We start from the raw sequence: 72,089 nt of genomic DNA on the forward strand, positions 1-72,089 counted from the left end.
TCATTTATCTCTATGAAAATATAAAAAATGATTATATTTAATGCCCAACTTTCCAGGGAAACTACCATCAACTAAATATTTTTCTCCCTCCCCCACTCTTGAGATCTATCATGAAGAATATGTCCATTTAAATTGTAAAAGCATCTAAAACCTGTTATTTTCCAAGAAAAAAAAATAGCAAGAAAACATTCAAAGGGTGAATTCACCCCTCATAAAACATGATGAGGCGTAGTATCCGTGGAAACAATATGGAATATACTTATTTTATTGTCAGGGACAAACTAATACTCTATTTCTCAAATGAATTATGGGTCACAGATCTTCTTAGAAAAATAAATTGTAACCGATATTAAATGCTATTTTTGGATACCCCAGTGCACTTTAGCTTCTTTTTCTAGCTCCTTAACGAGCAGTCAGGGACCTTCAAACAATGTGGTGTTTTTTGCTGTGTGCACCTGTGAGTATGGTGTGGTGGGTAGAAATGAAACTTCACGTTTAAATAGATTCAGGAGTAAGAAGGGCTCTTTAGCAGGTTAAGGCAATTACTTAGCTTGGTTGTGACAGATTTTCATTGTCACGGAACATAACCCTGTACACAAAAGCTAGGTTCGTGTTTATTTGTTTTACAGCTTGAGCACTGACTCTTTTCCCACCTAATACAACCACCAGACTCTGACATCTGCTCCCGACCTCTGCACGCTCGGAATCCACACAACCTGAAAATTAGCAGGTTTTCCAAACCCATTTGTAGTTGCTCTAATTTTTTTTTTTGCCATCATTTTGTTAAAGTAATGATTAATTGTGAATGTTCTTAATTTATGTTCCCAGGCTATAACTCCCTCAAAAGCAGGATCTCAAAGAATGATTTCATGAAGACTCTACCAATTATTTCATATTTCTTAGAGCTTTAAAATAAACAATGCCAGTGGGCTTGGCATACAAATTTATTTTGTTTCACTTCTAGGGTGCAGAAGTTTCAGAGTTTCTTGCCTATCTGAGTGATTCTAGAAATTTAAAAATAAAATTACACAAGTAAATACATAAATACTAAAATTAAATGATAATTTAAGGAAGGAAACAGAGGTATAGGTCTCTAAATCAGATATAAAAAAAAAACAATGAACACAACAAAAGAAAAATAGCATAAAAAGTTAGCACCCAGTCTTCTCCAAATTGAGTTGAGAAACAAGTATTCTTTTTTTCTGTTATTTTGAGTGGTCTGGATAGAACTCAGTGACAAAATAACACTGTTCTCCCCTTGATTTGTCCACCTTGGTTTGGGGCAAGGCAGGTGGTGGGGATAAATACCACAAAAGCATCGTCCTGTGGCTCCTGCAGACTGGCAGACAGGTCAAAGAAGGGTGGGTGGAGGGTTTTACAGACTGTGTACCAACAACACTTGACGGGCAGGAAGCCTCACTGACCAGCTGCTTCTATTCAAAACTGGAAGAAGATGAACCCAGATTTTTCTAAAATCTGATTTAGCATCTAATGAGGTGTGTCGCAAAGTCAGGCAAAGTCTTGGCTGCTCATTCTTTTCCAGACCCACAAGACCCAGGCATGGCACTGAGAGAGGCTCTGTGGAGGGAGGGAAAGCCACACCGAGGCTCTCATGATGTTGAAATCACGTGCAGCCTCTAGACAGGTCGGTTGGCCCACTGGTGTTAGGTGTGTGGTGAGACGCCTCACCATGGCGGCTGTGAATGGTGCAACCAACACTCTTCCCCTTGTCACCAGGAAGCAAAAGAGCAGGGCAGCCAGGATCCCACTGCCCCCTTCAAGGGCATGTCTCCAATGACCTAGAAGCTTCTGACTGTGCCCCGCCTCCTAGCAGTCCCACCACCTCCCAATAGTGCCACCCTGGGGACCAAACCTTTAACACAAGAACCTTGGACAACACTTACATCCAAACTATAGCAACGTGACTCCCAGTCACACTTATCATAGTGTGCCCAACATTCCTCAGTGCTTGAGTAAGTGCTTGTAAATACCAGTCCTGTGCACTCACTTGAGTCACAGGTGGTGCCAGGGCTTAGGAGTCACTTTGCCTCTTCTCTTCTAGCATGCAAGGGATGAGGAAAAGGAGACACAAGCTGGTTACAGGAATGACTATGGACCACGAATCCTTTGGCCCCTGAATCAGCCATTCCATTCGGTACCTATGCAAAAAGCCTCCTCTTAAATAATACCCAAAATACACCAGTGGAAATCAGCAGCTGTGAGATGAGCTATGGCTCTCACCTCATTCATCAAATCATATCAAAGCAGTTTTCAAACATTAATCAAAAAACGTTAGTATTTCACAAAACACAGGAGAGATTTAAAATACAAGCAACAAGGGCCATGGATAGAAAGTTTTTTTTTTTTCTTTTTATAATTGAATGAGCTGTGCAGGAGTTTCACAGCAACCCATCCTCACAGCACTTGGCTCACAGGATGATGTGATCAGAGTGTAGGAAACACACACCCTGGTGGTGCCAGTGACCTCAGCCAACTCACGCATCTCCCATTAGGTAATAACAGCCACAAATTTCCGTCTCCAATCCCTCTACCTCCCTGACCTGTCTACTCAATAAAATCTTTGTCTTCTGTTCCACATGGAAAATGTGACTCGTATCATGCAATCTTTAAGTTCTCATTTCAAAGCCAATCTAATAGCACCACGTGGGCCCATTCCATTCTCGTGTGTACCTGACTCAGCTGTCATATCTGACATCACCTCTTCAGGGAATGACAATCAACCCATCCTAATGTGAGTCCAGCCACCCCAGACCCTTTCCAGAGGTTCCTCTCTGACAGAGAAGGAAGCAACCATCTTCCCAGTTATAAAGGGTATATGCATGAATATTGCCATCATAACTCTCTCATATTCCATAAGCCAACGCAGAATGAAATCCTATCAAATTTATTCCCTGCATCCCTATAGAAATCCTTTCATTCGTCACTATCCACATCATCACCAATTTACTTCATCTGTCACCTGGGATCTATGATGGTTTCTTATGCGGTTCAAGTGTCTTTTCTTATGGTGTGGTCCTTTCCCCACAAAGCTCTGAGGCTGTCCTTCCAAAATTCAGCATCCTGCAATTAGTGGACTGTTCATTTTGCTTCCTTAAGGTCATCACATACCTTTATTTCCTAGAATATTATTGGTGTATGCCCATTGTCCTGGCAAATTTATCTGGTTCAGAATTTTTCATGGTTCTGCCATTTTTAATAAAGGAGCATTATTGATAGTTGCAATATTTAAAAGCAAGGAAATAATGAGGATGCAAACAGTCAATCTGTCTTCTGTACTCTAACCAATGTCCAGCCAATCACTTATGAAAAACATGGACAGAAGAGCTCTCGCTTTAATATGTGATTCATTATGTTGTGCAGTAAGCTAAACCCTCTCTCTTTGCTAGCTGTAAGAGTTTTTCTTTCATTGATAGAATGTGGGACTTTTACTCTTTAAAAATATACACTCAGACACAAGTAGCTAGGGACAACTACCACAGGCATGAAGCCAGCCCATGGACAGGTGCACAGGCAATAGAAACAGGAAACTCCAGGTGTTTATACAGAAGCAAGGAGCTGAGCCTGCCGTCTGCAGAGGCTGGAAGGGTTGTACTCACTCAGTTGCTACCTGGGCTTGGCTTTGCCAGTTGCTATACAGTATGCATCTATAGTTACTTTATTATTGGTGAATTTTTGGTGTGTGTGATCAATCTTCCATTAGCAATTGCATCAAAAACTAAAATCACATTTAACGAAAGAATAAGCACTGCAATGTTGTTTCTTTTTAAAGACTATAATGAATGTGCAACTAGCATAATATGTTTTTCTCATTATTGGCGATCCATGACAGTAATCATAGGACAGGTCAAATAAAATGAGAAGACAAAAATCTGATGAAAAACATCAGCACCAACTTGAAGCATTAGCAATTATAACAAACTGAACCCAAGCAGGATATTTCACATTTGCAGCAACAGAAGTTACATTTACATATGAACTATGACATTGTAGTTAAATCAAATTATTGTTTTAACATTTTTATTTCACTTCTTTTGCATTCCAAATATTCCCATAAACTAGCAAAACCAAAACCACAGAGTTGGTTTTCTTGGATCCATTAGCAGATCTTCAAAAACACTGCAGTGATGGAATGCTTAAAAGAGAACACTGGAAACTGATTACAATAAAGGTTTTATTTTTCAATCTAAATTCCAGAATTGAGTAAAATTTTGATAGTCCCTTTTCTTAAAAAACAAAACCTGTGGCAAACCTGTAAATTTTTGGCTAAAATGTTCAACAATATAGGTAAAGATATTTAGGTGGATGATAATATGACCACAATTTTGATGAGATATATCATTAGAACATGTGTGTATATGTACATACATACATACACATATGTATATGTATATCCCCCTTACCAAGACACTAATGAAGAATAAATATATGTAGAATAGATAAAGTGATAGACTAAATTTTTGGCTACTCTTCCTGATGAGATCTAAAGCTTTGTTCCTTGAATCTGGGCTGAACTTAGTGTCATATTTGATGTATAACGTATAGCAGAATTCACATTTTACACTCCTAGCTGAGTTAATAAGAAGCATTGTATCATCTCTATTGGTCCCTTGAAGGACTGACGCTTGGGGAAGATGGAAACTATGTAAAAAACTTAAGGTACTCAGACTTTTTTGCATAGGCACAGACACAATGCAGGAAAGAAAAATGGAACACAGACTCCACTGAGTCTGGTGGAGTTTCTGCACTAAAGTCACTGCAGAGTATATCCTAGTTACCATGAAGCCTCATTTCCATCTGCTAGCCACAGAAGCCGCCATGATGTCCTAAGAGTCAACGAACACCACAATGGTGGCCACACAGTTATTTCTCCATCCATCTCTCTTTTCATTTGTTTGATATTCTGTTTCAAGCAAGAGCTTTTCTCTCTCTTTCCATCTTTATATTTATTTTTATGGATTCCTATTTAATTTAATAAGTTATAATATGATAGACTTATTATTTATTTTGAATGTCAAATTGTTCTCAGTGTGTCCCTTCAAATTGATTCCTGTGTCGTTTTCACTTATCTCCAGTGTTTTTTGAACGTGTCCATGCTTTGGGGAACAGAAAGAGCTCGTCTGCTTTCCCTTTCCCAGCTCTGGAAGTAGGTGTTTCTAAAAGCAGCCCCAGTTTTCTTTTAGTAGAGAACAATATTTAGAAACCAAATTCTCGGTAGTTAGAGAAAGCATTGCAACTTGGGAAGAAAAAAAGACAGTGGGCATCACATGCACCTGTAACTATTTTTATATCTACCTGTGAATTTGTACTTAAAAATGAGTTCATATTAACTTTTCCAATTCTAACCTACCTTTGGCTCATTGGTAGCCCCCCTCATTACCACATGTGCTAATACTTTCTAGACAGAATAACAACTCACGTCGTTGTCATTGCATTTACTTACTGGCTCAGCTAATGTTTGCTAGTGGAACCTGCCACATAACCACTCTGGCCACCTCCTCCATCTAACCCTTCATTCCTGTCTCCTACCACCCCACTGTTTAGACACTGGGGAGTCCATGTTGTATATACTCAGGAAAAGAAAAACAAGCACTGTCCTTCAAAATAGCCACGAGTCAAATATAAAAGGAATCACAAAGAAATGACAAATATCCCAACATGAGTATTAAAATGATAGAAATGAATGATAAAAAGAACACCAAATAGCAAAACTTATGAAATGCAAGTAAAATGTGGTGGTACACAAAAAGGAGAGTTAGATAAGGACATCAACAATTTCAAGTGTATTGGTTATAATACACGATTTTTCAGGGAATCTGATATAAAGTATTAAAAAGACCAAGACCATATTGAGAAAAAGATTGAAATGTTCTTAATCATTGCTGAAGATAAATATGACTGAGAAATTGATTAAAGTATGTTAATGCATATATTAAATAATTATTCTATAAGCATGTCATTTGGGGGGTTAACATAATAACTCGGAAGTATTTTTAAATTATGTTTTAAAAGTATGCAAATTCTAAAATTCTTTGGCAATAATAATATTTCCAAAAATATTCTTAGTTTAGAACTATTTTATATGCTCACCAATATGATAAAGATTAATTTTTCCATGATCAATCATATTTCAAAATACACATGTAATTCTTATCTCTTACCTCCCTTAAGATTTCATTGTTCCAGGTGAACAATGAAAAAAGGATAAAATCTGAAGAAAATCCATCACTGGCTCCATTCTTCTGCTTTGTTTCATGAGCTCTGGTCTGACCTTTGATTTCTTCACTTACGCAAATTGTCTCCTCCTGAGCAAATTCTGCTCCATTTATGTAAAGTGCTCTTCGTTCACGTTGCCATGACCACTCATCTGTCAGAACTTTGCTTGAACTACTTTTGTGATCCACCCTGATTAGCTAAATTCCCATTTTTAAAAAAATCTCTCAAAAATGCAAATTATTTTTTCCCTAGCATTGATCACTGCTGGAATTTTACAGGTATGGATGTGATCATATGTCTCACCTAACATCACATCAGCTGAATAAAGACAGAAAACACATGTGTATATGTGTTTCCTCACCACTGGTATTAACACAATGCTTAATATCTAATAGGTGTCCAATAAATATTTATTTGATTGACAAATAAAGGAGAAGCACTATAATTCAATCTGTTCCTTCATTCAGGCTCTGTACATATTCAGGAATCTTGCCCTTGTCTCTCCCAGGTCTCCTTGGATTCCTGGAGGCTTTAGAGAACTGCCCGGGTAATATTTTCTAGAAATTGAATTGAATGTGTTTTACTAAAAAACAGTATTTTAATAAATAATTTGGAAAATGTCAAACTCCACTGAAGAATCATGTCAGTTGCAGCATGATGAATATATTGTTTTATAAAATCATAGATGTCAGATCTTTGGCCAAGGATGCTACTTTATGGCATAACACTACTGTGGAGGCAAACTCGTCTGATGTTATATAATTCTCTTTAAACTCGGATGCTTTTCCAGAGAATCTAACTGCACTTAGTGATGAAGACAGGCCTGCTGACTTTTAAGTAACACCTGGGTTGTAAAGATTTTCTTGTTTTTTTATTTTATATTTTTGAACTAAATATTTGTTGATAGAAAATATAACATTTAAACAAATCCTTTTGAAAGGTGAGGCTGCAGGTTGAGATCTCTGAAGGGGGGCTTTGAGACAGGCTTGTAGTTGTTGGCAAGGGAGAGCACCTTGGGTCAGCTGGCCCCTCTAGAGGGCACCTGCAGAACCCAGGCAGGGACAGGGGAGGAGGTGGCCGAGGTAAAGGCCTGGCTCCCCCAGCCTGCACCCTGGAATCTCTAGTGGTTTTCTGCTCTGTATCTAAGTGGCATGGGGAGGCTTTTGTACTTAGGCCTTGAGTCTCTCTTGACGTATGTGACCCCTCTCTATGATGTGGAGAGGCCTCTGCACAGCTGGAGTAGCCTCACTCTGCCACCAGGCAGCCGCATGGCCCGTGAACCCATCCCTGGAAGAACCTTCATGACTCATCTCCATTCCCACCAGTAGCGATTTTGAAATCATTCTTTCTTGATTTTTCAGATAAAATTGATTACTATTTTATTCTCTTTTAATGCTGAATATTACTCATCGTAATATATATATATACACACCACATTCTCTTTATCCATTCATCCACTGAAGGGCATCTAGGTTGGTTCCACAGTTTAGCTATTGTGAATTGTGCTGCTATAAACATGGATGTGACTATGTCCCTGTAGTATGCTGTTTTTAAGTCCTTTGGGTATACTCCGAGGAGTGGGATAGCTAGGTCAAATGGTGGTTCCATTCCCAGTTTTCCAAGGATTCTTCATACTGCTTTCCATATATAAAAGGTGTCCAATAAATATTTATTTGATTGATAAATAAAGGAGTACCATTATACTTTAATGGTATTAAATTATATTGGCTGTGCCAATTTGCAGTCCCACTAGCAATGTATGAGTGTGCCTTTTCCCCTACATCCTTGCCAACTCTTATTGTTAGAGAATCAAATCATGGCATTTGCAGGTAAATGGATGGAGCTGGAGAATATAAAGCTAAATGAAATTAGCCAATTCCAAAGAAAGAAAAACAAATTCCAAATGATTTATCTGATTTAAGGATATTGATTCATAATATGCTGCGGGGATAAGGGGTGGGAGGATTAAATGAACTCCAGATAGGGAAAAGGGGAGGGAGAGGAAAGGAGGGTGGATAGGGGTAGGAAAGACGGTGGAATGCCATGGTCATCATTACACTAAATACATGTATGAAGACTTAAAGGATGTGACTCTGCTTTGTGTACAGAGATATGAAAAATCGTGCTCTGTATGTGTAATACGAATTGTAATGCATTCTGTTGTCATATAGAACCAATTAAAATTTCAAAAAAATTTAAAAAGGAAAGAAAAGAAAAAGAAAAAAGAAGGGAAAAATGAAAAGAAAATGCTTACTATTATTTATTGACTATCAACTCTGAACCAAATACTCTAATATGTGTTCTACATGTGTTAACTCATTGAATACCTACAGAATCTCTATGATTTACCAAATCATTAATCTCCATTTTACATTTAAAGAAATATGGGCATGTAATACTTCAATTATATGATCACAGGAATGGAGTTTGATCTGGGGCAAATATAGAATTTTTTAACCCTATGTAGTGTAACAACATTCTAAAATGAATGCAAAATCTAAATCATCTTGAATGTCCCAGATTTGTTTTTGGTTCAGTGTACCTATTTCCATTTAGAATTTAGTAAGGTGAGTTACATTTGCATGAAAAAGAATTTTTTTTCTAATTATGCTATTGGATACAAGAGGGTGACCCCTTGTAGTGATTAATGTTTGATGTCAAAGACAGGACAAATACAAATAAATACATACGACCTGAGGTGAAGGAAAAAACAGAAGAAGCCAACATCTCCATCTCAAAGTACAGCCTACGCAGTCAGGCAGAGGAGAGGGTTGAGTTGTGGTCTCTGAGCACACCTGTGCTTCACTAGGCTACTGATAGGAAACTTGATTTTCTGTGTGAAAAGTACAATAGAAGTGAATTTAAATATCTACACCTCAATGAAAAGTCAAATGTTAAACAACTTAATACACATTCACATCACATTTTTGCAGCCATGAAGAAATGATTTATAAATCTGAAAAGGTACTATACTTTTATTCCCCCAAAGAATATCCTGTAAAAACCCCAGCCAATATTTTTTTATGTACATTAAGGAGCAATTTCTAATGTCATGGAAAGAGAAAACACACACATATTGAGAAGCAGCAGTCAGTAGACGATATTCCCAGAGCATCTGACAGAGGCACCAACACCAGTTACAAAAGCCAAGAGCAGATAAGGCACACAAGTTGGGTACAGAAAAACTAGAGAAAAATCCTAATGGCTCATTCCTATTTCTGAGTTCCTAGAATGAATGACTATAAATAACTGAAATGGACATTGAAAACAATTTAGGAACACTACAATTCATCAACCACCACCAAAATGCATTTGTTTTATTTTAAAGATTACCTATTTTATTATAGAAGCTTTAGAAGGCACCTGAAGATTTCACAATATAACAGCAAATCCGTAAAAACAAAGGAAGTGCATCTAAGAAGGTTTGATGCATTCTAACTGTCACGTACCCAAGTAAATTATTCCCAACATGCTTATATACAACTGGACTGTAGTTGCAACTTCCTTACAAGGAATATAACTTCCTTATATGATTGCAACCTTATTACTCAATTCATACAATGGGAAAACAAATAATACAACCACTTCAAGAAAAATTAAAAATTGAGGTTGGCATTGGTTTAGACTCATAAGGGAATGTTAGGACTAGATTTTATGTATCTGCATGCACCTGAGTATGTACCTGTGGGCCCCAGTGTATGCACCTCACACACACTTCTTTTGATGCTTACAAGCGATACTCTACTTGAAAGAGTCATGATGCTTCTAAGTTGCAAATACCAAGTATATTGAGAAATCAAAGTGGCCAAGAGGCAAAGATGCTTGAAAGCTGCTTCTGCAACCAAGTGACTCTAGGAAGAGCTTGGAATTTCTTTTTTTTTTTTTCTTTTCTTTTTCCTTTAAGCTTCCCATTAAGATTTTTTTTTTAGAAGTTTGCAGGTGCTTTACTCCAAACCAAATTTAACCAACTAGTAGACACATACAATGATCCAGAAACAGAACAATTTAATGATTTCTAGTGCTTAATGTCAAAGCATAATGAGGCAAGTGCAAAAATGGCATGTGTCTTCGAAATAACTCAAGGTTCCCCAAGATGTCACCTTGTTCAAACAACAGCCTTACAAAGTTTGTAAGTCTGAAAACAGTCTTCTTAATAGGCAGCAGAAACTACTTTTCCAAACCTCCTAGCAACAATGAATGCCCAACAACTGTCAAACTCTTACGGACAGCAGATGGTTCACTTGCATAACGTACGATCCTGTGCCACATAGCCATGTCCTGCTCAAGGACACTTTGATCAAGGATGGGCCACATGTGCAATGGTTGTCTTGATGAAAGAGATTCCTGGAGCCTGTAGCGATGCTAGTGCAAACAAACCGAAGGCAGGAGCCCTTCCAGGGTGTGGTAAAGCAGCAAGTTTGCAGCCCAGAATCCTCAGCTGTCCACACAGCCTGGGTGTGAAACGGGCCACTCCATGTACTTCTGCGAGCACGCTGTGATGTCTGCACAGTGACGCAACAGCCAAACAGACCACCTACCAGAATGTGTCCCTGGCACGGACATACAACCACACTCAAGGACTTAAAACGAGACATTCTGAGCAGCACAGTATCAGCAGAGACCAAGAGATGCCTTCAGTGGGCCGGCCTTCACGGTGTGGAAAGATGATGAGTGACAGCCGGCATCGTAGAGACGGATCACAATGACAGTCCAGGCAAACTGGAATCTAAGTGGCAATAGGCACTGCATCCCGATATTCACTTTTGGCTTCAATGGTAACCTGGTGTCCTCTCGAGGGACCTCCCTGCGCCTGAGCTCACAGGGGACACAGGTCGTGCAGAGCCACCTGGGCCTCCTGGGCAGAGCCCCCTGGGCCTGGAAAGCCCCATTAAGATTTGCTCCAAAACTTTCAACACATATCGATGACCATCTTTCCTTCTTTCTTACATCATGAAATCTATCATGAAGAAATCACGTTATGAGAGACGGAGGAGAAAACTGGAGACCTCTCTCTGTGTCCATCACTCTTTCCCGCTTGTCTCCCTGTCCGTCTCTGCAGTTCACTTGCTGAGCTTCCTGTTTCGCAAAACCCCATTGCCTTACTCTCTCCGGTGCATGAAATTTGTGTCCCCTGACATCTAAGTTTCACTTAAATTCCTTCCAAATCAAGTCTTATCAAGAAGGGACTTGGCAATCTCTCAGGAACCATTCTGCCTAAACACGTTCCTCCGACTTGTTCTGTCCCTGGAGTCTCCACATAACCAGTGACACGCCACCCTTCCTGTTTCTTTCCGCATCCGTGTCCTTCCTCATAAGCCCCCAGAGCACACAGTCCGGCTTTATTTCATTCATTTTGCATTTGACTCAGTGACAATCACAGTCTGGCGCTAATTCTTTCTGTGAATAATAGAAAATACACTGAAATTCTATTTCCTAAAGGATCTCAATTTGGGTCTATTTTCTCAGTAATACATTCTTTTAATAGCAATTCAATAGTTGGCTAAAGAATTCCTTTGAGTTTAGGAATGTCTCATTTGTCAATTTAGAGTAAAATACCTACGCGTGCAATCTCTCTCTGTCTCCATGTCTCTCTCTGTCTCTCTCTCTTTTCTCCCCCCCCCCCCAGCTTCTATTTTCTGCTGCATGGTATGCCTCCAATTTGCAGTCTGGCCGGTGAAAACACCACATTCGTATTTCCAAACACACCCACAGATTAGAAGAGAAGAGATATGTGGCCGACAAAGCCCTGCTGCCTGGATTAAGCTCTGTGGGCATGGCGCCGTGGGAGCCGCAGAGCTGATAAGGCAAAAATTTAATTTCTACCTAAGAGGAGTCTCAGTGGGAGAGAGGATATCTCCCCAGACTTCAAAGGTAAGAAGCTGGTGATCACAATTTTACCCAGGTGGCCTTATTTTTACATTTTTCAGCATTCTGAATAATGTGCAGCAAAATGTCTTTAAATGGCTCTTCTCATTACAGATGTTCCAAGAAGAAAGGATCCCATTTCCCCAATGTGGATTTGTTGAGCAAAAATTCCTGTTATTTTTCAGTTATCCTCTTGTATAGTTGGGCAACATGATGCTAAGGAAGAAGAAATGTGGAAGTCAACTGAACCTTCTTCTTCAGAGGATTATCTCTGTCACCTTGTCACAGAGCGGGCACATCTTTATTCTTTAAATCTAAGAGCAAGGTACGAGAACAGGGGACAGGTATAGGCAGACCAAGGGCCCATAATTTTTCCTTCCTTTTTAAAAGCTTTTTCTCAGCTTCCATGAAAGCGACTTCATTCAATAAAAACAACTGTATTTCAAAGAGGCATTAATTCATGCACTAAAAAATGTGGTCAAGTAGCTAATTCCAACAACCCATAAAAGAAACTACAGGAACAGGTGGATGGATTGGGCTGAAAGACTTAGGAAGTCGATGCTGAGCTTAGCTATTTATTTCTATGTGCACAGTGTGAAATTAATGAAGATACTTTTGATGGCCAAGATTTCTATTACTTTGAAATACTGTAATGTAGGTAAGCACACAAGAGTGTATTTCAGAACACTATTACTGGAATGCATATCTTGTCTTTTCAGGAAATAAATTCAGATTTATTTGCTTCATTAATGGGAAACCTAATTTCATTTAAGGTTGTAGAGAGCACTCCAATGATGAGGCGTACGTATATGCCAGTTTTGCTACATGGAAGTTTAATTCTACAACTTAAATGGAACAATACTCAAAATGCAATCATTCTCAAGTTTCTTGGCAAACAGTGTCCCAAGCCTTGGCCTAGTTTCTTCATCACTGAATTTAAGTGAGTTCTCAACTTTATTAAGACTGCAGGCTCTTTGTTGCCAAGAAAAAAAAAAAAAAAGCACCAAGAAAGCAAACAATAAGAGTTGGGTTTTTAAATAAGTTTGGGTTTACTTAGGCTGTTTAAAATTTGGTTTGGAAGAAATCAAACATTATTCAAGCTCTGAGAGGGATGAAGTATGTCAGAAGAGTCTTTTTTATGAGCTTTACAATGGAATTATTGCCATTGGACTGGAAAATATATTTTCATAATTATAGCTTTAACCATTCTTTTATTTTAACTTACCTCCAATAAGTTAAAAAAAGTGAAATACAGCCTGACTACTTCAAAGTTTTTTCTATAAAACAATTTGGGGATACTAAATGGAGAATTCCTTGTGATCCCCAAGGAAATGATTTTTACTGCCCGTCTGGCTTCTTATACCAGGGGGCTATGTGTCATCTGTCAACGGACAATGACACACTTTCTTAAAGAACATAAGTGTACACGCCCCTGTAATTAGAGGTGGGCAAAAATATGCCAAGCACTTAAAGTTTCAATATGTAGAGATCATTCGTGTTAGGTAAAAATTAACGAGAGGAAAAGGTGGAGGATTTCCTTCTCGATCCTGAAACCAGGCTCGCTGTAAAACTCCACAGATGGTGGATAAAACCAAAGGGTCACATGCCTGAAAGGTGCCTCAGGCAGCCAGCTAGAGCCAGGGCCTGGAGAAATGAAGGCCTTTCTCCTCTGCTCTTGCTTCTCAGCTGCGTGCGTTTCTGCTCTATTTTCCATATTGAATAACCCAAAAGGAAAGCCAGTTCACACCTGGGCCATGCATTCTGCCCTGAGCCTCTGACGAGGCCCCTCGCTGGCTGACTCCCTCCGGGCAGGTGGCGTGGCCGGCCCCTTTCCCATCCCGGAGAATGACTGCCCACCACCGCTGGGCCAGAGGCACTGCAGATCCTTTGAAGGCTACTGCGTAACCACTTTCTAATCACCTCACTTCCAAGCTAAATAATCACGAATCCTTTAACTTATCCTCAAAGGTCCCATTTTGCAACTCTTTAATCATCTCTGTGGCTCCTCTCTGAGTTCCCTGCAAGATCCCAATATCCCTGAGAGGCCTTGGAGCCCCAAACTCAGCAATAATTTGTCTCTCTTTCATCTGTTGTCATGTGGTGGGAGCTGTGGGTTTGGCTTCTCCTGTGACCTAGACTGTGGACTATTTAAGGATAAACATTATGTTTCTTTGCTTGTGCAGCATTTTTGATGATCATGATTCCCTGCAGAACTAGGTATCGCGTGGACGCTCACCCTTCTGGGTTCCTTTTGTCTTGTTTACCACAGCAGTGTCACCATGATCCAGCATAAAAGAAGCACTTCGCAGCGTTAATGTTATACAAACTTATTTATGTACTCTGAACCCCTTCTGTATTTTGATCTGCCATACAAAAGGCGAGAACTGTCCGTCCTGCGATTAGAAAGCTCTCAACACAAATTCTACAGAATGTAACCGTTTTCAATTAAGACTTTAAATTTCATGTTCATCTTTGCATTAACTTAAGAGGAAATGAGGTATTTATTAATAAGTATTTTTTTGACATCTTTTCAAGATGGAAATGCATGTTTTTATCAATCCAAGCTGTGTCAAAGACGTGGAAAAAAAAAGGCAAAACACTGATTTCTTTTTTAATTAAACCACACTTGCACAAAATCAGTTATATGTAACTTATAGCAAAAGATAGCACTTTATTTTTACTATAGAAATAACATCTTTTTTATGTTGGTAAAAAGGACAAAGGAAGAAATTTGAATCCTACCTAGTAGAGAATCTAGAAGCTCAAATTAGGATAATAAATCACAAAAGATAAAATGATGGCCAACACATTATAGAGCTTAATACAAAATTTATCCCAGAAAGAACCTTGGAGAACCAATAAAACAAGAGCCTATGTTTAAAGGCATGAAAAGAAGAGTACTGCACGAAACCTGAAAGTACTTTCAAGACATACATTCATGGAAGGCTGAGCTTTGCCGATGTGTTCAGCGTGTTCTTAGATCCTGAGCCAGACATCAAGGCCAAGCCACTATTAAATTCATTCACTAATACTTACATACTGAATGTCTTTGACGTGGCAAAGGTTATTCTAGATTTTGGAGATATGATAATAAAAAATCTTTTCCCTCATATTCTACTTATGAAATAACTGAATAAATAAGAAAATACATCATTCATCACTGAGAAAACACACCAGGAGGCCCTGTGTTCTACAAGAAATGGAAATAACAGAGCAGGTGCAGAGGCCAGGGACAGCCAGTGGGCTTTTCTATATAAGGTGGAGTCTATGAAATGATGCCATGTTGGTAGAGACCTGAAGGAGGGAAGGATGTGGATCTCTGGGTAAAGACAGTTTCTAGCACAAGAATACCAAGTGGAAGAACTGAGAGTGGGTGGGCTTGTTCAAGAAGTCCCCACGGCAGAGCCAGGAGCCCCACAGTTCCGGCTGCTGCACCCTCTCTGCAGGTCCCCACCCCTGCCCCACCCCTGCACCTTGTGCTGTCACACTGCTGTCAGGACTGGTGTGGGCACCACAGAGGGCACTGTGGCTCCTGCAGCTGCCCTGCCCAGGCAGTTTCTGGACCCACATGATTAGCTGGAGGCAGGACAGGTGCTCCAGGCCCCATGACACTGCTGGGCTGCCAGTGCCAGGTCCCTTGCTAGCAGCAACGGTGCCTGGAGATGCCCTCGTTGCCTGATAGGGACCATCACTCCCTCTAGAGGAGCAGCTATACCACGGGCACCCCAGCGCTCTGCTGCCTACACCTCGCTGGGTGAACTCTAGTACGCACCTTACCCCAAGTCATCAATGACAGCTGAGGAAACTACAAGCAGACTAAACTATGGTGCCCATCTGGACCCAAGGTCAACACTTCCAAAAAGCAGACAACTAAGACACACCTTCAGGAGAAAATGTCTAAGGCCACCGCAGAAAAGGAAGAGAGAGAGAGGCACTTGATCTACCAGATGTGAAATTCTCAACAAAGGATCTGCAAAAATATGATAGAACGAGGTGACATGATATTCCCAAAGGATCACAACTCTTTAGCAACAGATATTCAAGAAGTCAAAGTGGATGAAATGTCTGATTAAAAAATTCAAAATAGTAATTATATAAAAGCTCAATGAGATCCAAGAGAATACAGATAAGTAGTCAAATGAAATTATGAAGATCATGTAGGATAGGAGTGTAAATTTCAGGACATTAGTAGATTTTGAAAAAGAACCCAAACACAAATCTTTAAAAGTTCAATAAGTGAAGTAAAAATGACAGTTGGAAACCACAACTGACTATGAAGGAAATAAAATCTGAATTTGAAGATAGGCCTTTTGAAATATTATAGTAAGACAAAGAAACAAAAAAAGAAGAAACAATGAAGAATTAGAGTATTCAAGATCTCTAGGACATCATTAAATAAACAAACAGCAGCATTTTTGTGAACCCAAAAGATGAGAAGAAAAAAGTTAAAGGCATAAAAGCATTCAATGAAAGTATAGAAAATTCCCTTAATCTTAGAAAAGATGTGGAGATTCAGACACAGGAAGCTTATAGATCCTCAAATAGATGGAACCAGCAGAGATCTTTACTTTTAATGGCAAATAGTGAAAAGTACAAGACGTATTTTAAAATCTGCAAGGGGAACATGCTAGGTTATATTAAAGGATTTTCCCCAGCAGGCTTATAAGAAGAAACTCTGTAGGCCAAGAGGAAGTATTCCAAGTCCTGTACAAAAATATCTGTCAACCAAGATTACTATACTTAGCAAAACTACCCTTTAGAAACGAAGATGAAATAAAGACCTTCCAAGACAAGCAAACAGTGAGGGAATTCATGATCAGCAGACTATCCTTACGAATAATGCTTCATGGAGACCTACCTTCAGAAGTGAAGGAAAGATTACTGCTACCCAACAAACAAATATGTGAAATTTTAAATCCCCTAGGAGTGTAAACACCTACAAGAGAAAAAGACAATAATCAAACATTGTCAATACTTTCAACTATCAAACCACAATATAAACAAGAGAGAAAGAAATGGAGAAAGTATATTCAAACTTCTAAAAAAAACCCAACAAAATAACAGGAATAAGTCCTTATCTAATAAAGCTTAAATATAAACTGACTAAATTCTCCAATTAAAAGCTATAGACTGGCTAAATGGATTGAAAAACCAAGATCCAACAATATGCTACCTACAAGAAACTCACTTTACCAGTAAAGATATACACAGTCTAAAAATAAAGGTTGGAAAATACTATCCTTAGCAAATAGAAACTTAAAGCAAACAGGACTAGCTATAATTGTATCTGACTTTCAACAAATAGAATTTAAGACAAAAATAGTACAAGAAAAAGAACATCACTATCAAAGGATAAATTTAATAAGAAGATATAGTGAATGTAAGCCAGTATTTTACTAATTTCAGAGCACTCAGTTTTATAAAGGAAGCAGTATTAGACCTAAATGGAGACAAGCTCCAATAATAATAGTAGGGGTTTCAATATCTCACTTTCATCAATGAACAGATCATCCAGATTAAAAATCAACCAAAAAATGTCAGAGTTCAAGTACACTATAGATCAATGACTTGGCAGACATGTACGGATCATTCCACACGACAGCCGCAGAATACACATTCTTTTCATCTTCACTTGAAATTTTCTCCAGGAGAGACCATACATTAGAAAACGCACAAGGTAAAGTAAATTCAAAATAACTGAACTCATGTCCTATATCATTTCTGAACACAGCAGAATGAAACTGGAAGCCAACAGCAAAAGAAATTTTAGACATTATACAAGTGCATGGAGACTGGACAACACATTTTCTTTAAAACGTTTAGTTGTAGATGGACACAATGCCTTTATTTTCTTTCTTTATGTGGTGCTGAGGATCGAACCCAGTGCCCCACGCATGTGAGGCGAGCGCTCTACCTCTGAGCCCCAGCCCCAGCCCTGAACAACACATTTTTGATGGGACATTGTGGGGCCATCCTTGAGGAAGACAGAAGACAAATTTAAAATTGTTTTGGAACAAATGAAAATGGAAACCACACATCAAAACCTGTGGGATGCTGCCAAAGCAGTACTAACAAGGGACTTAAAGCAATGAACACTGACGTAAAAAAAAATAGAAGGTTTCAAATATACAACCTAATGACGCATCTCAAGGGCTCACAAAAGAAGAACAAACAGACCTGAATACAGTAGGGCTCTTCGTGCTTTTATTATGTTCTATTACGTAGAAGTCTGGGTAGAGCTTGGAGAATACCTTCAAGAACTTATTCTTTTCCCTAAATCCATAGCAATTTAATCTCTCAGATACCCTTAAGAGCCAGGCACGGTGGTGCATGCCTGTTATCCCAGCGATTCAGGACGCTGAGGCAGGAGGATTGCAAGTTCAACACTAGCCTCAGCAACTTAGCAAGGCCCAAGGAAACTTAGCAAGGCCCTGTCTCAAAATTTAAAAAATGGAAAAAAAAATAATAAGGGCTTGGGATGTGGCTTAGTGTGTAAGCACTCCTGTGTTCAACCTCTGATACCAAAATCAACAACACAACAAAACAAACATAGTAGGTTTTCTTCAGTTAGCCTGTGAAAACTCACTTGTACTTCTTGAAAGGGAAAATGAAGGAAAAAAAGAAAAAGAAAAAACAGACAAACTGGTTTCCAGGATCAGTGCATTCTGACTGGGAAAGAGGCTGTCTTCAGACATCTCAGGCGTCTCCTGGCCTCCCAGGTTATGAAATGCACCATCTTCTAAGGTTCCCTCTCGGAAGCTCCTCTACCTGGGCTGTCTCAAAGTGAAGTCAGTGTGCGTTTCCCCTATCTGTTCACATTTCCATCTTTCCCCTCCATTCCCACGTCCATTTACCAATTTCTTCATCAGTTCAAATTTGTACGTGGGCAACAGATTGCTGGCTGGCTTCCTTGGTCTGAGTCCCCTTTCCACCTCAAGAATGATCTTTCTCTTCCATTTCCATTAGGTTTTAAATTAGCAACATTCACTTGTTACATTAGAGTGTGCTGTCTACCATGAGAAGTGCACTACAATACAGTGCCACACGATACAGGCAGCGGCCCACTGTAACTCATGAATGCATCAGAGGCCACCTGTCATGAGCAACCTAGACCATCTGTATGTGTAGGTACCCTCATGACGTCATGCAAGACAAAGTCACCTCATGGTGCCTTCCCAGAAAGTATCCTGTCATTAAGTGAGGCATGACTGCAAATGCATACATGCAGACACACACACGTGCACACACACACATGCATATATATACAGAGAGAGAGAAGGCAGATTTTAAAGACAAAGTCAATGGGTTGACCTCACAGAGCTGGATCCTCTGGGTCCTCTGAAATGTCGGCAGGTATGCACATACACACTTTCACTTTTATGTGGGTGAGGCCCCTCAGTCTAACCCCTGTTCAGCTTGCGTTTCAAATTCTAACTCCAACTCCTAGTTCCAGTCCCACCCACGGCTCCCACCCCCACCTCTCAGCCCAGCTCTGACCCTTGAATCCCGACTGCCTTCAGCTGCAGGTCCACAGTGTGCGCAGCAGTAGAGGGTCCTGGAACCCGCTCTGCCCGCTTCTGCAACCTGACTTGCTGCTCATGATGCACCTCCCATTCCTGTGCCGGTCCGTCCCCAAGCCTGGGAGGAAGCCCCAGATGCTCGTCTCTCCTCTCACCCGCCTTTCTGTAAAGCTGAGCTCCAGTCACAACCTCCATGGGAACGTCTCTGGCCCCATTCCAGGTGGATATTGCCGTCTCTCCTCTCTGGTGGACATCCACTGCCCAAGTCAGGAGTCTAACATTGTTATAATGTATATATTGTTATAATGCATATATATGGTGAGAGGGCATAGATAATTTTTTCCTTCTATTTTTTACTTTAAAATATTTAATTTTCTAAAATCAAACATGTTCAATATGTGCAATGAGATGATTTGTATGTACATATTGGTACCGATTACCCCAATCACATTATTATATTTTTAAAGCCTTCATCAGTGCAATGTAGTCATATTATAGTTGGATTTATGCATAACAGGTATGGACTTTAATTTGCTCCATTTCAGTTTCTGATTTCCTTCTTTTTACTCTCCTCTCCTCTCTTCCTCTCTTCCCTGTCTTCTACTTTGGTGCTCTAATATTTATCCAGCTATTTATTTATTAATAGGTGCTTTATGAGATACTACAGGTGGAATATACTGTGCTGTATCTCCACATGCACTGGCATCCTCTGTCTGCATTTCCTCCTCTTTCTCGCCCTCCTCCCTCCCCCTCAGGCTCCTTCCTCTACCCCAAGGCTCTTCCTTCTGTCCTGATGGTATCTGATCCCCACCCATTTTCCCTCTTACTTTGCTTTATCTTCCACCTGTGAGAGAAAACATTGGACCTTCTATGTTCTAGGTCTGGCTTATTTCACTTGATGTTTTCCACTTCCATTTATTTACTAGAAAATGACATAATTCCATTCTTCTTATGGCTAAGCCTCCCTTATGTATATATACCACATTTTCCTAATCTATTCATCTGTTGATGGGCACCTGGGCCGGTTCCATAACTTGGATGATATGAGTTGTGCTGCTATAAACATTGATGATGCTCCTGCATCTCTACAGAATGCTGATTTTAGTTATTTGGGATAAATGCCAAGGAGTGGGGTAGCTGGGTCATATGGAGGTTCCATTCCTAGTCTTTTGAGGAATCTTCATGCTGCCTTCCAGAGTTGTTGCACTAATTTGAAATCCCACCACATCCTTGCCAGCATATCTGTATTCTTGAAAACTGAAAATTGCCATTCTCACTGGAGGGACATAAAATCTCAGTGTAGTTTGGATTTGTATTTCCCTGATTAATAGAGATGCTGAATATTTGTTGTTGGTGGTGGCGGTCCTTTGTATTTCTTTTTTTGGAGAAATGTCTATTTAGTTATTTTGCCCATTTGATTGGATAATATGTTTTCCTGTTTGTTTGTTAAGCTTTTTTATTTATATATTCTGGATCTTAATCTCTTGTAAGAGGACTAGCTGACAAAGATCTTCTCTAATTCGACAGGCTTTCTCTTCATACTCTTAATCATTTCCTTTATTGTGCAGCGTTTTTTTTTTTAATTTGATGTCATATCACTTAATGACTCTTGGTTTTATTTCTTGAGCTTTTGAGGTCTTGTTAAGGAGGTCCGTACCTGTGTTAATATGTTGGACTGTTTGAGCATAGGTTTTATTCAAGCAGTTGCAAGGTTTCTGGTCCAGTTCCTAAGTCTTTGATCCACTTTGATTTGACTTTGGTGCAGGGTGAGAGATTGGGTTCTAGCTTCGTTCTTCTACATATAGGTATCAGATTTCCCACCACCATTTTAATACATATTTTTGGTACCTTTGTCAAGTGTGGGTTTGTCTCCGAGTCCTCTCCTCCATTCCATTGACTCTCCTGTCTATTTTGATACTGTGCTGTTTTTGTTACTGTAGCTCTGTAATACAGTTGGAGATCAGATACTTAGATGTCTCCAGTATGGCTTTTCTGAGAGCAGGAACTTTTCTAAATAACCAAATTAGGCTAAACTATTGGGATCGAGGTGTAAGTAAGTGAATAAACAATAATAAGAAGAAATAATAATAAGTAAGTGAATAAATAATAAGAAAAGAAGAGGTGGCGTGACCATGCAATGGCTTGAGTGGTAGCTAGACTGGCCTAGAGAGAACTCCCAGAGCTTAGGGAATCACATAGCAAAGAAGGCCTGGAAGTTTCCTGTGTGCCAAGAGCTGAGGCAAACCTTTGGCCCACACTGGATCATGCAGATCCCATGCCAACTCCATAATATAAAATTGTGATATTATTTTCATACAATATCAGGTGAAAATCTCAGTATTAATTAGTAACTCAAGCGAAGTCATCCGTTTAGCAAGCCGTGTGTGAGGACTGGAGCCTCAGGTCGCTTGACTTAGCAATCTCCGGCTCTCACCCTGGATCCTGTCGATGCTCCTCCCTGAGACGCGCAGTGGTGTTCAGTCAAAACAGACATGGCTCCACCTGCTTTCTGAGGGACTGTCCCAACTCGTAGGAGCTCTGGTGGTCCTCCCCGGAAGGTCTTTCGGCCAACCTCTATTGTCCTGAATCCCACTGCCTGTTCAATAGGGCCACCTCTTTCTAAATGGTTTGATTGACAGTATTTTGTTTCTATAAAGGATTTCTGTGGTATCTGCTGAATTCTGATGTGCTGATCCACAGGTAGAGAAAGATCCCAAGGAATTATTGTGGTTCCAATATTTCCAGAAAGGCCCACATCAACCTAGAAAAGTTCACTATTCATGAAGGTACTAAAAATGACCACAAAATCCTCTGTGCTCACAGGAATGCTCCAAATCAAAATTTTGAAATCTCCAAAAGCTGAAGGAAATGGAGGAACCTGTCCCTGGGGAAGATGATAAAAATGCAGGATGAGAATGTTGGCTTTTCATTTGCTGTGTTTTCTGACACATAAGTCCAGGTAGAGAACGTCACTCTGTTGAGCTGGGACGAAGGCACTGAGAACCGTCCCTCGCTCAATCCCTCAAGGAGAGACAGAGGGCAGCCAGCGTCTGCTTGGCAGGGAGATGATCTCACTATGGACACTGTTTAGCATCGCTGGAGCAGGGTGACTATAAAAACCAGACTGATCTTTAGTAAAATTTACTATTGTTTTTAAACTCTCTACAAACAATGTCCCCTGCTGTCTGCACTGGAGAGAATCTTTTCTCTGAAATGCCTCTTTCTGTCTGCCACTGCCCACTAAATTCTGGAAGCACAGCCTCTGTGCCCTGCCCACAGGGGATGGGAAACGGAAACCTACATCTTCTACAGGATACAGGAGAACCCAAGAGAGACACACGCAACACGAAGGGCCCAGCCTGGATGAGGACTGAAAGGTGCAGAATTCCACAATAATTAATACCTATTGATTTGGAAAAGTGCTTTTAGTAATGACTTCCTGTTAGAATTTCCCAAGCGAATATCCTAGGGTTCCAGTCTTTCCTTGTGAGTCACATCATTATCGAACCTGCTTCACGCTAGACTCTGGGATCTCTGGAAATATGCCTGGCACACAGCAGAAGGCAGGCTGGTGGTTACAAGCAGAGGTGAATTGCACACTGTTCCAGGAGGATGATTGAGAGAGTCCAGGAAGCGAGGATGTGAACGTAGCAACACTCCTACTCCATTCCCTGTTTCTGATCAAAATTAATGAGTTGTGATCCAGTTGGATAAATGAGTAGCTAACCAATTTTTAAAAAAGCTTTTCACTGTTCCTTCCAAGTTGGAAAACACAACTCTTCAGAGTACACAAGCACCATCCAAGAAACCGTCAGCAGGGATTATTAGGATGGCCTCTCAAGACTTGACCCATTGCCCAGGAGTCCACAGATGACCTTGATCTCCCTGGTAAAACAATGTCTATAAATAATGCATTAAGCACTTTCACATGTGGGCCGAGCAGCTGCCGTCGCCTTTGCTCGTGTATTCACACTGCCTCGTACGAGGCTGCCTCAGTTTTCTGTGTGGTAACCTTTAAAGGTGATTACATGCTTTCCTTTAAAATGAGCGCCTGGTGGCTGTGAATTCCAATATCAAGCCCAGGGCTGTGAACTGTGAAAGGAGAAAGAATAACACTCCTGTAACATCAACTTAAATGTTTGACATTTGCATTTCGTGTTTTTACTACTTTGTATGCAACGTGAATTATTGCCGATCAGAGGAGAGCCATTTTTTTTTTCACAAATCATCCTGAGATGGGGTTCCCACTTAGAGCATTCCGGGGGTCTGGATTAGCTACCCAAGAATATTGTACAGAAACAGCATTTCTCTTTCCACTTCACCAGCAGATCTCCAGGTTTACACACACACACACAAACACACACACACACACACACACACACACACACATGGAAGGGGGGGTGCTCATTTCATGGGGAGCTTTGTTGGTGTGGCTTGATTTTCCTTCCTATCATTGTACTCACCGTTGATGGGCAATATAGACAGGGCTTGGGCTTGCATCTGGCTCTCTGCATCTAGAAAATCCAGATTAACGTAGCATAAAAGCATCGCCAATCTGCTGGAAGAGGCACGGGATTTGAAGAAATAAGCAACTGGCACGGTTGAATTCCTTTTTTTTTTTTTTTTTTCTGAGACATACATTTTTATCTTCTCACTTAAACTTGGACTTTGGGCCCTAACAAATCTCCTTCTGTAATTAAACTAAGTCAGAAGAGGAAGAATAACAAACAAAGAAACAAACCAGGGATGATCCCACTCCCCCCCCCCAAAAAAAAAAGCCCCACCGTGCCTTGTGCCTTGTTTGATATCACTTAACATATTTTTTCTATATCAGTTTTAATTGCATATCAGCTTTTCTGAATGAACCTTGTACAAAACGAAGGGATTTTATTTGCATGTTTTACTCCATATTGCTTCGGACAAGAAAAGGTTCAGTGTGGGGAGGAAGGGGGAGGGGAGTCTGAATGGACCCAAGCCGGGGTCTTACTGCCATCTAGTGTGAAGACTGTCACCCAGAGGGGAAGAGGCAGGATCTGCAAGGCAATCCAGCCTGAGCCTGCAGGGGTTAGAGGGAGGGAAGAGAGCACTTCTCAGAAGCAATATCCCCTGCACTCGTGCATTCGCCACGCATTGAATTATCTCGCTACAGAAGCATTTGTATGTGGTCAAACAATACCAAGCAGTCTATTTCCTCAGCAAAAATGGAAAAGCCCCAGTCAATTCTAAAAGCAAGTCTGTTATGGGAAGGCACGCTCCAACTGTAAAGGCTGTTAAATAGCTGGGGTGATTTATTCCAGGGAGGGAGTCTACACCCTTCAAAAACAGGCCCGAAAGCCATATGTCCATTGCCTTCGGTAAGGATGGTCACGTTCGCACAGACCAGCAGACAGCTTGTGTGACATCCTCATTTCTTCTCAAGCCTGTGATTATATGCAATGAAAAGAATATTTGCCATTTATATCCCTAATATATCTGAAGCCGGCAGAAATATTACATGGCTGAAGACTCACTGTGCAGGATTCTAAAAGTCCAACCTTGCCACAAAATGAGAGGTAAGATGATGAAACCCTGAAGAGGTCCCTTCTTTGATTTTTACTTTACATGATACCACTAGGTACCTAAAAGGACAGAATAGTGGGGGAGCAACATCTTTCTGGAATCCTCCATCATTCTCCTCCCCTGTGCAAGCTTTGCCCTGCTCTGCGGCGGACTCATCAGGTATGACCTCCTAACTCTGTGGGTATATTCCACTCCGTTTCCCTCCTAATCATAGAGCAGTTCTTTGGTTCTGTACTTCACTGACTGTAAGTCCCACCTCCCCTGCTCACATCCGCACTCATCCCCCTCCCCGGTTCTGCAGGAGTTTGTGACCGTAAAAGCTAAGGACCTCGGTGCCCTGCTTATATTAGAAACCTATGACTTTGAAAGCTCAGAAAGCAGAGACCTGCAGGGATAATGAGAGCTAATTTGGAGAATCGTGAGTGTAAAAATCTAAGCTCAGAGGAATTTTAAGTCATTACCTGTGTCAAAGTAACCTAGAACTGGAAGCAGTTTGTGCTGGTTTCAAAAGTGGCCGAGAGCTCCAGACGAGTGGTAAATTGACTTTTCCTACCCGGGGCCCAGTCGCCCCATGGAGAAACACACTGCAGGCCTGCTCCTGGGGAGAGAAGGGCCGCCATCTCAGCCAGGAGGGCAGACTCGCCCACCTCCGGAGACTGCCTTGTAGAAAGGTGTGACAGGCTCCTCTGGAGGACCTTCCTTGGGTTTTTCAGCCATCTGTGTTTGAGGGGGATTCAGGGGAACTGTCTGCTGCCGATTCCTTTTCCTGTGAGGCAGGAAGAGGAACATACAGATGGAGGTTAATGCGTATTTGACACGAGACTCAAAACGGAGGGTCAGATTTAGTGGCTCTGGTTATCATTCACAAGTGCACTATAGAGAATATGCTCCTCTTCATCAGGCAAGGGAGGAGAGGGACAATGGGAAGCAGGCCCCTGTCAGCTGGGGCTCCGCCCTTGGTTTAGACCCCGCGAGCTACAGAGGCCATACACACAGGCAAAGGCAAAGCTATTGATTCACTAGTAAACCTGGTTCAGAAACAAATGACATTTCCATCCCACTTACTGCAGGACTGAAAACCTACCGGCCTCACTGAAGACCCTAGAGCTGAAAAGTGAGCTTCCCTGGAAAACTCTCTCCCTCCCTGGCCAGCACTGGGGCCCGCCTCCCCAGGCCTCCCCAGGCTCCTGGCCTCATTCTCCTGCTGCTCTGTTTGGTCCCTTCACATCTGACATGAATAATGCTGCAACCTGAGGAAACGCAGCCCTCGGGTAAGGCACCCGCCCAGCTTTTCTAGGATTAATCACGGGCTAAAACATTAAATAACATACTGATATATTAACTCCATTAAAACCTAATTCGGTGGCAATAACTTTTAGAGAGCCAACAAAGGGCTTATGAAGAACAAAGTGAGAAAAGACCTAAAAAAGGTAAATCAATGCACGGACTGAAAGTAAATCAGAATGGAAGACAACGGTATGAATTCAAAGAGACCAGGATGCAGTGCCAGTCCTTCCTACCAACTCACGTGCTCTGGCGAGGTTCACCCTTGAATCCCCTCACAAATGCCATCAAGACATGTTGGTGCGTCCTTCCCTCGGGGGAGACTTTAAGACTTATGGACTCACGCTTCCTAAGAGTGAGACCAAGCAGTGTCACCACAAGGATCGCACTTTTGCTTTCAAAGACGGCTACCCAAGATTTTAATTGTGGATGTTCATGAATCCATTCCTGTCAGCCCTTCTCCATGTGGGGCCCCTTCTTGACCAGAGCACAAAGGAGTGAACAGAATATCTCCCAGCTCTTCTAGAACGATCAGGGAGAAAGAATATGTGGTGTATCCCTAGAAAAGTTCTAGAGCAGCAGAACAGGATTCCTTTGAAAACACCCAGAGAGGAGGTGAGGAGAAGGACGGAGGAGAAGGACCTGGGCAGAGCTCTCTCCCTCTGCCACACCTTCACCTGTGACTCCAGGCACTGAGAGATGCTCCGCTGTGGTTAAGCCACCCAGGCTGGGTACTCGGTTACGGCAACCCAGGCAGATGCCCATCCTGGATCGGCGTTATTGGCCAAGACGGTCTCCAGTGTCTGAAACATGCCCAAGGTTGACCTCCCCAGGGGAAAGGCAGGTCCTGCCCGGGAGAGGGGCCCTGGGCGGGAAGACACAGGCAGAGACCTCGTGCAAAGAGCACAGACGGCAGGGGCACCACTGGGTCATTCCAACCTGCCCAGAGCTGCCATTCCAATGGCTTCCATCTTTAATTTACACAGAAGGAAAACCCTCAATCCCAAATCATTTCTCCCTGGAAATTGCCCCCAAATTAGTGTTTGAAAGAATGCTTGGCGTCGAAGAACCAAAGATGAGGAGCAGGACCGGTAAGAAGACGTATTCCCCAAGAGTCTTTCCTCTCTCCACCCGTCAGGGCACTTGGCTAGACGTAATTAATAACAACCTTCTAGGTTTTTAAAAAATGTGGGATTTAGGAAGTGAGGCAGCATTCGACTTCATTTTTCTGCTGTCTCAGTCCCAGCATTTAATCAAGAAAGAACCATTCATATACAGACTAAATATAGCAAAATTCAAAGACTGGCACAGGAATATGGCTTATGTGTGTGTGTGTGTGCCAGAGACTGCCAGGGCTCCACGTGAGTGTGTGTGTGCATGGGCTTGTGTCTGCTCAAACCTGGCTGGTTGACCTAGCCCGTGGTAGCACCAAGCACACCTGCTGCAGGGTGCACTAAGTGAGGACTTGGGTGAGACGCAGTCGTGGTGAGGTGGGTTGCCCAGAGCCACTCACCAGCATTGTGACCTTAGGCCGTTTTTTCCTTCTTTAGTGACTTCCCCAGTCCAAGAGTGAATTCCCAGTCCCCATCCTGCTTATCTTGAAAGGTTATGGCGTGATTTGGGTATTCTGTAATTGGAAATACTTGGTGATCGAGATAACAAGGGACTGAGAGCCACTAAATCTCAGGGGTGTACTTTTAAAAGCTGCCCGTGTCAGTTTTTAAGGAGAGGTGCTGTTCTACACACTTCTTGATGATGGTATCCAAACTGTTGTTTGCACTGAGCTCTGTGTTCTTCGAGAAATGTTAGGGTGTGAAATAGAAGCGCCATCTTAATGCACACACAGCTCCGTGCTGCTCAGGAGCGGATCAGCAGCTCTGTAAATACCAGCAGGCTGGGATCTGACCCAGACAAAACAGAACAAAAATACCTGTGTTTTTACAGAATACCAGCGGCCTGATGCCCCTCAGCCAAAGACAAGTCGCTAGCAGACTGGGTAAAACAAGTTTGGAAGCTAGGACTCGGATCTACACAGGACAACTGTGGGGGTCCCTTGAAGCCCACCTGGAGGCTCACGGCCTCCCTCGTTCTCCTTCCGTTTCCACCTTTCTCTTGGCTGACCGCCCTGGTGTCAGAACGTGGAGATTCCTGCAGATGCTCCCTTGCCTTTTAATCTGGCAACTCTGGAGCCACACCACGGTGAGAACTGTTTAAAGTGAAGAGCTGGAAGCCGGCAGAAAGTTCACACCACACCAACCTTTCCAGAAAATTCTTGGTGTGCTTGATGTGACAGAGGTCACATCCTGATACAATACTTGGGGACAGACATCTAAGGACATGTATGGGAAAACGCTTCCTTTTATTGGTGACACTGAGGCTGCCACTTGCAAGTTTAGGCCTCACATAAACAGCAGAAGCTTTTAGAAGTTGCACAAATGATCCATGGAGACCAAGACCGGACAGCATGGAGACAGGAGAAGCAGAGATACAGTTTTTCTTTTTTAGAGCATGGATTGTGAAAGGTTTGGGGGGAGTTTGAGCTCTTCTGCCAAAACCATTGAAAGTGAACCACTGATGGACATGCTCATTCACCTATGTGGGGGGACCACTCACTGGGAGTGAAGCCTTCGAGTGTGGGTGGTGAGGACCTGCACCTAGAAAACGACACAGAGAGAGACAACAGAACCGACACGCTCATGGGCAGAATGAAGGTGACCACAGAAGGAGACCGTCACCGGAGGAGGGGCTACCACCCAGGGAAGGCAAACACGGAGGAGGAAGGAGGGGCAGGACAGAGCGTGCCCAGGTCTGGCTCAGACATGTCCCATCAAGCCCGTGCCCTGGGGGAGGAGTGGGGAGGGGTCAGCAGTCTTGGTCTCACTGAAAGCTCCCATCCGACCCCGGAAACAGGAAAGGCGGGGGGCTCTTCATCACCCCAACAGGGACCCTGTTTATTTGAAGTGAGTACCAGGTAAAGAAGAGGGGCATGCTCAGGTCCTTCATGGGCCCTCAGACTGTTCCTCCCGAGCTTTCCCCACTCGGCCAAGGTCACCTCCAGACTCAGCCACCCAAGCCAGCGTGGAATTTCCTCTGAGCACTTGGCCCCTCTTCACCAGACACCTTCAACCTGTCCCCAAATGCTCTGGCTGAGTCTTAAAATTGCATCTTGAGCGTGACTCCTTCTGTGGAGCCGCTGGTGTGTGTCGCCTACCTGCTGCTAAATGTGGCTTCCCGACTCGCCGTCCTGCCTCTGATCTTCTCACACTCAGCCGGCCACACACGGCAAGGGGGATGTTTATAAACGTAAGCCAGGCTGGGTCAACTCCCCCTGGAAATCCTCCAAGGCAGCCTTTGAATGTTGGCCGTGTCTCACAAGGCCCTCAGGGGCTCACCAGCCTGTCCTTGTCTCCAACTATGTCCAACAAAAACAATGAGGTTCCCCTCTTTCTTAATGACACCTTTAAGCCCCAGGGAAACTCAGAGAACAGAGGAGAGGGGCTGGTCCACTAGCTTAGGTGAGCTGTTTGGGCTGCAGGAGAAAAATTCAGAAGTGAATTGTAAGATTCTAGAAGGAATCACACCCCCCACACCCAACCCATGTTACAAATGGAGGAAAACACCCAAATTTTGATGCAAACTCTGATTTCTGATTCATAACTGAAGACCGTCTGTTTCCCTTCTCACTCCATGCAGAAAAGACCCGGACCCCCCTCTCTGCCACAGAGACACCAGTGTGCTGTCTGCTGGCGCTTGGCATGGTAGAAATCCCAAAGGACCTGAATGCTTCCCTTCGAATTCAACCAGAGCCACGGAAATTCTGTGCCAAGCTTGTCCAGCCTCAGTCCCTTTTTGATGCACCAAGACACATGACTTCTTTGCAAGGTTGTTCCAAATTGTCTCCCAGTGAGGACAGCCCCACGGGAGGATGGCGTACCTGACCTATCCTCATGCAAGATGCAGTGACCACCCACTCGGATCCCGGGCTTCATCCAGCTTTCAGGGACTTTGTGTGTGGTGACTTCTCTTGGTTCTCAGCAGCTGTGGCGGTGCCTGATGGCACATCCGTGGTCCATTTCCTTTGTTCCCTGTCCAGCATCTTGGGAGATCAAGGCCTCCTTCTGAGGCTGAGGAGTATCTCCTGTCGCTGAGGGAGCCCAGCAAGACAAAGCCTCCTTCCCCACCAAGAACCAAAGCCGTCGGAGCCGAACACCAGTGGCACGTGGGCTGCTAAACACCTCCAGAACGTGCTCCTTTCTGGAGCATCTCACCCTTCGCGGTGTCTTCTCCGTGGCTGGTTCTGCAGGTTGACGAAACAGAAGAGTGACACTGGAGTGGGATGTCCCAGGTGGCCCGATTTATTGGCTTTCAGTTTCCCCTGGAGAAGCAGGCTGTCTGTCCTCCCCTCCCTCCCTCCTCCCTGTCCTCCTCAGAGCACAGGCTCCCTTGTTTTCTCGGAGATTGTCCTGCAGTCCCTTCACGGTGTTGTGTCTGCTAGAATCTGATGGAGCAGTGTCTCTGTTCCTCCTCCCATTCTCTCCCCCAGAACACCCTGCAGTCTTGACACTTTTTTTTTTTTTGACATTTCTAAACAACTCAGGCTCTTCCTGCCAACTCCCAGCTGCTCGCTAAACCTTTTTAATCCTGTAGAATGCAAACTAATCTACTGAGAGAAAGGCACCAGGCCTGGCCTGGCAGCTGAAGCTGGGGACCTCAGAGTGGGAGCATGATAAATACACCTGCCACCGAGCAGGGAGCGCCCGGCCAGCATGGGCGGCTCAGGAAGGTGATTGAAGGCACAGAGACGGGAGGACACTCTCCAGTACCCTCGGGTGCACACTGCACGGAGGTGATTTGTTCAGAAAGAGAAATGACAGCTATTAATAATGTGCAGCTTCGACGTGGCGGAGCTCGGGAAGACAGGGAGGTGAGGAGCAGACGCCCGCCCGTGTCCCCTCCGACCACTCTCCAGGTCCTGTTCCTCACAGGGTTAGGGAAGCCAGAGTGGGAGGAGAGGAAGGGGGTCTCTCCAGGAAAGCAACTGGGTGAAGTCAGCCTCTGACTGGCCCAGAAGCAAAGGGGGCCCAGAGAAAGGGCATCTTTCCTCTCTCTGTTGTCCTCCTCTTCTCCTCCTCTTCTGCCGTGACCACCAGACTTTCCTGCTATCTGAGCTCCACTTCTCTTTGGTCAGGAGTGGTACGCTGCTGCGTAAAGCACTGAGTGTAGTTGGTTAGAAATGAAACACTGTGAACATTTTTCTACCATCTTTTCACTTAATTCACTCACGCCAGGTCTGGGGCCAAATAAAACCCCTCACCTGATTAAGATGAGTGCACACAAACAGGCGCGCACGCGTGTGCACACACACACACACACACACACACACACTCTGCTGCCAGCTTCATGTTCTTCCACTTAAAGACAATGTATCTTGAAAAGCTAGAAGCAACTAAGAAAAACATTTCATGCTAAACAGACATGGGAAAATGTGTAATTTGGCCTCACCCAGATTTTTCTAAGATTAGAAGCTTCAGAGGGCAGAGACTTGTCACATCTCTTAATTTTAAACCAGAAAACGTGGTAGTACATGGAGCTGGAGAGACGAGGAACCACCGTGTGGATGACGGTGACATAAGGCCCAGGAGGGCTGAAATTGCTTGGTTCAGGTGAAGTTAGGACTGAGGCAACTTAGCCATTCTCTTGGAGCAACATGGGATTGGGTGATGCACAGGTCAGGGATGACACTCAGTGTCAGGAAGGGGACTGTTAGGCACCCAGGAAGATTGAACTTAAGTAAGAAAACCATCCTTTCCTTTCCCATCCACAGAGACTAATCAACCAGCAACTAGGCCTCCCTGTGAAATCAGAAGTTCAGATCATTCTACGTCTCTTGTAAGGGGAATGTGGCCACGATTGATCCATTTTACCTAGGTTAAAAAATAACCATTTCTAAGATTCCATCTCACTTCTGCAGGATGGCAATCATCAAGAATACAGGCAACAATAAATGCTGGAGAGGATGTGGGGAAAAGGCACACTCACACATGGCTGGTGGGACTGCAAAGTGGTGCAGCCAATAAGGAAAGCAGTGTGAAAACTTGGAATGGAACCACCCTTTTACCCAACTATCCCACTCCTTGGTTTATACCCAAAAGACTTAAAATCAGCATACTACAGAGACACAGCCACATCAATGTTACAGCAGTTCAATTCACAATAGCTAGACTACGGAACCCACCTAGGTGCCCTTCAACAGATGGATGGATAAAGAAATTGTGGTATATAGACTCAATGGAATATTACACAGCTTTAAAGAAGAGAGAAATTATGGAACTTTCCAGTAAATGGATGGAGTTGGAGAATATCATATTAAGCAAAATAAGCCAATCCCAAAAAAACAAAGGCCGAATGTTTTCTCTAATATGCAGATGCTAATTCACAATAAGGTGTGGGTCACTAGGGAAGAATAGCATTACCTTAAATTAGGTAGAGGGAAGTAAAGGGGGGGGGGGAAGGGAGGGGATGTGGGGATAGGAAGGACAGTAGAATGAAACAGACATTATTACTGTATGCATATATGTGACTGCATGACATATGATTCTGCAACATATGCACTCAGAAAAATGAGAAATTATACCCCATCTATGTATGATATATCAAAGTGCATAAATGCATTCCATTGTCATGTATAACTAATTTAAAAAATTTAAATCAATTAAAAAAAGAAAAAACAAGATGCCAAGTTAATAAAGAATATGATTTCAATTTTGCAAAAAGGCATAAGAAAGAAATTACTAAATTTAACTGTTTTGGGATTATTGATTTAATTTCTCTTTGTTCTCTTCTAATAGTCTATAATAAGCTTGTATTACTTTTATTATAATAAAAACTAAAATAACTGAAAAAAAAAACAGTCTCATGAAAACACATTTCCTTTAAACTATTGACTTTGCAAGAAACCAATCAAAAAATATGCAACCTGATTTCCCATATTTTTTTCATGGAAAAATCACAAGTTTCGTTGGTGCAAACAGTGTAATTGCAAGCTATGCTGAAGATTACATTATAACTGCAAAGAAGGGGATTTTACAGGACAGCTTGCAATGCTACAGACATTAGCCATAGATTTTTCACTCAATAATCATTTTTCTTTGACATTGAGGTCAATACTTTCCAACATTGTCCTCAGAAATTTCTAAGGAAACATCTGTATGCCGTCTCATAGTTCTGTTCCAAGCAGCCAGTGGAACCAGACACGAGGCCACCAGCTTGGCTGGCGGCCAGCAGCACGCAGGCCCGCTGTACGGCGTGCAGCATGTGAGCAATGATGGCAAATTCCAGAACCGAGCTTCCCTGGGTTTGGACCAGTGCCCCACAGGACAGGCACCGGGCTCCTTCCAGCGCCTTCCCTTTCAGCTCTTCCCAGCGATCCGCGTCACTGGGAAAATCAAATTATATTGACTTATTGCCAGAGGGACAGAAAACCCCAAATGTAGGAAAACAGGTAGAAAATGGTTGAAAAAGATTCTTGGTGTCCCCAAGTCAGCTCTGGTTTTGAGTTTCTGAAAACAAGGCAACTCATCTCCAGAGTTAAACCAGAAGCACAAGCTCATTATGACATCATTGTATCCACAGTGATCTAGAAAAAGTGAACTCTGGGACATGGGTCCATGGGACAGTCCAAGAGAATTCTACATCCCAAGAAGTCTCCAGAGGGTCCTCAAGGACCTGGTCAGATATTAGATGGAGAAACATGATGTCCAAAACCCCAAACCAGTTAATGGAGCTTCATCCAGGTGAGCATGCAAACTAAGCACCTAGAACACCCAAACTAAGCACCCAGAATCCTAAAGACCAAACCAAGCACCCAGAATCCTAAACCAAGGACCCAAAACACCAAAGCAAGCACCCAGAACCCTAAACTAAGGACCAAGAACACCCAAACTAAACACCCAGAACACTAAAGTAAGCCTTTAAAAGAAAAGACACTAAAATATTTTGAATCATCATGGTGACTCAGTTACAATATTTAAATATCCAAATAATTTGTATGACCCTTATATTAATCTGCCAGCAATGTCACTTAAAAGCTAACCAGCAAAACACCTGCCTTTCACTCAAGGTCATTTGAATAACCCAGTAAAGAAAACGTTCCTTTGTTTGTTGACAGAGCAGGACACAGCGTACATAAGTGACAGCAGAATGAACAACCTCGGCTTGAAAAGGTACCTGGAAACCCACTGCACCTGCAGAGGTCACTGTGCCCGGGTCACGCTGTGCGACTGACTTTTCCACCTTGTGCCCTTCAGTACCGTCAACTTTTCCTTTTTATGTATTTACTCCCTTTCTTGAAAAAGCAAGAGTGTATCGTATGTTATTACATATAATTTATATTAGTGCATATGTGCATGAATAAATAGCAGTACAGATGTACACATGCATATGTTATCTTTACTACAAAGCAATATTCAGAACATAAAGCCTCCGATTTATTGTTTTTTGAGCGATTTTATTTTCAATCCGAATAGACCTTTTACTTAAAATAACAGTTTTAGCTGTTGGTTTTAAATGTCCTGTTAAACTGGAAAAAGAACAAAATATTTCATAGAATTCATCCAATGAGAATGAATTAAAAGGCTTAAACTTCCAAACCCAATGGTGAGAACAAAAATGTCTGAATTTGTTCTCGAAACCAAAGGGCAAAGCGATTAAAAAAAAAGACAGCATCTTTATAGGATAACTCTGGAATCATCAGATTTGAGGCAGACGGTCCACTTTGCCACGGAAACAGTTACAGAGCAAATGAGAAATTGCAGAGGCATTATGGAGAGTCGGTTATGTGTTTTAAAAATCTGTGTTGTTAGACTGCTAATTCAACAGGAAAATCTTCCCAATTAGTCATTTCAGTAAAATGGAAAATTAAATAATCTCTTATTGTAGAAAATGCCATTTTCACAATTTAATAAAACACAAATCCATTATGGCAAGTAAGTTTAATGTGAAAAACGCCACAGAATTTTTTTTTTTAAATGAGACTATGTAATGTGCTAACGAGTCCTTCTGAAAAGTAGGTCACTTTGGTGTTGCAATGCCATTGCGCTAAAATCAGTGTAGAAAAAAATATGGGGTAATAACGTCCAGAACACAGAAACACTCATGATTTTGAAGAATCTCTGTTGTTAAAATGTCTACACATTTAATGTGAATTCATTAGACTCATACATCTCTGTCCACATTCTTATAAGAAATTCCTTTAACTAAAAATCTGGTAACAGCCCAGGACACAGGGAGAAAGTTTGTCTTGGCATCTCTGAACTCAGGTTATACTACATGTCTTCATCATCTGTGTACCCGTCTTCTGCTGACTAGGAGACACGTGAATCCTTATTATGTGCCCACAAAGGCAAAGAGGCTAATTTCATCTGGTGTAATGTCCTCCGGGTTCATCTGTGTGGTTGTAAATGGCGGTATCTCCTTTTTTGAGGCTGAATAGTATTCTGCCCTGTATATATACCACAATTATTATATCCATTCATCCATGGATGGACATATAGATTGTTTCTATATTATAGCTAGTATAAAAAATGCTGAAATAAACATGGGAGTGCATACATGTCTATAGAACTATTTCCTTTACTTATTGTGTGTGTATACACACACCCCCACACACACATACTATACACACACACACACACACACAAATACACATACTCCAGAGAGATGGCTGTGTCACATGGTAGTGCTCTTTTTAATTTACTGAATGATTTCCATACTGGTTTCTATCATGGCTGAACCAATTGATATTCTCACCCACAATGTATAAGGGTTTCCTTTTCTCCACTCCCTCACCAAGACCTGTTATCTCTTATCTTCTTGATAATGATGGTCCTAATAGGTGTGAGGTCATGTCTCACTGTGGTTTTGATCTGAATTTCCCTGATGATTACAGGTATTGTGAGCCTTTTCATAAATCTTTGGACCAATTTTTCACTTTGGAAAAATGTCTATTTGGGTCCCTTTCCATTTTCTGCCCAGTTGTGGTTTTGCTTTTCGGTTGTATGAGTTCTTCCTATCTTTTGCATATTAACAGTCTATCAGATATGTGACTTGCAAGTTTTCATTTATTTGCTGTTTTCTTTGCTGTGTGGTGCCTTTTAGTTTGATACAGTCCCCTGCTCACTTAGCTTTGCCTGAGTTTTTTGTGTTATACCCAAAATAATCTTTACTAAGGCCAACATCAAGAAACATCTCCCTTATGTTTTCTTCTAGGAGTTCACAGCTGTAGGTCAGACACTGAGGTTTGACTCTCCTTAGGTGGATTTCTGTGTGGCATGAGGTCAACATCATCATTCTTGTGAATGCCTAGGCCCAGGTTTTCTACGCCACTTATCACGAGACCCTCCGTCCCCCATTGTGAATTCTTCATGAGCTAATAAAAAATAAGTTGTCCAGGTATTCTTTGGTTTATTATTTCGGGGCTTTTTTAGTCTATTCTACTTGTATATGTGTCCATCTGGAGGCCAGTGATTACTACAGGTTTATAACGTGATTTGCAATTAGAAAGTTTGATGCTTCCAACTTTATTTTTCTTTTTTAAGACCATTTGGGGTCTTTGTGGTTCCGTAGGAATTTTAGAGCTTTTCTCTATTTTTATGAAAAATATCATTGGGATTTTAAAAGGGCTGGGGTTGAATCTGTTTACTGCTTTGTGGAGTGTAGACATTTTAACAACAGAGATTCTTCAAAATCATGAGTGTGCATTATCTCTCTTCTGAATTACTTGTGTCTCCTTCAGTTACTTCCACTAAAGCTTTATTTTTTTCAGTGTGCAGTTCTTTTGTTTCATGGGTTAAATTTATTCCTAAGCATATTATTCTTCTTGATGCTATCACCAATGCTATTATTTTCTTCATTTTTTTTTCCAGGCGGATCACTATTGGTGTAAAGAAATACAATGAATTTTGTGTAACGATTTTGTATCCTGCACCTTTACTGAATTCATTTATTCCTTCTGCTTGTTTATTGATTCCTTCAGTTTTGTGAGGTTTCTTTTGTATGATTTTCTGGGGTTTTGGTTTTGTTTTGTTTTTTAACATATGGGATCATGTCACCTGAGAAGAAGCATAATTATTACTTCTTCCTTCCCAGTTTGAATTGATTCTCCTTCTCTTTCTTGCTAGTCCCTTCAGGGCTGTGTTGAGTGGCAGTGTCAAGGGTGCTGGGGATACTTGCCTTCACTGAGTGGTGGTTGAGAAGTTTCTTAATCCTAAAAGGACCATGAACTTTGTCAGATGCTTTTTCTGCATCTGTTGAGATGACCTGTGTTTTTATTTTTCATTCCTATCGGTGGATGACTAACTGTGACTAGAACAGAGACCCCTGTTAGAATCTTACTTAAGAGACCACTGAAGGACATTAGATGATTTGGTCCCCAAAGGAAGCACAGGTCACTCCAAATAGACCTTGAGTCTGACGCTGGGCAGAGAAGGTCATTATTGGGTGGACATGGATATCCATAATAAACAATTAGAACTTGCCCATAACTAACTCCACCCTTTCTAAACCCCTACGTGTTAAGCTCTGAAGACTTAATGTAATAGAAGCAGCAAACACAGACCTAGAAGTCCTGAGCCCAGGCTCTTCGATCTGGGGCTGGTTTAGTTAGGCGTGGCTTCTCTCTCCTTGCCCTGGAGACGTGAGCCCATGGTTTTAGATACCCCGGAGGGGAAGTGAGGGAGTGGCCGGGCCAAGCTGCTGACCCTAACTGAAGGAACAACTGTGTGACTCATTAGTTTCTTTCTTTTACCTAGTGGCCCTACTCATTTTTACCACAAGGATAGCATAACCTTGTTATCCAAATGTACCACATTGGTTGGAACTGAGAATGGAAGGAAGAAAGTGAATTTTAATTACTGGGCAAGCTTTTAACCTGCACTTTGGATTCTAATGATTTCATCAGAAGATTTGCTAATAGATGATCATGAAGACCCTCGTTAGGTTCCTGTGTCCATCGATCCTTTGGCCTCTCATCGTAGTTTCTTGAAGGAATCTGGCATGCTTAGTCCAGTATTATGGGTTTAAAAAGATGATCAAACTGATGCTCAGAGGTTAAGGAACAATCCCAAAACCACATGCCTAATTAAAAGCACGGACCAGGGATTGCAGTGTAAGCTCCCACACGTAAAGAACTTGGAAGTGATCATACTCAAACTTACAATAGGAAAGATCTAAATAAAAACTAATGACTCAAACAAGGCTCGGAGCAATGGTTGCAGGGCCAACAACCACTCTGAAATATCAAAGAGATTCACTCAGAGATAAAAGCTTTTGAACTTCACCTACCTGGATCAGAAACCACCAGCACTTGTAGCCGACAGGAAGACTTCAGTGGCTATTTGAAGAATTGATAGGTGTTGAGTGCAGCTGGCTAGCGAGGGCCACACTACGGTGAGGTTTTCACTCTACAACTCCACCATGACCTCACAGCTCCAAGACCGATCTCCTTGCTCAGGGGAGGGGAAGGATGAGCCGCAACCTTAGAAAATAGAGATTATACCCCCACAGAGCCCAACATGAGAGGAAAGGGGTTAAAACCTTAACCAGGTCAAGAGGAAATGCCAGTTCAGTAACAGGATTTCATTCGTTGGGTTTTCCACTAAAAAAAAAAAAAAAAAGAAGAAGAGCTAATAACCCACATGGAGACATGCACTAATGAAGCAGCCAGTCTGACAACGCTCCATAATGTATGGTTCTAGGGTAAAACTAGAGGAAAACGAGTCACGGTTGGGAAGGTTCCGGATGTATACAGGTGAACACAAGCACAAAGGAACCTCAGGACAGCGGGGCTCCTCTGTACACCACTGCAGGGTGGATGCAGGATGCCACACATTTGTTAACTGTCCTTGGACAGAGGGATGAGTCTAGGGATGGCACAGAGCACACACAAGACGAGCTCTAAGCTGGACGAAAGTCAAGGACGTGCTCAACAACCACCCTGAGGAGGGTATGTCAGGGGGCAGAGCGCCTACTGGGAATCTCTCTTCATGGCCAAAGCTGGAATATTCTGGGACTCAAGATGAATATTATAGTATAGATTACAACCCAGAGTGTGCAGTAGATATGGGAGTCCTTGCTGGGAGAAATCAGTGGAGGAGCAGACACAGGGCTCCTTCCTTGGAGTGCTGCTGCACAGCTGTCCGCCCCTCGGTGTGGACCACACGTGAGCATTTGCTAAAGGGGACGGGGAAGGACGTGCATGGCAGTGAAGCCTCGGCACTACCTGAGCCAGGTGAGCAAGATCAAGGTCACATTGGTGACGGGAACCACCGTTGGCATGGTGAGAGTAGCTTTCCTCCCCCATCTTCTCCCCCAACCTATGACCCCAAGCCAATCAACCCTAAGAAAAACAGCAGAAAAAAAAATAAATGAGGGATGGTTAACTGGTTATTCTCAAAAACTGTGGGTATTCATGGTGAGTTTGAACAATTCCCACTCTAGAGGATCCTGAGGAGACACAAGGACGAAGTGTTAGGTGGTGTCCCAGCTGGGACCCTAAAACAGAAAATGGATATTAGAGAAAAAAAAAGTACACCTGAATAATTAGTGGAATTTAGTTACAATCATGTATCAGCATTGGTTCATCAGTGGTAACAAATGTGGCCTTGTAGTTTTAACAACAGGGGGATCTGGTGGCTGGGAATACAGGAAGTTTGCAATATTCTTGCAATGTCATTTAAGACAAAGTAATAGAGCCCGATTGTCTGACCCAGTTCACTTTCTGTTTAGAAGATACTACACTCAATGTAGCAAGTTTTACTTGGGGTTCACAGTTTCAAAGGTTCAGTTCAGAGCTAGCTTGCTCCGTAGCTCTGGTCCCAGGATGAAGCAGAGTATTGTGATAAAAGGGTGTGGAGGAGGAAAGCAGCTCAGGACTTGGTAACCAGGAGGCAGAGAGAGCTCCACTCACCAGGGACAAAATAGACACCCCAAAGGCACACCTCCAATGACCTACCTCCAGTTACCATATCTATGTAATCTATATCAGTGGATTAATACACCACTTAGGTAACACCTGTCACAATCTAATCATTTTCCCTCTGAAAACTTTAGCATTGCCTCACCCATGAAGCTTTGGGGAGACACCTTATTTGCCAACCACAACACAAGGTTGGGGGGACACCATATCCAGTCAGTTAATGTTTGCAGCATGCTAGCAGAGTGCCTTCAAATTCCCAGATAGAAACACTACTTTAAAGGAAAAGCTACAGGCACCAACGAAATGGAACCTCTTCATCATTCCATGCATTTAAAAGCATCCTTGAAGGTTCTGCTTATTTGAAAACAGCAGACCAAAATTAATCGGCACTAATTTTGCATAACACAGCAGAGAGGCCCCCAAACCATATCTTCTCGAAAAACTTTTCTTTTAATCCCATCAGCATCGCAGTTAAAAAGTCTGAGACATTTTAAAATAGGAGAGAGAAAAAGAAGAATTCAAGCGAATCTGCAAAATTGCTGAGTTGAAGAGCAATGAAGTCCTTTCAATTACAAAATGCATCCCGGGGTAGAAGAGAATTCCAGATTCTGGAGCTCACGTCGGAGACATCTCTTTTTCCCTGGAGTTTAACCTGTCGTTGACAGGCAGCTGCTTTAACTAAGTGAATTCCAGCGGCTGAGGTGAATGAGAGAGTTTCACCTGCCTCAGCAAAGTCCCAATTCACAGGGGGCCTTAAATAATGAGGATTCTAGGGCATATCATATCAGAATCCTGGAATAATTGAAGTTGGGAAGCCCCCTATGCAGATACATTGCAGGAACAGTTATTCAGTATTCCATATGGATAACAGAACAATGACGTGCTGCCTAGTGGTACTTAACAATGGAAAATTCAGAGACTTTCTATTTAGTGGGTCTGGGGAAAAGTTAAAAATAGAAGTGAAAGTGACCCCCATCTCTTCAACTGTGACAATGGATGGCAGTTGTGCCCGCCGCGGTGGTGGCAGGAGAAGAAGCTGGTCTCTTTGTGCCTGCAATGAGATCGGAAGAGCTCATGGCCACTGGACATGTGGGGACACAGCCGGGTCCTTTCCTGCCAGAGATGGCCCTGTTGTCACAACAGTGCCGTGATACCAAATGGAAACAAGGACAACGGCTGGTTTTCCTAATGGATTAGCAGGTTCCCAGTTCATGTGGAGCTTTGTGTTTTCAGTTCATTACACTTAAGACGCTTCTATCTCAACATGTTACAGCTTCCTCTTTTTAAGCCCTCTCTGTTTTAGTGGTTAAGTACCTTGGAGCCAAGTTCTTACATTAAAGTAGAATCTAATTAGACCTTTCAATTCAGCAGGGCTGCTGAACGTGTGTAGCTTCATCACACATGAAGCGCCAGTAAAGCCTCTTTTCCCCTCTGCGGTGAGAATAGCAGTTATTTTCAGGAAAAAAAGGAAAATGAAAAGACACAAATCATCCCACCTCAATTTCAGCACCAGGCCCAGGCAGCTGACCCGTCCTCCTGTCTTTCCACCTAAGCAGGAAGGTGGATTTCAAATTCCGAGGCGGCAGAAGAGTGAGGCCGTGGAGAGAGGGCATTGCCTCTGCTTTCCAACCTGTCAGTACAGAAAATCTAAAACGCCTTCCTCCCGAAAGCCTGGAAATTGCATTAACTACTTCAATATGCAAGTGGTTTAAATATAATTTTTGGCACTATGTATGTATTCACAGGGAGAATGAGTTAAGAAAGACAGTATGGAGTTTTAATAAAAAGGAAAGCATGATTCCAGATATTCTTGCCAGTATGTATTCATGAAAGAAATGTCATTTTCTTTCATGAGAAGAAAAAAAGGATTAACTATTAACTATGATTTCTACTGCTTCCTAACCTGATTTGGATGAAGCCAGCCTTGGGAAAGAGGAGAGAAAGACATTTTAACAGAATCCACTCTCCGTGGTATCTGATGGAGCACATCCCGCGCACCCGGGAGCCAGCAGGAATTGAGGCCGCACAGCAGGGAGAGGAGACGATCCTAATAGATGAAATTGAACGGCTTACATCATTTCTGAATGAGGTCAGCTCAAAGATGTCACCCACAAGGCTGACATGCCGGTTAATGAAGAGCTGCGAGGACACCACCAGCCCTCACGGAGCACCAGAGCCACCTATGGATTCTGCACCTGCCCAGGGACCCTGGCCATCACTTGAAAAAATAAAAAGAAAAATTACTCAAGTGCAGATTCTGCCTTTGCTCAGGGTGACCAGTTCAGGGTGCTGATCGACCGGAGGTCTGTTGCCGCAGCTGTGGAGTGATTAGCTCTGGGAGTGCAGAGGGCAGGGACGTCACTGGGAGCCTTGCCCGGTGACAGTTCTCCTCACAATATAGGAATGCTAGAATATGGGACTTCGATTTAGCCAGAAGATTCCATTTAGCCAGAAGCATTTCTATTAAAAATGAATCTTACTGGAAGCTTGCTGGTTAGAACAATGGAGAAGGAACTTCTTTGGTTCAGACAGGGTGGAGGGTGAAGGCAGCAAGACCAGAGATAAGAAGGTGCTTCTGAGACGTGGAGATGGCAGAGCACATTCAGAGGCCACCTCCCAATTCCATCCTGGCCACTCAACCGCCATCTTATTGCCTGCTTCGGATTAGGACCTGACATTGATCCTGCAAGCTTCTCATGATAGCATAACCAGAGCATAACCAGGTGCAGAAATGAGAAAGTACCCCATGTTTCCCAACCGACCCGTTGTGGTGTTAAAGGACACTAAAATCCTAGAACAAAACTCTGTAGACAACAGCATACTGAGGTAAATAGTCACAGGCTTACAGAGGACAGCCACCTTCCCTCCCAGAGTCCTGAAGCCGTATCAACACTCGACTTCCACCTCGATCTGAATCTCTGGGTCGGAGGTCAGATGACAAACAAGAGGAGACATCGGTCCCCTCCAGGATGTGGTGGGCTGACAGGTGCCCAGTCTGGTACAGCGTGAGGCAAGTAGAAAGTGCCTGCAAGTCCCCTGGACACTCAGATTCACGTCCTGATGCCAGTGTCGGATGGGTGACAGCGTCTGTGCAAGTGACCTGTTCACTGTGGATTTCAGGGCCCGTCCCCACAGGGAGAACCCCTCCAAGTGCTCAAAGAGAGGTGAGGTGATGCAACGAGGACCTTCTCCTTGACTCTGCATCCTTCTTACCGCACATAATCAGAGACTAAGACTGATGACGCCTTCTGCTTATCTCCTGAGTTGCTAAGATGCTGATGTTGTGATAACAGAATACAACAAAGATTGGGAATTTCCAATTTCTCACTTGAAGATGTTTGCACACTTTCAAAATTCATTTAATATTTCATATCATTATGGTGATATGCCAATTTCACCCACACTCAAAGTCAACATTCTTTTTAAACTGCGACGGCCACTATCACCATCCTTATTGTCATGAACTTCGGTGAGTGACTGGTATTTGCGCTTGTTCACGTTCCTCTACAGCTCTCCTCTGTGTGCTTCCTAGTTTGAGGGGAAAGAAGACTGGGCTGCGTAGGAGTGGCTTGGTGACAGACACTAGGGATTCGAGGTTTTTCATTAACAGAACCAGTTGTTTTAAAGATCAGTCCAAAGCAGTGTCCACCTTCACCTAAGCATGAAGTGGGAAAGCCTGTGCTATTAGAGATGTGAGCAGAATGAGAGGAGCCCAAACTTTCTCCTTGCAAACACCAACGTTTTCATGAATCTGTGAAGCTGAAAGCTTGGACATTCACCAGTGGCCGACCTGAGCTCAAAATGCTATCAGCCACCTTGGCTGATTCATTCGGCTGGTGTTCATTCTTGTTCTTGTGATTATTTCTCCACCACAGTTAGACATGGCAGAGTACACATCTAGAATGGAAGGGCATCTAGATAAATTAAATAGGACCTGCAACTAAAAAGAACTTGTTGTCATCTCACCATAATTAAAGTATCCCAAAGCCTGTTCCATTTAGGAACTTATTTGGTGATGAACAACAATTAGCAAACTTGGAAAGGTCAATGTCCATGGAGAACATACCAGATAAACAGAGACCTCAAAAAGGTTTATATACAAATAGAAAAACAGTGATTTGAAGTACTGTAATATTTTAAACATGTCTTTCATTTTTATAATAAGTGAGAAAAGTCTTTGAATTCTTTCTGAGAGCATAATTCATTGTTTATAAAAATGTTTATGTAGCCCTTGAAGAAACTATTGATGTATCGGTCCAACCACCAACCTTGGCATTCATTCACAATAAAGCCTGTGGACATTTCGTGGACCTGGCCAGAGCCAGAATCTTTTAACTTCAAAAAAGGAAATTAATTATTTCCCGGAAGCTGAGCCTCTCAACACCACAGAGAGTTGTGGTACACCCAGAGGACTGGTAGGACTGGGAGGAGAAAGAGTGAGTGTAACATAAATCACAGATTGTGACGAATGTCAGTAGAGATGTTCAGAAATTTTCTTTCAATATTCCAATTTCAAGCAAGTACAACTTCTTTGGGGTTTGGATGGAAAGGCCCAACGCAGATGACTGCAGCCTGAAAGACTCCATGTTAACCCAACTGCCATGTCCCCAGATCTGGCGAGTGTCCCTGGGGAGAAGACCATGTTCTTCCCCTCGGCGCTGCACCTCGTCTACCTGATGGCAGGAGGACGTTCCCGAGGGAGGCCGCGTGAGGAGCCTCAGGCGCCTTCCCCTGAACAAGGCCACATCCTCCTGCTCCCGTGGTCCTTCCCCACTGTCCAGCCAACGGGCCTCTTGGCTTCCACTCAGCTCTTCAGCTTTGTGTCATTTTTAGAGCCAAACCTTTGTTGTTTCCTCTTCCTGGCAATTTCTTTCCCCGCCAAGGCGAAGGCTTCATTATGTAACTGACCCCTTCAGGTCTTTTATTTTTAAACATCACATTTAAATAAGGCTCAACTAATTGCTCCATTTAAAATTTCCATTCTGAGAACCACCTTCTCAACCATAATTAGTAGGATATTCTTTTTTTCTCTGAAAGCACCTTCAGACTTCCGACATACTATTTAATTCATTTTGTTAAAAGGTTGTATTTTGAAACAGCGTCTCACTATATTGCATAGATTAGCCTCAAACTCCTGGGCCCAAACAATCCTTCTTCCTTCGCCTCCCCAGGATCTGGGACCACAGGCATGCAGCACCATGCCTGGTGCCCTGTTTGTTTTAATATGTCTAGCTCCTTCTCTAGAATGTTAGTTTATGAAGAAATTAAAGCCTAAAGTCAATGACTTTAGTTCCTACCTTTAGAAATGGGGTCACATACAGATGTAAAAATAAATAAATCATTTTGGCAAAACCCTAAGTAAATTCAATTCTGACATTAAAAGCAAAACTCAACAAACAACTTTCAGTGAACTAGAATAGAAAGAAACATCCTTTACCTGATAAAGAACATCTGTGAAAACCCTCTGCTAACATAATATTTAATAGTAGAAGTCTCACTGGTTCCTCCTGACCTCAGGGAAAGTCAAAAGTACCTAATCTCACCACTAATACTTAACGTTGTAGCCAAGGACTTAGCCAGTACTCTAAGGCAAGAAAAAGGAAAAAAAAGGCATTTTTAATTAGAAAAGAAGATTACAAGACATGAGAAGTAAAAGAAATGAATCTCAGGACTTGTAGACAAACAGCAAAATATCTACCATGGGAGTAGTTATAGTACCAAGAAGAGAGAAAATAAAAAGTGGGGCAGAAAAAACATTCGAAACACTAATAATCAAAATCTTCCAAATTTTGGAAGAGACATATACTTAAGCATTAACAACTCCAACCAATTCCAAACTGGAAATGTAAAATGAAAAGCACACCTAGGTATATTATTCTCAAACTGCTAAAAATGAAAGGATTTAAAATGAGATTTTAAAAGTAGCCAGAAACACATGATATGCAGGTGAAACAATGGTAAATAATCATTGGGTTCTTAGTTGGCACATTAAAGATCAGAAGATTGTGGAATAACATCTTTAAATAGCTGAAAGAGAAGAGAACAAGAGTCAATCCAGAATTCTATACCCAGCCAAGATATCCTTCAAACATAAGGGTGAAATTTATTTTCAAATGTTGAAGTTGAGGAGATGAGTTGGCTGTGGATTAGCACACACAGAGTGAAAAAGGAAGTTTTTCAGACCAACGCCAAATAATAACTCAGGTTTACTGGAAGGCATGAAGACCCCTGGAAATGGCAAACATGAGGTCAAATCTACGCAGTCTAGTTTTTCTCCTCGTTAAAGAAGGGATGTTCACTTACCATACTCAGATTCTGCTTACATTTCCAGGAGGTGTTTCGGCCTTTCTGCACGGCCATGCATCAGGAGTTGCAGTCTGTACTCTAAAGAGCTATTCTTATTTCCTAGACCAAAAGCCCATTCCTAGGCCCTGGAGATGTACATGTTTGTGAGTAAGTCCCCATGGAAAAAAATGCAAGCCACCTTGCTCACAGCCCAATATGTAATACAGCCTGAGCATCTTTATTCAGTCACATTTGTGTGTGTGTGTGTGTGTGTGTGTGTGTGTGTGTGTGTGTGTCTTTGGCAACACGATTCAAGACTTTTTATGGACCTCGAAAGAAAAGATTTGTCATGGCCCCATGTGTATGTCCAGCATCTAACCATCTGTAATGCTGGCTCTCTGAGAAGCACCGTGGTTAATGTCCACCCCTTCACACTAAAAAGCCTGTTTCCCAGTCACTTGTCCAGTTGGTTGGACAGGACGGGCTTCCAGGCATTCAGGAGAGCAGGTTGGCAGCAGCTCTGTCGCCCTCAGCCGGAAGCTCCTAAGACCACCCCGTGTCTTCACAACCAGCCTGACGGTAACGTGTGATTATTCCTTGGAAGTCGCTATGGGGCCACAGTTTTGTTTGAAAAGAAGAAGAAGGAGCAGGAGAAATGAAAGCCTCAGGAAGGCTTATCATCAACCGTGGAGGAGGTCAGCCTCCGTGAGCTACAGTAGGCCAGAATTTCAATAATCAGCCATCTTTCATACCACTCACGCCTCCTCGATCCAATTATCCTGCATAATTGGCAGAGCTCATGCACATGAGGCAAGCAGCTTTCTGATCATGAGGACAGAATAGTTGAGAAGAAAGGGAATAATGTGAACCAAGCTCCAGGAAATGCAGGACAACCGGACCAGGTCTCAGACATGAGGGCAAATAATAAAAGTTCTAAAAAAGAAAATAAAGCATAAATATATTAAATAATAGTGAGGTTCCAGAGAAAGAAGACTCTCATCGGGGTAAAGATCAGTTAGGTCTTTGAAACTTAAGACTCAGTCGACTGTTTTTTGAAATGTAAAATAGTTGGTCCACACCAGCTCTGTTCAGGCTTCAAACTCTCTTTTTAACTCTGTCTCTTTAGGCACTGCCCTTCTGGTAGCCTCCAAAGTCTTCAGGGAAAATCAAGGCCTTAGAGGACTTTGTTCAAAAGCCACTAACTGAAAGGTAGCCTGAGGTCACCCCTAAAAAACAGACTTTTATGAGAATTGCAACTGCCGCCACCACCACCACCGATCTTTCGTTTTTACTAGAACCCTTCTCTATGTACGGCCCAGTTCTACAAGGACTGGCTCTCTGAAATCACCCCTGCCCTGGCCAAACCCCAGGAAGAACTCCTCCTCTGATCCCATTGCACCTGTCAGGCTCGCCAGCGTTACAATGTTGTGTTTCCGTGGGTGGGCTAAAGGAGTTTTAGCTCCCCTCCCAAGATCATTTTCTCAGTGACAAACAGTGCCCAGTCTGTAGCGCCGTTCAGACAGGGAACCGAAGTGTACGGAGCTATAACTCAATTCATTTCCACTGACCTCAGTTGCACTGAGCAGAGTGGAGCTGACTGCATGGAAGAGAATTTAAATAAAAGGGGAACAGAAGTGACTGACCCAGGAGAGGGCATAAGCTGAGGGCCAGCAGAAGCACATGGACATGCAGGCAGGTGAGTGTCTGGTTAGTCCAGTGACATAGCACTGGCGATGAGGAGGCAAAACCAGAAAGAAGTCCACATGTCACAACTCCCAACTGGCCTGGTTCTGCATCAGCAGTTTGAAAACTGGATACACTTGATGCATTTTGACACAGTTGAAAACCTCGTAATAAGAACTAACATTGATTGAGGTCACTGAAAATTATGGGTCTCCGAGTGCAGTTAGATTGCTGTCTTAATACTTGGCAAAATAAGAGACTGAAGAGTGATTTGTCTCCTGGAAAAGACCATGTTATGAACGCAGGAATCTGCTAAGGGGGGGAACACTCAAAACTATGCAGCATGTCCATACACGTGCAGGAAGGGCAGAAGGGTTCCTGTATGCTCACTAGGCCAGGCGGTCTTGCTAGATAATGTTCATATATAATCCTATCATTTCTCCCAACCCACTGGGAATTTTATGGATGAAGAAAATGAGACTGAAAGTTAGAAAATTTGAATCTTGAATTATGCATCTGGCAATTTAAACACAGAGGTGCTCAATTTCAAACCAGGAATCGAACTTCAGCCTTTGGCCTTGCTGTCTTGTTCCCCGATAAGGACGGCACTTGCTTCACCAGTTTACAGACACCAGGATCTTCCCTTCAGATTTTTTTTTCAGACATACAACTCTTTCTCGTTCTTTTGAAGTTGTTTATTAGTTTGTTTGCATGTCACTTGGATACAGAGAATACCAATGTAAGGGATTAATGATTAATAACATCCGGAAGACTTCCCAGTGATGGTAGGTAACAGCAGGTCAGTATTAGACAATTTCCCCAGACCTCCTTTCTCCCCAATAATAGAACCTTCACAGTGTGAAAAGATAAAGCAAAGCCACACTCTCAAAGTGCCTGAGACTGGGAGACCAAGCTAAGGTAAGGAAGAGTGATCAAGAATTCAGCCAATGTAAAGCTGTCCACTAAAAATCCACTATGGCCAAAAATAAAAATTTAAATGCAGACAGGATATGACCCGTTTATTTGTAAAATCCTGTCTCTGTCCCAGTCACTGTAATCCTGGCCTCAATCGGAACCAAGTTTTATTACAGGAGACTGACCTATAGCCATAGTTTTCTCATTTGAGTTTTTAATAAAATTCAATCCTTATTAGTAAGATTTTGTGCTCCATTTTTTTAAAAAAAATATTTTTTATGGTAGATGGACACAATACCTTTATTTTGTCTGATGCTGAGGATGGAACCCAGTGACTCACACATTCTAGGTAAGCACTCTACCACTGAGCTACAGCCCCAACCCTCCATTAATTTTTATAGCATGAGTATCTGTCATACATACTTTGTTCCAGTTTGGCTAACAGAAAGCCTTAATTTACCACTTTGAATATGAGACAGGTGGAATTCACAGAAAATGCAAAGACCAGAAACTACTAAGGAGCCACCCTATAGGATCTCACAGAGAAAGCTCTGCTGAATTAATTCCTCAAGAAATAGATAGTTCAAAGTATTGAAAATGAAAGAAGACTTTTTTTGAAGGAAGAATGCACTGATGCTTAAACCTAAAATATTGGCCAGTGTTTCCTGGGCACGGCAGGACCCAACCCAGATGGGAGATTATTTATGGATATGAGTTTTCCTGCTAATCTTTCTTTCCTCATGTAAAACTCACCAGGAGTTGAGCCTCTCCTCCTCCTTCAACTCCTCCCCCTCCTCCTCTTTCTTCTCTTTCTCCTCCTTCTCTCCATCTCCTGTTTTTGCTTCACAGGGAAATACCTTCCATAGGAGAATGTCTTTACCACCTTACAGTATCAGAATACTTTCATAGGCCTCATTATTAGGAAGAATCAAAAAATAATTATTTGATTAAAATCAAGCCTGGAAGTAATTTGTTTCCATTTGACAAATGCAGGCTCCTTCTCCTCTGGGCCAGGTCTGGAGGAGACTGAGTGGCACAACCCAATCAATAGCCATTCACTTCCGCTAAGCAGAGTGGGGGTAGGGCGCATAGGAATTGAGAGGTTGGGAAGCTGGGGCAAGTTTTTAAGAAACTAAATAAACTCAAATGCTAAAATTTCTTTTCAGAAACTGCTTTTGTTTTTGTCACAAACTGAACAACTGGCAAAAATTATCATAGATTACTTTTCTTTGGAGAAGAAGGATCTGAAAAAAAATATACAATCTCTGTAATAATATCAGTAACCATTTGTTAAGACTCATTTATAAAATTTAGGACAAGGTCCTATCTTCTGTGTGGGGGTGTGCTTGTGTTTTGGGGTAAATAGGGCAGACACCAAGGCCAATGGTCTGTCTATTCATACCCCTAGTAAAATTTTCCACCAGACCTGTGCAGGTCATTCCTCACTCCACCTGGCTCTATCCACAGATACCAGAACAATGCAGTGGTCATCTAAGAAGAAAGAGGGGAAAAGTGCTTTCATGTCCTGAAGTAAGAAAAAGAATCCCTTGCTGAATGTGATATTAATAAGGACTAATCCATCATATCATAATGACAGGGCACGGCAGGCAAGCAGGCGAGATAAAGGGATGACTGGAAAATGACTCAAGCTGTCCAGGGTAGGGAAAAAGCACGGTACAGACAATGGCCCAACTCAGTTGTGAGTCCCTGAGCAAATCATCTCTCAAATTGTTCTCCCCAAAAGTTAGGACATTTAAGTACATTGCTAACTTCTTTTGTACCCTGAGTTGATGCCATTTCAGTAAGTGTGATACATTTACTGATGTATCCAATGCTTTCTAAAAAGATCCTCTTCTAAGACTCAGTTCCCATATTTTCTTCCTCTAATCATTCAACTGTAATGAGAAATGCTGTTTCTAAATACATGTCTGCAGGGTATATATATCCAGCACATTTACCTAAGTACTCTGAAGAGTACACGTTACATATTTAGTGCTATGTTCTCAAAGATCAGAAATCTCAGCTCCTGTGAGTTTTACATGAGGAAAAAAAGATTAGCCGGAAAACTCATATCCATAAATAATCTCTCATCTGGGTTGGGTCCTGCCATGCCCAACAAGCCATCAGAAGTGACTTTATTTTGCAGACACTTTCTCGGTCCCCATTTTAACTGTGTGTTTAACAAGTACCTTGGCTTGAGAATACCCCTGCTAAGTGGGCCTCATTCTTCCTCCTGTGTGTGGGTGTGTTGGTATTTTGGGGAAAATGGTCCACTCCATGCCTGCTGGCCCTCCGTGCCCCGGGGTTCAACCCTGGCCCACACCCACCCTTCACTGACTGCTCAAGATTCAAACCTGGGATTTGGTTCAATGCGGGTGTAAGGCCTGGGAGAAGGGGCGGGCATGACAGGGAGCTCCACAGGGGAAGCAACAGGTCAGCGGAGCAGAACTAGGAGCAGGACAAGTCCAGCTGGGACATCTGCTGGCCCCTGGTGGCACAGCCTCAGCCAGCAGGTAGCAGCTCAGGACTGGCAGCTCAAAGAGCTCTGGAGGGCTGAGGTCAGGGCCGTCACCACTGTGTGACTCCTGGCCTCGAGCTGATCCAGGACAGGGGAAATGGGCTCAGTACGTGAGCGTTGGCAGGGCAGGAGGCCAGCAGCTGGGCTCTGTGTCCCTGATGTAAACCGCTCTGACCAGGATGGACCTGGCCTGCAGTGAACAGATCCACAGAGATGAACACAGAACCAGGAGAGCAGAGTGCTGTCTCCTACCTGCTTTGACTTTTCATATTGTTCTTAATAAACACCTACGATCCTCTCTTCAGTCTAGACCTCAGTGGACTCTGCAAGCTTCGTGTGTGTGTGTGTGTGTGTGTGTGTGTGTGTGTGTGTAGGGGGTTGCCCAGCAACGTCTCAGAAGGCAGGCAGATGCCACAAGGCAGATGCATTCAAAGCTGCAGTTGTCATCTGGGCCCTGAAACCTGAGCTCTGCCTGGTCCCCTCCTTTGGCTGTACCTTCATTCACACCCAGCTCCCCGAACCATGACTTCCAATGACGGCTGCTCCTTCAGGTGTCCCTGCATGATCAGCCACCATCTGTCCCTTCGTCCTTATCACTTAGATATCCTGGAACCCTCACACAGCTTCTGGTTCATGATCCCTTATTTTCCCGTCCAAGGTTTGTCGTAAGACCCTGTGACAGGCGCCTTTCCTCCAGGCCTCTCAGGAGGTGGACGCAGCCCTTACCACCTGAGCGTCCCCTCATGGTCTCCAGGGCCAAGTCCAGCTGCTGGCAGGGCACCCGCAGCCTCCCATGTGAGGTGCGCAGCTCTGGTCCCCATCTCACTGGGGACTCCCCGCCCACTGTGTGCTCTGCGGTGAGATGTTGGATTCCTCTCCATCCTCCTTTGGCATGTCCACTGCTCCAGCCCGTCAAGTGGGCCTTACTTCCTATTTAAGCATCCTGGGCACAGCGGGGACACGGCTTTCCCTGGGAACCTCGCCTGGCCACTGGCTCCCCTGCGAGTCGGGCTTGAGCTTCCTGTCTGCACTGCACTTCTCCTAGCAGATCCTACGCACAGGTGTGTTTCCTTTTTCTCTCCCCACCCTGGTCTGAAGTTTCTGGGGGACAGGTCTCTGTGACACCCTTGTCCCTCTGACTCCTCTCCCTGGCGCGGGATCCCCAACAGGTGGTCAAGAAGCATTCCCTGCACTCAGTGGAACTGAATTTGAATATTCCAGAACATTCTGTTGACTGGGGGTAACAAGGAGAGGGAGCAGCAGTTCTGCTCCGTGATAGAAGCACGTTTTCCTGAGAAGACGATGGTTGGACGCCAGGCATGGGCCTTTTTCTGCCCAGTGTGTCCTGGGTTCTTCTTTCCTTTTTGTGGCCGTGGTGTGGCTGAGCACAGTTTCTCCACAGGCAGCACAGAGTGGTTACTGAGGGGCAGGACCTACAGCCTGGGCCACAGGGCCCAAGAGCCCTTCCACAGCAGAGTGCAGAGCCAAGGGAAGGCAGAGAGGGAGCTCAGGAGGTGCTCTAAGGAGAACTGAGGGACGGATGTTACAACCCTCTGAAACCCTCTCCGCACGCAACTTCCACCATCCATGAACCCCTTTCAGAAAAGGAAGGATGTGTTTTCCCTAGAAAGAACAACCATGTTTGGAATGTGTGAATACATCTCACAATAACGTGCTTATTTACTAAACACACTAATCCTGTATTTAAACCACAAGCCTCATTTTCTGGGTGCTCACCTTTTGGAGTGAAGCTACACATTCTTTCTCCAGCTACATTACTAGGTTTCCAAGTCAAACACTCTTGCTAGCAATAAATCCCTTGATGCAGGACTCAGAATCTCGCCTTTCTCACTCTCTTAGGGAATTCCTCATCCTCTCAAGTTGCATATGTCTCAAAAGATTCACTTTGCAAAGCAATGTGCTTTTAAAAATGTTTGTAAGCCAAAACCAAGACAGATGTGTTCACAGACAATAGTAAAATGGGCCGAATAGCCTTCTTAGGCAGGGATTCTTATTTTACAGAGAACATGGTGCTAAATTATATTTTCTGGAATCTTAACTACACTTATTACAAAAATAAGTCAAAGTCCAGTATATGTGAAATGCTGAAAAGAGGAATGGAAAAAATGTTTCTCATTCTCATTTAAAGATATTTTTGTATTATACCAGTTTTATTTTTGGATAAGTAGTTTTATGCTATTAAAATCCTATTTTGAAATATATCCATTTTTACTAAAAGTCAAATGAACCATTAAGATTATTTTTAAAATTCGTAACAAACTTCTTAAGAGTAGTAAAATTAAATGTTCAATGGTATAACTTGCAAAGATCATCCTTCTGAAAAATTAGGGGACAATTCTTAGATATTTATATAAACATCCAGATCAACAAATAGTATCACATTACTCAATTCTATAAATTATTAGGTTAAAAATAGGTCAGTATGGTTGAGAACTTTGAAAATATATATTGTGTATCAGACTTTCTGTTCCTTTTGTCTTTTATTTCACAGGTGAACCAACTGAAGAATCTTTGACACAATCATTAGAGTCACATAGTAAACATACTCAGGAAGCATTTTGATGCAATATAAGAGAAATGCAAATGAGCATTATAAAATATTCTTACAAAATGTTTAATTTGAATCTTATAACCTGAACAATTCAGAACTTTTGTGATTTTTAGTAGCAATATGAATAATAGTTTTAAAATACTTATACTCATTGATCAACAAATTTGACCTCTATAATAGAATAATTTGTAGGGATACAGATTTAAATATTATGATAATCATAATTATTGTTAATAATAAGATTTAAAACTTGAATGTAAAACCATAGAGGAATTGATATTTATCCTGCATTGATGGAAAAGCATGAAGCTATCTGAAAAATGTATTTGCAATGAATATTTAATAAGTTGAATAAGACAGGAAAATAAACTTGATAGGATACTGCGTGAATAAACCAGCATAGAAAAGTATATTTATATCATAAATCTAACTCAGTGTATATGCAAGAAGAAAAGTGTTATGGAAAATGGAACAAAGTATAAATGGTTGCATTTTAGTGATGGAATTTTTTTTCCTTTGTTACTGTTTGGAATTTTTAAAATGTCATTTTATAAATGTAAATTTGCAAGGAAGATTATATATAAAGAGAATATTTTAAAACTACATTTGCATTCAATTAGCATACTTATTATAAATAAAAGATACATATATAGAGAGATAGATAGATCAAATTAGTAATATTCCCAAGAATTAATAATATGTTTCTAATATAGATTAATAGTATATTTGATGATGTGTTGGAAATAAACACCCTTAAAAGTTATGTTTTTGATTTTGACTTAACTTCCTACCAATTATTAACATCACATAGTGCCACATCGATAAGTCTTAAAGCTATAATATAGCACAATTAGATTCATAAACATGAGTACAATGACTGATAAATTGAAATAATACTACAAGCATATACTAATCATAAATAAGAAAGAATAATTCTCAGACGTAATCTGCAGGCTATTGACCATGACCCATCCATTGGGGTGGTTACTATGGGGGAAAAGAAAGGAAGACAGGCAGGCCGTGGGGAGGGAAGCGGGGAGGGAAGCGGGAGGGAAGGAAAGGAATGGGGGAGGGGGAGGGAGCGGGAGGGAGGAGGAGGGAAGGAGGAGAAAAGGAAGGGGGAGAAAAGGAATGAAGGGGGAAGGAAAGAAGAGAGGGAGGGAGGAGGAGGGAAAAAAGGAAAGAGAAGGAAGAAGATAAACTATTCATTGTGGGTGAATATTTGGAGAAACTGGAGGTTCGTGTGCACTGGTGGGAATATGAAATGGTTTAGCTGCAGACAGTACATGACGCCAGTAAAAAGCTGGTAAACAGAATCACCACATCATCCAGCCGTTTCACTTCTGGCTATGTACTCAAAAGAGCTGGAAGCAGGAGCTTGATACTCAACATCCATGCCTGAGTGCACGTGGCAGCTTTATCCTCCATCCAAGATGGAGAAACTGTATAAAGAGATGGGCAAGTTGAGAGATGTGCCTACAATTACTGACATTAACCATTAATAGGAAAGGACTTCTGCCTTATGCCAAATGGTGAGGAACGTTAAGGACACTACGCTAAGTGAAATAAGCCAGCAGGAAAGGGAACAGTGACACCTGGGATCCCTGGGGAACCCAGCTCACACAGATGGGATGTGGTCCCAGGGCAGGTGGAGGGCAGTGGGAAGTGCTTAAAGGTACTGGGTCTCCATTTTGCCACATGAAAAGAGTTCTGTGGAGAGATGGTGGTGATGGTCTACTACAGTGAGAACATATTTAGTGCCACTGAAATGCAACCTTAACGATTATTAAGATGGTAAATGTTAGGTGTATTCTACCCCAATTTAAAAATTTAAAAAAATATATATTAGCTACAAATGCAAACAAAAATGAAAGATTGTGAATATAGACAATAACAAATACCAAATGTAGAATTCATATCTATTTACATTATTTAAATAGGCTTATTTTCCTGACACATTAAAACCCTCGTTAGCAAAGAAGTTCATTTTATACGAAGAAGACGAAGCACAACATAGGTTCCACTGAATCCTGGAGCAAACCATTGAGTGTTGATGACAGGGACTAATGGTGTACCTGAGGACAGCAGTCTCTGAGATGACTGAATGTCATCAGAGAGAGGAGAAATGCAGAGGTCTGTCTCACATCTCTTTTACAATGGCATTTAAGAGTTCAGAAGCAACTACGTGGAAATTTTCCTTTTATATTTAAAAGACGTTTAGAAAATCTAAGATTAAAGGAAAGTGTTAAAGAACTCCAGTTTCTTGAGTGAAGTGTTGTATGTAGGTGTTTGGGGTTTTTGATTGTTTGTTTGTTTGTTTATTTGTTTTTTCCCTAGCATAATATAGTGGAAAGGGTATGTATGAACTTTTCCAGAAAACAGATATATCTTTAAAAAAAAAAAAAAGGCATGTGGCTTGTTTTCTCTGAGTCTCGAATTTTTCTGCTTGTAAAATGGGGGTAATAAAACAGAATTACTAGAGTTACTAAGCATTAACAGCACATTTCAATCATGTGATTCTTGGCAAATTAAAGATAGCTAATTTTTCAAATATTCCTAAATTTATCAAAAAACTAAAAATTGGATTATCTGGAATCATTCGGGGAAGGGTATTGATTATATATTTGAATAGTGGGATGATCAAGGTTTAGAGGATCCATGACCTACGAGAGATCAAAATCTACATGAATCCTGAATGAATTCTTCCAGTGAACAACATAACAAGGTATCTGATTAGTGCATTTGAAAGATAATTTATATTTTTCAGTGGATAGAAAGTAATTTTAAAAAGCAGCTCTGAGAGTAAATTCATGCTTTTATTTTTTTGGCCCATCTGAGCAAGGTCTATTCCAGTGAAGAGCAAGATGTACAATGATGGCTTATTTTATATCACTTCTATATATGGAGACTGGTTGAGAAATACCATAGGCAGGAAGGAAAACAAAGCTATTTGAAAAACAGCCAGCCTATAGGCCTACACAGAACATTTCTCCAAGTGGCTATTTCCGTGCAGGTCAGAGGGCAGCATGGTAAAGTGGAAACAGCTGTTGGAATGTGCGCTCAGAAAGTCAAGTTCTGAGCTCAGAAAGCTGAACTCTCAAGAAGTTGATCTCTCTAAGCCTTGGTCTCTTTGGGGTAAAACAGGAGCTTGAACAAGATAATAATTCCTAACTTTCCCACCAGGAACGAACGTGGACCTTACCAGTTCACGGGAAGCTTCATGCTGATCTCTCCTCTCAGGTCCCTCTCCGACCTCTGCCTCCGGTAGACGGTGCAGGTGAGCCGCAAGGTAATGAAAGCCATGGAAAGAAACGGAATCACAAAACAGCTTTCCTCCACTTATAACTGAAAGACGACACGTGTTTTCCATAAAAATATCAGGAATTGACTATTCTATCTAATGAGGAAACAGTTCAGAGTCTCAAGCCATAAACTCTAAGGGTGCTGTCCATGGCGAGGTGTGTTCATGGCTAAACGCTCAAACTCTCAATCTTGTCCAGTCTCACCTCGGGTCTCTAAAGAAGTGCAGAGAAAGAATGTGTGTGGACAGCACCTTGAGAGGTCGTGAACACTCTGCAAATAGAAAGCAGCTGTCTGAGGTAGTGTGGTCCCAGAGCTGTGGGTAAGACTCCAGATTTAACCAAGGCAGGGCCTCGTGAGGCTTCCAGGGCCCAATGCCGGCCAGAGGGGGAACCGGAATCAAGAAAGAACCGCATGGATAGAGTGGGCAGTGATTTAGGTTTAAACTGGAGAAAATAGTGACCCATCAAGGATTCTTCACCGACATTAAAGGTGAGCGGAGGAAAAGCAATGCCCATTTCCAGACCTCTAGTTCAGAGAGAAGACGGAGGATTCCAGCTGCGGATAATCTGCCATGAAAAAGGGTCACCCCACCTCTGAGCAATCAATGACCTGCTCACATTAGGCCTGGCTTTACTCGGGGTCACATGGTCATCATTACAAGAAGAGACTACTTCCAAGGAGTTAAAATGAATGTAACAATGATTATAACAGCGTGGCATGCTACAAAGATAAGATCACAAGGAACAGAAGACAAAGCCCAGAAGCGTCTCACACTCCAGAACTTAATAAGAACAAAAATCCAACAAGAGTAAGTCTCAACAACATGATAAAACCACAGAATGGGAATTGTTAAGGTGTCATCCTCCTAGAGTTAGGTAGTTTAGGCACCATTGGTTCATGCAGTGGAGTGACACCTTCTGAATTCTAATCCTCGCTCTCTCTCCTCCTTACTAACTGCACTCCTAGAGTGAGGCAAATAGCCTCCGGGGCCTTGGTTCTCTTCCATGCACTGTGCATGAAGATGTTCTCTCCTGTGTTGGGTCTGTAGTGTCAACTAACTTGGCTACCGAGAAGTCAGTTGCAAGGAGCAGAGAAAAAAAAATCAACGTCACAGAATAATGAAAAGACTTGAGGTAACAGCAGCTGATGTGAGAAAAGGGGAAATTAATAAGATAATATGGAGTGGCAGACTTCAGGCTGAATAAGTTAAATATTACAAAGAAGCTCATTTCATTTCTAAACCCCACCACAACTACAATAAAGGTGGTTTTTTGTTTGTTTGTTTCTTTGTTTTAACATGGGCACTCAAGAATAATAAAAACAAAGAAAATGTGAACAGTAATAATTATTTGAAGCTGGACCACATAGTGATATGGAGTAAACGTCCAAACATCTTTGAATATCTAATTTATGCTCTAAAACCTTCAAAAGACTCAGGAACCTAGAGGACTGCTTTGTGTCCCAACATTCTAGGGTCAGGCAGGACACTGGAAGAGGACTTTGAGAAATTCAATCAACCCTATGAGAAAGATCTGAAGATTCTCACTTTGGGTTCACCAGACACAGCCTGATAAATTCCCCTCCAGGAAAGCTCACCTAGGAAAAGCCCTGCTAAACACATAGTGTTTCTAATTAACCTCTCACAGCCCTCACGCTTAAGTACCTTCATCATGAGCTTCCCACCCACGAGAAATGAGAGAAAGTGATCTATAGAAATGAGGCATAATGCAAAGAGAAGGAAAGTTTCTAGAAACATTTATGTAATTGGAGAGGTATTTATTTATATCTTTGGAGAGAGAGAGCAATTGTACTCATGAATTGGAATGGCCTGGACAAAACAGGAGTCCTGAGAGGTGTCCAGAAAGAGGGTCAGGTGGAGGACCAGGGTGGAGGACCAGGGTGGAGGATCATTTGTGGAGGACCAGGGTGGAGGACCATTTGTGGAGGACCAGGGAGGAAGACCAGGGTGGAGGACCATTGTGGAGGACCAGGGAGGAAGGCAGTGAGGACTTGCTCCAGATTACATCATCCTTTCTATTTGGACTTTGATGGGCGTGGCCAGTTAATAGAAGTAAGCCCTTAAGGACCAGATGGGAGACTCACCACTAAGACCAAACAGAAGTACAAGAAAGAGTCTCAGGGTGGTGGGCATAGTACACTGGAGAGCCACTGGCTGGCTTGAAAGGATCACTGATGTTTTCAGGGAAGATATATTTAATAAATCCATAAAACTTTGCTTTAGTTAACATGATTAAATTATGTGGAGGGATTGCACTGTTAGAAAATATACAGTAATCAAGAACTATGTAATGTTTTGAACAACCAACAATAAGAAAGAAAAAGAAAGAAAGAAAGAAGAAAGAAAGAAAGAAAGAAAGAAAGAAAGAAAGAAAGAAAGAAAGAAAGAAAGAAAGAAAGAAAATATACAGTAATACTTACTATTGGAAGAAAATGGTATAATGTCCAGACAGCAATTGATTCCAATAAGAAAAATTCAGGGGCTATGGCATATGTGAGTCCTTTGTAGACAGGTGGGAAGGTGAGATGAGGAGATTCATCCAAGCAGTAAATCAAAAATAGAGAACACAGGAATTGAGAGGATGGCAGGGGACATTAATACTTTTAACTGTATTTTATGAATAAAGATAGAAAAATCATAAAAAAATACTATGTATGGGAGTGCTGATGTCTCCAACCTTTACCACCCTTCAATTTCTACTAATTGAAATTGAAAGATGAAGTTTTAAAAATAATATGATTCCAACTTCTTAATATTTTTATGATCTTTTAACTTTAGAAAGAGTTTATAGAAGTAGTATCCTTCTGGCAAGAAGGTTAAAGATATATCTGAAATCTAATATTCCAGCCGCTTTTACTGTAACTTCATATCCTTTGATTAAACATAATTAGGCTGAAATATACAAGCTCTTTTTTCTTCTAAAAGCATACATAGTATAAGGTATTGATACCTATTGATCCACCCATCTATTTGGAAAGCAAAGCTCTCTCTAAAGTCATATTAACTGTAATTACTTTTAGGAGTTGGGGGATTAATTTATTGCTTTCTTTGTCGCATTTTTATATGTTGCTTAATACACAAATCGTGGTCATCATCACAAAAAAATAAGCCACTGTGTTTACATTCATTTTAAAAGTCTCTACGTGTAGAAAATGAGATCTTCCTCCTCAGGTGGTGCAGGAAATGGTGTCCTCCTTCTTCAGAACAAGTGTTGGGCCAGACAGCAGAGAAGGAGGGCATTAGAGAAGGAGGCAGTGCCGAGGTGAGGCGAGGAGGACTGCGGGCAGTGAGCCCGGGCTGGGTGCTCTCCTCTGCCCATCTTCTGGGCAGTGGCCGCCTGGTGTCAGGTTCTGAGGTATGCAGAGCGGGAGGGAAGCTGATTTAATAGGTCCCCACTGACATCAGGAGCTGTCAGCACACAGCCTATTCACTGGTGAGAGAATATTTTTGACCTTCTCTCTGGAGAACCAAGTGTTCCTGGAATGGCAAAAGGGCACCTGTTCTTAGAGAAGCCCTGTCAATTAGAGTCTTCTTCTGTCAGCACTCAGGCTGTGTGAATCAGGGAAATTCCTTTCCTTTATCCTAAGCAACTGTGTCCATATGGTGAGGTCACCTCGGCTGCACAGATAAGAGGCACAGCCCCTCACTTCCCCATGTCTCTCGGGGACAGAGAGACGAAGTTGACCAACAACCGCTGAAATACCTACCTGTCACTAATTGAAACGAATTCCACTTGAGTTGGTGAGTAATGAGGGAAGTTGGACAGAATGGCACTTTCCTGAGCAGAAATACACAGGTGGGTCCCACAGGGCACAGTTTCCAATCGTCAGTGCATTGGCAACTAATATCAATGCATCGATAATTAGCTCATCTGCTTTCACCAGGGTCTGTTATATAGGACCAGCCTCTGTATATTTTTATCCCTGAGATATATTGCTCAGAGAGCATCATTCTGCCCTCCTCTCTGCTGCCTGAATCCTTTCCACCATTAAGATTCTGCAGTCATGTTCAATGGCCGGCCGCTCCTGTCTCTTTCTGGAGATCATACAGGTTCAACATTTAGGCTCTGCCATTCAGGGCCTGGATTTGAATCTCAGCACCATTGATTTACTAGCTGTGTGATCTTCATCAAGTTATGTAAAGTGATCATGTTGGTTTCCTTGTCAGCAAAATAGAACTAATGTTTGTTCTCTCCACACGGAAACGTTGTTCTTGTTAAGGGAGAAAATTCCTTCGAGCATTAATATTGTCATCACCTTTCCCTGATCATTTCATGTGTGCTAGCTGAGTTTCCCAAAAGGCATTGCACACTTCCTGGTATCAAATCCATGGTGACATCTAGAGCAACAATAGACATTGAACAGATACTAGGTAAATATTGATTCATTTGTTTTCAGCACTAGATTGTAGAAAAATACTGAACAACAAAAAAAAATAACTAAATAAGACAAGGCTTGTTTCCTGTCTAGATTGCCATCATGAAATCTGTGCTCTTGAAAATGTTGATGGGATTTCTAGACTTCAATACTCTTACCAACAGAAACAGAGAGTCTAGTTTGAGGTTGGTATACACAGCCACCTGTGTGAACTAATGGATGACAGCTGAAATACGGAGGGAAGTGACAGGGGATTCCTCTGGCTGGGTACTTTGTCTAAATTAAGAAATGCATCTTTCTTGTGCACACTGGAAAAATAATAATAAACAATCCTTACCCACTTAATAACAAAGAAGAGCCTACATCCAAGAGTCCATTCTTTCTCACCAAGGAGAGATGAGTCTTAAAAAATTTAACATATGTCAAACCACACATCCTGGAGACTGTCCAGGGTGGCCTCTCAAATGCTTCCAGCTTTTAGCTGCCCGGCAGCATGGTGTGTCCTGCCTGTGTGTATCTCATGCATTTTTTAAGACTTTGCTTTAAATGCAGGTTTATCAATAAAAATGCCACCAGAAAACAGCTTTGAAATTTTAATCTCTTCCTGAAATGAAAGGCTCCTCCAGGCAGGCCTGAACTGGCTATGTCTGAACGCCATCCACTTTCATTACACACAGAATTTTCTTCCAGCTGCTAAATCCTAATTTTGCAAGAAGTGTTAAAAATGCAGCTTGGTACCTCTCATCATCCAAAGCAGCATAATTTAAGCCTTTATTGTGTCAGTCATGAATTGTCTCTCCTGGAAGCTTGCAATGTCATAATATTCTTTGAGATTAATGAGGATCCCTACAATTACAGCGCCAAAGCCATCATGGCGCAGGCAGAGCCTGTCTGATGGCAGAAATTACCATGAATGCTAATGCATTAGCCGAGAATTAGGAGACGAATTACTGCTGTCACCAAATCCAAAGGACCTAGACAGAAAGATGGACAGCTTTGCCATGTCTCAAAGTTATTTTGGGTAGAAGGTGAATTACCACGAAGGGAGGGGGGACTTTTATTCCTTTTTGCTCTTTATTATATGCAGTATGTACTCTGCCTAGGAAATTAGCAGGAGGTTTTTCTGAAATGCGTTTGTGTTTTCCAGAATGCAAGCCCTTTACTCTCCAGAGGAACACACAGAAATGAAACAGGTACATGATCTCCTATTAACTCCGCATTCCCTCATTTCTCACACTGGGTGACTGTGACGCATGCTGCTTGGGTGGCTTCGATTCTGAAGGAGAACTAGAACAATAACAACAACAAAAAGCTTTCCTCGGGTCCCTCCCTGCTCCAACTCATGCTCATTTTGCTTAAGAAAGGTCACCTCCTAAGATGAGTTTGGTCATTGCACTCTCCAAGAGCAAAGTTCAAGTTCTACAGCATAGTAAGTGAATTACACACAAGTCAACTCTCTTCTGTTGACATGGCTCCTGGTCCCTGCCAAGAAGCTGCCGCGGAGCGGTGGAGCAGTGGAGCAGCTGAGCAGCGGAGTGGACTGGAGCGCAGGGGTCAGCGCAGCCCATGGCGCCTGGAGCTCACCACGCAGGTGGCAGGCCTGAGGCGCACTGCTGAGGTGAGATGGGGCGAGCCCATCTGCTGAGGCAGAGCCCAGCCTGCACTGGGTGCAGATACCTGCTGCAGAACTGCGCTCCACATCAGCAACCCCGCTGAGCATGCACCATCAAGGACTTTAAACTCTTCCCAAGCAGGGAGAAAATGGAAGTAAGGCAAATCAGAAGGGGACTCAGGGCTGACCAACAGTGTTAGTACTTTCCAAACCCTAATTAGGATAAGTCTGGACCAATAGCAGTGAACCAAGTGCTATATAAACCCCTAGAATGGCACACTCAGTCGGAATAAATCTGCTGTCCAGTCTCCTCTTGTATGGTAAGAGGTCTGTTTGCTCCTCAACATGTTCCATTCTCACACTCCCCTTTTTTTTGTTCTGTGGGTTGTGCTCTTCCGATTCATGATAAAAGAACCCTAAAGAAGAAATTGAAGATGAGCCCTCGGGGCCTTTGGCAACAAGGTAGGGTAAGATCTACTCTTTGGGGTTGCAACCCTTCTTGACCCCAGAGAGGGCGCTTGAAGCAGACCCCACCTGCCAGCAGAAACAGTGAATTGAGTGATTTATCTCAAAATTTCAGTTTCATTGTTGTGCTTCTCCCCTGGCCTGAGATCTCTTCTCTGAGCCACTGTGCATGTTGGTTTTGTGTCTAATAGTGCTTTTCAACCTAGGAGAGCTCCTACCTTATACCACTGCTTTTGTGACAGTTGGTTCTGGTTTCTCCCATGTATCCACTGTCAAAATGATCACTAAGTTAAACTAATATGATTGGCGTCCGTCAATCTTTCCATTTGGAAGTACTCTGTCCCAAGCAATATCTACCAGGCATGCGTACATATTCAAATGATCTAAAATGAAATCTTAACGAAAGAAATCAATTCTTCCATTGCACTAGCCACATTTCAAGTGCTTAATAATCACAACTGGCGAACAAACAGCAGATTAGACTTTCTTGGTGTGAAGAACTGCATTGTCATAAAAAGTTTGATTGCAAAAGGCTTTGTTAGAATGTGGTGTCAAGAACTACTCGGTCTTTTAAGGTCTTAACAGAAAAACAAAGAGCTACTGTGGTAAGTTGGATAGTGGCTTTCAATATATGGCAAAATCTTAACTTCCAACACTTGAATGTGACCTTGGCTTGGAAATAGGATCTTTGCAGATGTAATTAAAGATCTCAAGATGAGAGCATCTTGGATATAGGGTGGGTCATTGATCCAATGACTAATATCCTCATAAGAGTAAAGGGAGGCAGAATCTAAACTGACACAAAAGAGAAGCCATGTGGAGTTGGAGGCAGATGGGATATGGAGTCAACCTTAGTGGGCAAAGACAACATGGTCTCTGTATTCAAAATGGGATACGGTGTCACTATTACAAAGCATGAAATCCTGCCGTTTGCTACAACTGGAATGGGGCAGGAGAGCATCTTGTTCAGTGAAATACCTCAGGCCCAGAAAGACAAACACTGAATGTTAAGGAGCTGACTTCACGGAAGATGAGAGTAGATTAGTGGTTCCAAGAGACGTGGGAGAGTAGGAGAGAGACAGGAAATGGGGGGCAACTGGTCAATGGACAGGCATTAAGTGACAGTTTGATAGGAACATTACGTTCTGGTGTTCACAACTTATCTTTTTTACTTTTATTTTTCACTGCTGAGGAGTGAGCCCAGGAGGTCACACATGCTAGTCAAGCCCTCCACCAACTAAATTACACCCTCAGCCCTCTGAATTCTCATTTTCAGATTACTCACCATACCTAATACAGTGCAAGTGAGAGGCAAATAGTGTTACACTGTATCATTTAGGGAAAGATATCATTTAGGGAATGATGGTTAGAAAGACATCTGTACGTGTTCAGTACAGGTGCAATTATTTTTAAAAATTCTTAATCCCTGCTCAGTTGCATCTGCAAATTAGGAGCCCTTGACTGTGGAGGGCCGACTGCCTCCTGGGAGCTCAGTTCAGACCCGCACCACCAGCCTGTGTGGGTCACCTACCTCGCTTTTCCTCACTGCAGAGCCTTACATTTCCTCTGTGCTCTGTTTTCTCGAATGAAAATTCATTTTTGTGCTTCTCTGACGGGGATCCTTCTCTGTGCTTTCAGACACCTATGATTGGCCTCCCCTTGCAAATTTAAATTCCCAAATTCCTGTTACCATTGAAAATGGCTTTTGTGGCTACAGACCAGGGCAGACGTGGGTGTCTTTTTAGAAAAGAGATTGTTTTACTTCCGTCCTTTCATCACGCCCATCTATTCAGGCTGTCTAACATCCAGTGTCATCTGTGTGTGATGATCTTAAACTCAGGGATGTTGTGACGTGGTGAATTATCTCAGCTTCACGGCAGCCGAAGTTAGTGAGACCCGCAGTTGTGATGAATGGAATTCGGTGACAGATGGCTCTGGGTTGCAAGACAGCTCTGATGTTCACCTGCCTGCCAGGGGTCTTGGGCCACTCCCTCTCACCATCCTTGATGCTCTCTACCTTACATATCCTCTATTTCCGCATCTCTACAATCTGGAAGATTAAAGTACTCATAACACATGTGGCTTTGATTAAACTAGATAATATTCGTAAAATGTATACAGCAGGGTAAGTGCTCCACCATCATCATCCATGGTATCATTGTTATTGGGACTTGAGACAGGAGCCATGGGTGGTGACAGGAGAGGTGGGTGGTAGACACATGATACAGGCTGTGTTTGAAGGAATGGGAAGGTCACAAAAGGCAAGACAGTCAATGCTTGGAACATAATTTAGCCGTGGGATGTAGACATTACAGAAAACTAGCCCAGTCGTGTGGCCAGTCCTGCACCAAGCATAACCTTAGACACTGCAGCATGCAGCTCTCACCACAAGCCCAGGTGACAGGTCTTCATGCCCCCGTTTCCCACATGAAGAGACTGAGGCTCAGATTCAACCTGATGCAGCAGGAAAGTTCCAGGGCTTTGGTTCCAAACAGACGTGAGTTTGAATGTCAACTCTGCCACACACTATTGTGTGGTGTTGGGAATGTGATTAACTTTCAAAACTACCAAATTTTCATCTTCAAAGTATCCACACTGCTGATAATGCAGACTTGTAGGTATTTAAGATGCTCGTATAAAAACGTAACCAGTGCTCCCAGGTAACAGGTTCTAATGTGTGGCGGTCACCTTAATCACTGTAGTTTTCAACCCAAGTTATCTGGTATGCTGCGTGTTGCTCTGAACTTGGGATCACACTTGCAGCCCTGCTTCTTCCTAGCCTTGACAGACGCTGGATTCACCTTGCCTTCTCCACCTCCGCAGCTTACCTGGCTGACTCCAGGTCAGGGTGGCAGGCTTTGGGGCACCTGACTGGCTGGCTTTCAGAGCAGGGCTGTGGACAGCAACATCACTGCAGTGTGACACAGAACCAGCGGAGCACAGGACAGTGTTCACAGTGAGTGGGGGTGTGTCCTTGGGAATTGCTATACATCTGCCACCAGAAGCAAAAGGCCGAGGTTTCAGAAGCTCTGTGCACATAACTGTCATGGAAATTGGACCTTGGAGATCCATCCACAGTGCCAGTGTGTACTCTAAGGTGATTTTTAGAATTGGTTTATGGCCCTTGATTGCTTCCATCTTCCTTGTCTATGTGTAGGTCTAGCTCATGACACCAAGCTTCTCAGGAAGGCCTTCTGTTCCCCAAGGCCTAATTAGCAATCCCACACAGGAAATGTCTGCTACATAACAAATGCCACATCATACGTTTGTGTCTGTGGGGAGCTCACAGAGAGCTGTGCTTCAAAGCCTGCCGTAGCAAGGATTCTCCATCTTCACTCCCCAGCTAAAGACCAGAGTCTCTACCCATGGTTCACCGGCTTCCACGTTGACAAGGAAAATAAGGGCACCCCTTATAAGTGATTAAACTACATAATATTCGTAAAATGTATACAGCAAGGTAAGTGCTCCACCACCATCATCTATGGTTTTATTGTTATTGGGAACTGAGGCAGGAGCCATGGGTGGTGACAGGAGAGGTAGGTGGTAGACACATGACAGAGGCTGTGTTTGCAGAAATGAGAAGGTCACAAAAGCAAGAAAGTCAATGCTTGGAACATAACGTAGCCATGGGATGTGGACATTACCTAGACATAAGTAAGTGAACAACAGTCCCAGTGGAAGCAGGGTGTTCACGGTTTGCACGAGGTCACACCATCCGCACCTGCTTAGTGGTGATTCTGATCTGACCCTTGGGAATATCCCAGTGGGTGTGTCATGACTTACCCTCCTCATGTGAGGGAGTCCGTAGTCAGCACTTTCCACATTCACTCTGATTTGTCTCTGCCACGTCCTGACATTACACCCTGAGAAGGTCCCTCTGCCGACCATCACGCCAGCTCCTGCTTGTCCCCAGCCTGTTCCCCATCTGCACACACAGGGTCCCCTCTGCCTCCTTCACCACAGAAGCAAAAGGCAGAGGTTTCAGAAGCTCCGTGCACATAACTGTCATGGAAATTGGACCTTGGAGACCCATCCGCCCTGCCAGTGTGTACTCTAAGGAGATTTTTGGAATTGGTTTATGGCCCTTGATTGCCTCCATCTTCCTTGTCTATGTGTAGGTCTAGCTCTCCCCTCTACCTGGACACTCCATGGCAATGTGTCATCGCAGTAGTTTTTCCTGGTATCATACCACTTGCTTTTGATCTCACATCATTTTTCACTGTTATTTCACGGTATCTCCCCAATGAGTGTGCACATTTCTCAACGACTCAGAATGACCCAAAGGTTTCAAACCTCCCTTTTGTGTCTCCCCCTCCCAATTCAATGCGAGTTATCCAAGAAGCATAAGCTAAGGACTCAGAAGAATTACAAGGAGGTTTGAGATCACCAGCCTACCTCCCTCATGAGAAGAATGGGAGAGAGATTCAGAGATACTGAGAAATTATCTCAAAGCCTTATGTTTATCAAAGAAATTTGGTCTTGGGCCTTGTTCTTCCAATTATCTACTCTTTTCATTTTACAATCTGTTTTATTTAATATTATGAATCCTTTATGTTTTTTAAAAAATATTTTTTTTTAGTCCTAGACGGACACAATACCTTTATTTTATTTACTTTTATGTGGTGCTGAGCATCAAACCCGATGCCTCACATGTCCCAGGCAAGCACTCTGCCACTGAGCCACAAACCCAGGCCAGTGTTTTATGTTTTTAAAAATGAAAGTATGCTTGTCTTTTTGTTTCTGGAACCAAGGCAAATGAGCCAATCAGGCAGTGTCACAAATAAACCAACCAAAACATGTCCCTCTTAACATCAGCCACATCTCATGTCCAAGCACACTCCCAGCTTCTCCCTGGCTCTTAGAATTTCACAATTTAGAGCAGCATTCTTTTGATGTGAGCCTTACTGTGCTATTAAAATGCCCAAAGGCAAGGGAGCTAATTATATCTTTCTTTGCATTTGCAGGTGGGGATTTTGATTTATTAAATTTTTTCCTGAAATTCTGAGAGACTGGAAAAAGAAGAAATCAAAATAGCAGTAGGCTTCTGAGGGAGCTGGAGGAAAAGGCCTCCCTGAGGAATCGAAGACTCGAAATTGGAGGCGGTGGGCTGTTGGGACACAGGGACAAGTACCCAAGAAACTCAGGAGTGGCTCCAACTCTGGAGACAAGGATTACAGTATCGACAGGAAACTCTCCTTTCACTGCCTTGGATTCTAGGATGAGCATGTTTCTTCTTGGGTGAGGATGTGTTTCCTCATTTTAGAAACTCTTCTCCTTAACAGGAAGAATGCCAAAGTTCAGAAGGGCTCTGAGAACAACTTAGAATCAGCAAAGGGATGACCCAATAATGACATGCCTGAAGTTAAATAAGTAAACACTTTACACTTCCATTTTTAGAAAGCCCTGCAAAGCAAATGACTTGAGAAATGACATGGGAAAGATGAATACGCTTTGGGAACGGCAGATTTCTGAGATGTTTAATAAACCATGAAAGGCCATTGAAAGCCACAGAGTCAGGATGTGGGGGGAAATGAGGCAGGAAAAGGCTGAAGTGATGGGCAACGTCCATCGGCAGCCTTTCCTCTCCTGGAATGTGCTGGGCTCCGACTCATCCTTCCTTCCTCTGTTCCCTGGGTGCTGGCCTCTCGTGGACAAGTGACAGGCGCTGTCAGTTTTCTATCAATGCCTTCTCCTTCTAACAGAGTCCAAACTCCGTCCCAACATCAGGGGTCTGGGGGAGGCCCTGCCTGTGTGAGGGCCAGGTGGGCTCAACAGCAACAGGTGAGTCACGTCAGGTCCAAGTCCTGCGCCTTCTGCCAGTGAGGGATCTGAGGTGGGCAGCGCCTGGGCGTTCACAGTGGACCTAAGGGACACAGAATGAAGGTGCTCCTGGTGAGGATTTCTTCCTCCTTCCAAAGAGAGCAGCCCCGGCAGGCATTCTCCCTTCCTCCCTGCCTTTGGGCCTTGACACGGGAGGAGGTGTGGCTTCTTGTTTGGTGACCGGCTTGTCATTGTGCGGAAGAAGCCAAGGAAATGAAAATCAAAACTCCTCCTCTAGAATTCTGACTTGGAATAAATAATATTTCTAGTTCCGAGTGGTTAGTCTCTTCTTAGGAAAAAAATAAGGTGAGCTCTGTCACTGAGAATGCTCGACTCTTCTGAAATGAAAAACAGTGATCCACCGTGGTCTGGAAGATCCAGCCGGCTCTGGTCCCTTGGTGAGTCTGGCTCAGCCCTCTGTGCTGTCTTGCTCACTCTAGTTCAGCTCCCCGGGGTCACTTCGGCCCAAAGCAGCAAAACTTAAGGCTTCTACCTCCCTGTAAGGCACCTGCAAGGCTTTCTCTGTCCCTCTCTGTGATATGAGCTTTCTCCAAATTGTCATTATTAGGTAAGTCAATAGTCTCTTTATTTTTTATTCTCTTCTCATGATACAATTTTCTTCATAAAACTCATCACTTGACATTTATATGTGTGTATATATATGACTCTCAATATATATGCACATGTAGAGATGAGAGAGAGATAGCTATATTGTTATTGTTCAGCTCTTCTCCCTATTATATACAATCCATAAGATTAAAGCATTTCTTCACTGCTACATTTTCCCAGAAGCTAAAAATATGCATCGCCAAGAGTAGCTACCCTTACAACTGCTGACTGACTGAATCAATGAGAATTCTTTGGCCACTCATGAACTAGCCTGAGTCCCAAGGCCCCAGAGCCTGTTCCCTGATCCCTGAGGACTCCGCTAGCCAGGGGTCATCAAGTCAATATATCTGTCCCCCACACTCTTACCTCCCTCCTTCCTAAGCAGTGTGTGCAATGAGCAAAAAAAGGCCACTTAGATTAATGAGTCTTGGGTCTCTGCATAATTTTACTTTTGATTCTGTTAATGACTGGCCTCTGGGTCAAAGAATTAACTACAAAGAAAATCTAAGGAAATTTAATTGGAGGTTTGGAATTTCGTCTGGAAGCCACAGATCGGCCACTGCTCCCAAGCCAGTGCTACCTCCTCAGAAGGAGCACCTAGGCTGCTGGGCCTCTCCATGGTCCAACATATGGACCCAAATGTTGAGAGAGGACAACACTCATGCCTGTTAGAGGCCACACATCGAAGCCCTGCTTGTACAGAGAGAACCAGAGCAGTGTTTACTGCCAGAGTAGCACATTCCTTTGGGATGCAATAAAACTCAATCGAGAGCTTTGGGCTGACTTCAGATAAGGGAGTGTCCTGTCATGCTGACCCTCGACTGAGTGAACCAAGCCTGGGCAGCTTCACTGTGTCTCCCCTAAGGTGTCTTAGCCCCAGGTAGAATCTGAGTCAAGCCCGTGAATCTTGACTTTCCAGGTAGAATCACATCCACCTGAAGGATACAGTGAGCTTAGAGAGGGGCAAACAAGGACCTTCCCACAGGACAGGCAGGGATTCTTGACTCCCCACCCATGAGCTGGGAAAGTTTGGTAAAGTGTTGGAAGTCCTATTGCCTAGCTAGAGTCAAGAGGATTCCAGTACAGGGAAAGTCTTCTCAGAAAACCTGATGAGCATATTCCAAAATGTTTGGATTAGGTAGAGAAAGTCCCCAATGAGCAAGGAATTCCAGCTTTGAGAATTACCAAAGACAAAATAAATCTGGGTCCTGTTTTAACCCATCTTCCAAACACACTTGACCATAAAACACTTTTTCCTGTCATCCATGGGAAATACTTAGAGTCTACTTTCTTGCTTTTATAAGGAACATTAAAAAGAAATTGTCATCCTTTGACAACTAAGAAAAATATGCCCATAGATTTGTCCTTTTCTGGGAATGACCTCAGGCTGCGGCAGAGCTATGCATTTTAAAGTTAAAAGAGAAAAAAGCAGAACCCAAACTCATCTCAGAGCATGCTACGAAAGTTATCTTTAAAAA

This window comes from Urocitellus parryii, chromosome 8 (assembly GCF_045843805.1).
Source record: "Urocitellus parryii isolate mUroPar1 chromosome 8, mUroPar1.hap1, whole genome shotgun sequence".
NCBI classification, from domain to species: domain Eukaryota; kingdom Metazoa; phylum Chordata; class Mammalia; order Rodentia; family Sciuridae; genus Urocitellus; species Urocitellus parryii.